Genomic DNA, 72,089 nt, shown 5'->3' on the forward strand with positions numbered 1-72,089 from the left:
CAAGCTCCGTCCGATTTCCAGCGAGCCTTTACCTTGGCCAAAACACCGCCGTTTGATACGGTTTTTACCCGAAATCGAACCTCAGCCAAACCTGAATTCAACGGAATCAATATCAATTACAACCAGTCCTGCCACACCGTTTTCCGATCAAAAGTTCGAAAGAAATCGGCGAGGTTCGCGATTCCGGCGAACTCGCTACAGACCTCCAACATCACATCTCAATACATGATTCAATTTGTTGTGAAACGATCTACATGTTGATACCACTCAATCAACCCCAAACTTAACAGAAATAAAACTCTCAAATCATAATCAAGAACATTCATAAGAACATAAACCCTAATTTCTATAATCACAGAATCAAACACAAATTTATTTATGTTATTGAACTCCAAATTTGAAGTATAATATACAAAATGATCAGAAAAATATTATCTACACGATTCTAACATCAAATCATATCAACAACATCAAGAACAAATTTTCATAATTTAATCTTCAAATAATTCAAAATAAAATAATTAAATAAAAAAATACCTTGATTGTTGCACTAGAATAGTTGATTGATTCAGAAAGATCTTTTCGAGAGCTTCGATTTGATATATGGCACGCCCGAATCGAAGTTCGATAACGCCTTCGTTCGTGCGTTTGATTCTCAAGAACGTAACGTTTTTAGGGTTTTTCCTCTGTAAATTTGATATTTTTACTGATCGATTATGATTATACGAATAAAATGAAATAATAAAAGGGCTATATATATTTATAGAATATTAGTTCATTTTAGATCATTTTGGATCGATAAATTAGTTACTTAGCCGCTAAGTAACTGCAAAAATGATCTAATTTGATACCCATATTGGATAATTATCCAAACCGGGCTTCTAATAAAACACTTTATATGAAAATAATGTTATAATATCCCGTTTTTCGAGAATACGAGTTTTATTGCTTTATCGAAATGATTATAGTATCGAAAATTGTGCGCCAGAACGCGCACGGGTCAAACCGTAATCCGGATCGAAAAAGTCAAAATACGGAAAATGTCTGAATTACCATATTAGGTAGGAAGGAGTTTTCGGAAGAGTTTCGGGTTGTAAAAATGTAAAAACGGTTGAAGTTGGACGATTCCCGGCTTTATAAAATAATTTTGTAATTATTCAGAAAATAATTAATAAATTCATAAATCAATATAAAATCATATAACAGTGTAAAAATTACAAAAAAATACCGTAATTATTTATATTTTATTCCGGTCATAAAAAATTAACATACTTATACTTTACCACATATAAGCATCCACATATCCACACCCATCATCAGATAATTCATTAAAAATCACATAAAATTTATTTATTGATAAAAATAATTACACGCAATATCCCGGATATTACAGCGCCTCTCTGAGGACTCGTCATCATCATGGATTCTTCTATTCATCCTCATTGATTTAAGGAAGTCATTCTCCTTTATGAATTTGGAGGCCAAGGAGTAAGAAGATGCGAGGCTCTAGGGTTCTCTGTGGATCAAGTCTTTGACATATCCTTCACACGAGATTGGGTGTAGGTTTCTCTGGAAGATGTTGATGGCCTCTTTCTCCTCTAGGTTGGAGAGTTGGTTGACTGCTTCTTGAAATCTCTTGACGAACTCACAGAGTGATTCTTTACTTCTCTATTGAATGATTTCTAGATGGCACATCTGCAACTCATTCATGCGGTTGGCCCAGCATCTCTTCAGAAATATCTCTCGAAAATCTTTCCACGAGTCCACGCTTCGGGATGGAATCTTGCTAAACTACTTCTGAGCTCCCCCTTTCAATATTGATGTAAAGAAATGGCACCTTGTGAGGTCACTATAGTTATAAATATTTGAAATCTGCTCGAAGTAAATAAGGTGTTTTTTGGGGTCGGCCAGTCCGTCGAAGGAGTCAAAATTAAAGTGTTTAAGGTCAAATTCCATGGGGGTAGATTCCAGTTTTTTGGTGAAGGTGGTGGAAACTGCACCAAATTCCATGTCTCCTTCGACTTTCCTTTTGAGGTCACGAAGAGCCCGGGCCAACTGCTCTTGCTTTGATTATTTCACGGGCTTGGAGTTTGAAAAGACATGAACTCAGTGGACTTTCTTTTTTAGTTTAGCACCTTCTTCCTAGATTCTTTTCTTAATGGTTTCCTTAGCCTTAGCCTCTTCATCCTTCCAAATTTGATCCCGGAGTGCCACCCTTCTAATTTAATCACGGGCATCATCAGTTGGTCTCTTCATGTTTTTGGCAATTCGATCGAGAACCGAGTCACAGGTTTCTCCGGAGTGTTCGTAGAGGTTTCATCGTACTTGTGAGCCGCCTTCTCTGTAGTGAGGCTTTTGTCTCCTGGTTGGAGTGGCTGGGATGAAGTACGTGTTATGGGGAACCCCTCTTTAATCTCTTTAAGATCACAGTCCCTGGGTGGGACGATGGTTGGCGAAACTGGTCCGGACACGGCGGTTTTGCTCTTTCTTGTAGTCATTATTCTCAAGGCGAAATAAGCAAAATATCAAAAATACAATACTATGGATGCTTTTCAAGTACGGATAGTAGGGAAAGTAGATCTGGAGATGTTAGGTCACACACACTGTAGAAGGGGGTTGAATACAGTGTTTACTACAATCAAATCGAATTAAAGAAAACAAGTAACAGAACACAAATTTTATTCAACACAATAAACTCTATTACAATATGGAACTGTCCTCTCTCAGTGATGAACAACTTATCACGAGAGATGCTAGGGTTACAATAAATAATAACTTCGATTATGATAACACATCTAGTGTAAACCCTATGTCTGTGTTTATATACTACACAGTTACAAAATAAATTCTAATTGATATGGAATATGATTCTTCTTCCTAAAATATATCAACCGGTTATCTTTTCTTCCAAGTATTCTATTCTTCATAGAATTCCTTCTTCATGCATATCTCTTCTTGCATTTTTCTTGATCTTCTTTCCTTTCAATCAGCCGCCTTCCTTATCTGAAAGTCTCCTTAAGTCCTGATATTATCTCCTGATAAATATCTCATGATAACTTAAGTTCTGACAACTTAAGTTCTGACTTCAGTATAAGTACTGATTTCCAGTTAAGTACTGATTTGTCCTGTTAAGTAAGATCTGAAAAACTAAACACAAATCATATTAGTCATGAAATTATCAAATATATCTAACAATCTCCCCCAACTTGTAAATTAGCATAATATACAAGTTTAACAGATATTTGATGATGTCAAAAACATTAAGTACAAATGCATGAAAATTTGACTAGATAACTATAACTTACAGTCCTTGTAGCTTTACCATCATCAAGGTCTGATAACAGCTTCAGTCTGTATACACATCAGAATTTAAGCAGTTGTAGATCTTTGACTTGGCTTCAATTACTGATCTCTTTAATATTAGGAGTTGTTCTGAGATAGTTCTTTAACAAACATCTCTCAGCATATTCAAGTTCATTAATCATCCTCCTTTTAGCATTCTTCAATTCAACTGTATCTTCACCAATTTGAAAGATAGCAGCCCTGAGATCATTTATTCTAGCTTTTCTTATATCCTGATCTAGTCTAATTAAATATGCCTTGTCAGACTCAAGATTGAATTCCGCAGCCTTATAACCCAGAAAAGTAGTTATAATCTTAGCAGAGTTAGGCTTCATCTCGACAATATCACCTTTGTGATCTATGTACTTTGGATAGTATGTGCTGTCAGACTTTACATAATAAAGCTTCTTCTGTCTTTGAATTTGAGTCTTCAAATAATTTGTAGCACCATCTGTTAATCTGTTCTTCACTTGAAGTAAGAATAGAACATGTTACAGTTCCTCAAAATACTTCAGTGGTATTGCATTCTGCCTAATATGGTATACCCTTCCATCTGTCATAAAATATAACAAGATGTGTTCTTTCAAAAATGTATGGTAAACCATCTGTACAGATTCAAGCTGATTCAATCTTTCAGGAGTAGCTCCAACACCTGGTTCACTTAAAGAAGTTGGATCATTGGTTGTGTTCTGTATTCTTCTTTCATCAGCACTACCCAATCCAGATTTATCTTTGGCTTCTTTTCCTGTAACAACTCTTGCTTCAAAGCCACTTGTTGCAGTCTTCAAAGATTGAGTCTGTTTAGCTTTGGTGAATCCTGGTAGGAGTAACTTTGAAGGTTTAACATGAGCAATGTCAGAGGTTTCCCTTCCTTATCTTCTGATATCAAGCCAACTTAAGCTAAGTCAGAGGTTGCTAGCTTTACTGTTATATCAGAACTTACTATATCTTGACTCTGTACAACATGAGCCATATCAGAGGTTGTTTGAGAAATCTTCCTTTTTATCAGAGTAAGACTAGCATCTTCATCAGATATTTCTTCATCCACAAATGGCACATAAACCTTTACAGGTTCATCAACTTTTTCTTTGCCCTTGGACCTTGGATCTATCTCCACTTGTGATTTGGCTTTAGTTTCCTCAGGATTTGTCCTTTCTTTTATCACAATGTCTTTAGCCTTAGGAAGTTTCTTTTCAACACCAGAAGCTTCAGATTTGGAGTTGACTTTTTCTGACTTAAATCTAGCTTCTTCTTCCTTTAGACTCTCAAAGTCCATTCCTGGATTTTCTTTCATAAATAACTGTCTTGAAATTTCCTCATCAAGTTCCAAATGTTCATCAGAACTTATCCTTTTAACAGTATCAGAACTTATTCTTCTCCCAGTATCAGAACTTGTTCTTTGACTTGTAGTTCCAGCTTTGCTTGATAAAAACCCTTTACCTTGACTATGACCTCCACCCATTCCAGAGTTTCCCTGGTCATCTTTTTCATCATCCTTTCCCTTCAGTGTCTTAGCTGTTTTGCATTTGGACTTAATTACTTTCTCTCCCTTTTTGGCATCAGCAGGTAAAAGAAGAGAGAGAAGCAATGCCACTGAAGATTGAATCTCATTGAGTTGATTTTGATGAGAAGCTTGATTCTTCAAAATTTCATCAATCTGGGCCTGTTGCTTCTCCTGAGTTTTCTCAATGTACTCAATTTTTCCAAAAGTAGGTTTAAAAAACCTTTTCTTATCCAGCTTGGCAACCATATCTTGTTGATTGATAGATTCTTGAATTTTGTCCACATTGGCCTGAGTTACAGATTGTTAACCTTGAAGGTGTCTTGTACTGAGTGCAGTAACTCTTAGTTGTGCCTTGAAATCATCATTGACTAGCATCTCATCAGCTTTTGCCAAGTGCTCAGCAAGTATGTTTGAAGTAGGAACAAAATCAACTTTGTTCCATTCCTTAGTCCGCTCCCTTCCTCTAGGAGTTTCACTCCAAGGTACTGGTGCCTCTTCTCTAACAAACTTCTTGATTAATTCAGCTTTGTTTGGAGCTTGTTGAGGTGCATGTCCTGATGGACCAGCTGCATCATCATCTACATTGGCAGCAGCTTCACCAGTAAATTCATCATTAGCAACATCAGAACTTATAGAATCAGCATCATCATCATCCTCTGATAAAAGAATAGTATGAGAGGCTATTGAGGCTTCAACATCATCCTCTAAGTGCTGATCTCCAACTAAGTTCTGATCAACAGCCAAACCTTGATGCCCACCTAAAATCTGATTTTCATCATCCAGATTCATAATTGGTGTAGTAGGAATATCTTCATTAAAATCAGCATCTAGAATTGGCGTTGTTGGCGGAGTGATTTGAGTTGGTGGAGCTTCTAAGTACAAAATCTCAGGCACAATCAGGTTATGAATATCAATCTCAGCACTTGTACCTGGGTCATCAGTATATACTTGTTCAATTATAGGTGACACAGGAAGAGTAGGCACTCTGTCTTGAGCAGTTTGTGGTTGAGCTGAAGGAAGTAATTCAATAATAATTGGTTCTGTTGGGATCAGAGATTCCTGACCCCCTTCCTTAGCTGCTTCCTCATCTTCTGATCCTGACTCAATTGTGTCCCTGTGAGCTCTTTGCTTTTTCTTTTTCTTCAAGGGTGGAGACACTGTAGGAGCTTTATCATTAGGATTTAGCTTTCGAAGCCTTTTGAGAGGCCTAGAACTCCCAATTACAATGTCTTTCTGAGAATAGATCTTCTCAGCTTCTATTACAACAGGTTCAGATATGGGAACCTGTTCCTCATTGTCTGAATCATCTCTCAGAATAAGTTTCCTTCTCTTCTGTTGAGTCTGAGGTACTATCTTAGTCCTCTTGAATTTGGAAGATGAAGGCTTCACAGGATGTGCTGAAGGTTGGGATTGAGATGTCTGTGATGTTTTGAAATATGTCCTGATTGAGGGTTGAGAAGTTTGAGGTTGAGAAGTTTGAGGTGTTTGTGTATATGTGGTATGTTCTGATGGCTGTTGTGGTGGCTGGGATGTGGGTTGAACATCGGGGTAAACAGATGTGTAGGTTTGAGGATCAGCATTTACCAGCATCTGTTTCATTAACTGAGGTATTTGTAAGGGTCTAACCACTTGTTTCTTAATGTCAGCATTTAACAAATCATTAAAAGCCCTTTTTGCAAGCTTAAAGGGTGGAATTAAATCAATGATAGGTTGGGGTTCATCAGCATAACAAAAGGTATATATAAGCTGACAGAATCTAGCAAAGTATACTACATTCCTATCCTCTGTCATCCTATCCCCTATGAAACCTAGCACAGCACTTGCAAAATCAAAGTGAGTTTGATGAATAAGAGCATACCCGATTTGCTGACTCATGAGTGGAATAGCATCAAAGTTGTAGCATTTATTGGCGAATGCCTTAGTGATGCAATCAAAGAAAAAATTCCATTATTTCCTAATATTGGCTCTTTTCAGTTGTCCAAGCTTTCCCAAACTTTTCTCATAACCCAAACTGGCCATAAGCTGCTGTAGAACAGGGTCCTCCACTGTTGAGAATGTACAGCCTTCTGGTAAGTGGAGAGCTTTGCGAACTGCCCCAGGAGTTACTACATGTTCAACATCATTTACTTCAAATATGATGCTTGCAGTACCAGTAGCACCACCATCATCAAAAATCCCAGTCCGCCAAAACGTCAGTACTTGTTGGCTTGAAATGGTCTGAGGTTGGGTCAAAGCATACCCAATCTCACTATTTGCTAAGAAATCTTGCACAAAGTACAAATCTGATGGAGCTTCAGCCTTGTTTAAGATTGCAGCATAGTTATTTGGTACAAACTTGGCTCCATCAATAATTAAATCCTTGGGCGCCATCAGAAATTAGTGAGAAACTTGTTTTCCTGAAAGGTGTTTGTTGAAATGTCTGTAGAGTGAACCGTCAGAAAATGTGAGAGAATAAGAAAAGAGAGAGAGTGAAAGAGAATAAAAATATGAATAAAAGATTTAAAAATCTTTTATCTCTTTTACTTAGACAACCCACGTTACAGCAGTTAATGAGGAGTGGAACAGACCTTTACACTTGTCAAACATGCAGCAGTTAAGGCAAAAGTTAATGGGCACGGTAAATAAGCAATTATGACTTTGCACGTTCAGTTTTTTAAAAAAAACTGCTCCCACCAAACAAATGATTATTACTGTTTTATCTCACATAAACCAATATTCAAAAAAAAATGTGACCGTTGAGATAATGACCAAAAATAACCCAAGTAAATAAATACTGCCACGTCAGCATCAGAACTTGATTATTATCAGAATTTAAAAGTCATCAGAATATGGCTTTTTAACTCGAAAAGTGAATATTTATTCCTGTTATTCTTCACACAAATACTGATATGGGTACATCAGAACTTAATCATCAGAACTTCTATCAGAACTTGTCCTCAGAATTTATGCAACTGACACTTAAACAGTTCATCCAAAATAACATTTATCACCACAGTAATTTTCATCATTCATATGGAGTGTATGTGTGTGCATTAAGCTAAATATCAGACAAAGAGTAAAGTCTGATTCACTTCAGTACATCTTAGAAATAAGGCATAACTAAGAACTTTACTTAAAATCTGTCATTATTCTGAAGTCTACTATAGAATGAGTTCATGCATGAGTTCACCTCAACTGTTTTTCTGCTCATTTTATGCATCTTTTGAAATTCCTTTTTACAGTGGCTTCTCAGTGTAAGTGAGTCACAACTGCTTATCAGAATTTATGCTATTATCAGAGTATTTCTCCAGTAATCAAAAAATGTGAAAAGTCACCAAGAAAATTTTGTTTTGCTTTTATAATGCATATTACTTAATACCAGCAATGCACTTGGGTCTTCCCTTCCATATTTTTTACTCTAGATCTCAAAGGAGTACCTGATTTTTATTTCTTTTCTTTTCTTTTTCTTTTGATAAGTGAGGCTTATCAGCACTTAGTTCATTCACCAGATTTACTAACATCAGAACTTAACAAATAAGAAGCACTAGTCTAGTTTTTGACTTAATAATAAGATACACAAAGTAAACTTAACTAAGCTCAATATTAGAATTTGCTTGTGTTAAGAGATTTCCACATAAACGATTACTTCAGACATGAGATCTTTAGTATATTAAAGACTACTAGTTCAACGTCTAGCAAAATTATCCTCATTGGATTGAATAGTCACATAAACATTCATATCACTATCAGAGTTTAGAAATTCACATCAGACAACAATCAGCATTTAAGCAAATTTTCAATTTAGGCACAGAATTCACAAAGACAGTAATATCTGTAAATACTGATCATAAAGTCTGATGTATCAGAACATAAACTAAGCAGATTTAGAAAAAGAACCTGAAACCATTCCAAGTTCATTTTCCAATCTAGTAAAGGTTGCTTCACATAGTGGTTTTGTGAAGATATCTGCTAGTTGTTGATCTGTTGGAACAAAATGCAATTCCACTGTACCTTCATCCACATGTTCCCCTATGAAGTGGTACCTAATGCTGATGTACTTTGTCATTGAGTGTTGAACTGGATTACCTATCATAGCAATAGCACTTTGATTATCACAGTAAATAGGGATTTTAGAATATGTTAACCCATAATCCAGTAACTGATTCTTCATCCAAAGAATCTGTGCACAACAGCTTCCTGCAACAATGTACTCTGCTTCCGCAGTTGATGTGGAAATTGACTTCTGTTTCTTGCTAAACCAAGAAACTAATATGCCTCCAATAAATTGACAGCTTCCACTTGTGCTTTTCCTGTCAATTTTGCAACCTATAAAATCTGCATCTGAGTAACCTATTAGCTTAAAGTCTAATTCTCTAGGATACCAGAATCCCAGATCAGCTGTACCCTTAAGGTATTTGAAAATTCTTTTCACAGCTGTTAAGTGAGGTTCTCTTGGATCTGCTTGAAATCTTGCACAAAGACAGGTAGCATACATGATATCAGGTCTACTTGCAGTTAGATAGAGTAATGAGCCAATCATACCTCTGTAATCAGTAATATCTACTGATGTACTAGTATCCTTATCCAATTTTGTTGCAGTGGCCATAGGAGTGGATGCACTTGAACAATCTTGCATTCCAAATTCTTCAACAAATTTCTGGTGTACTTAGATTGACAAATAAAAGTTCCTTCTTCATTCTGCTTGACTTGAAGGCCCAGAAAATAGCTGAGTTCTCCCATCATACTCATTTGATATCTTGACTGCATCAGCTTGGCAAACTTTTTACAAAGTCTGTCATTTGTAGAACCAAAAATGATATCATCAACATATATCTGCACCAAAAGTAAGTCCTTTCCATGGTTGAGATAAAACAAAGTTTTGTTAATAGTCCCTCTGTTAAATCCACTATCCCGAAGAAACTGAGCTAGTGTCTCATACCATGCTCTTGGAGCTTGCTTAAGGCCATAAAGTGCTTTGTCAAGTCTGTAGACATGATTAGGAAATTTTGAATCTACAAAACCTGGAGGTTGTTCAACATATACTTTTTCTTCCAATTCTCCATTAAGAAGGGCACTTTTTACATCCATTTGAAAGACTGTAAACTTTTTGTGAGCAGCATAAGCCAAAAATATCCTTATGGCTTCCAATCTAGTAACTGGTGCAAATGTTTCATCATAATCAATTCCCTCCTGTTGAGAATATCCTTTTGCAACCAGCCTTGCTTTATTCCTTGTAATTATGCCATCACTATCAGTTTTGTTTCTGAACACCCACTTTGTACCAACAACAGATCTGTTCTTTGGTCTTTGTACTAGGGTCCAGATTTTATTTCTTTCACATTCATTTAACTCTTCCTGCATTGCTTGCACTCAATCAGCATCTTGAAGAGCTTCTTCCACTTTCTTTGGTTCAGTATGAGAGAGAAAAGAGTGATAAAGACATTCATTTGATGTAGCTGTTCTAGTTCTGACACCTGCATCAGGATTTCCAATAATTAAGTCAGGTGTATGTGATTAATCCACTCCCTTGCAGATGGAAGGTTTTCTCTAGAACTGGATGCTCCCCCATGATCCATGCTGTCTTCATCAACATTTTCTGATGCTCCCCCTGAAATTATGTTCTCTGAGTTGGATCCTTCAGAATTTGAGTTTCCAGAATTATCAGAACTTGGCCCATCAGAACTTGATGAATCAGAACTTGAAGAGCCTATTGTAGGTTCTGATGTTTCTTGAGATGTGGTTGTATCTTCAGTATGCTCCCCCTGCACAGGTACATCTTCCTTTGGCGTAGTCACCACAGTTTAAATATCATCAGAGTTTAATCCATCAGAGTTTACAGTATCAGGATTTAGACTGTCAGGATTTAGACTGTCAGGATTTACAGTATCAGAATTTAAAACTTCATTCTCAAATCTTAGCTGATCATGATCATTGAAATCTTCAAGTCCTGTAATATTCTTATCATCAAAAAAGACATTGATAGATTCCATGACAACCCTTGTTCTTAAATTGTAGACTCTGAAGGCTTTTGTGGAAAGTGGATATCCAACAAAAATTCCTTCATAAGCTTTTAAATCAAATTTGGATAGCTGTTCAGGATGAGTCTTAAGAACAAAACACTTGCATCCAAATACATGAAAATACTTCAGATTTGGATTCTTTTTCTTCACCATCTCATTAGGTGTCTTTCCATGCTTGTTAATGAGTGTTGCATTTTGAGTAAAACAAGCAGTCTGCACAGCTTTAGCCCAAAAATAGGTTGGTAACTTTGCCTCATCAAGCATAGTTCGTGCAGATTCAATAAGAGTTCTATTCTTTCTTTCAACAACTCCATTTTGTAGTGGAGTTCCAGGAGCAGAAAATTCCTGCTTTATTCTATGGCCTCTGCAGAACTCTTCCATGATCAAATTCTTGAACTCAGTGCCATTATCACTTCTTATGATCTTCACAGAATCTTTGACCAAGTTATCCAGTTGCTTGACATGATCAATCAAAATAGATGCAGTTTTACTTTTTGTGTGCAAGAAATACACCCATGTGTATCTGGTGAACTCATCCACTGTGACCATAGCATATTTCTTCTTTGCAATAGACATGATATTCAATGGACCAAATAGATCAACATATAGTAGGTGATAAGGCTCAAGAATTGAAGATTCAGTCTTGCTCTTGAATGAAGATTTTCTTTGTTTTTAACTTCTAGCTTAACATAATTCTTCACCGGCTTCTTCAGAACCTAATCCAGCTCTGTCTCTTGCTTCTCTGGCTTTCAATCCAACAGTCATGAAATCAGATAGCAGTTGACTTTTCTTAGGATCTGATGGTTTAACATTTTTCCATAGGAGTTTCTTCTTATCAGTAACTGTCATCTTGTTCAAATTAACTTGAGCTCTGTTAAAGGTTGATGTATTGATGACTTGTTCAGGATTTACAGATTCTTCTATAGCTTGTTGTTCTTCACTCTGAACAACTTGAGATATGTCAGAGGTTGTCTTAGATTATTCTGTTATCTTCTTTCTTTTCAGAGTTTCAACAGTTTCATCTTCTGCAGCTGTATCATCAAAAACCCGAACCATTTTACACACAGGTTTCATCAGGATTTGAGGAATCTTCATCTCCTGTTTCTTTGTTGGTTCATCAATCTTTGCTTTCCCTTTTGCTTTGGGATCAATTTCAACTTGTGATCTTTTCTTGGGCTTTGAAGCCTCAGAAGTTGACCTTTCCTTGATTACAATGCCTTTAGCCTTAGGCCTTGAAGGTTTCTTTGCATTAAAAGCTTTAGATCTAAGATTTGTCTTCTCAGCTGCAAATCTAGCTTCTTCCTCCTTTAGAGTCTCTAAATCCATTCCAGGATTATGCTTGAGAAATAATCTTCTAGCAATTTCTTCATCAAGTGTCTGAATCTTGGGATCCTTATAGTAGACAGTAGTCTCCCTTCCCTTAAGCTTCAGAGTTTATAAAAACTTCTGAGAATCTTGACTTTCAGACTAAATGAGAATATTAGGCTTTGTCATCAGACTTTGATCATCAGAACTTGCTTTCAGAACTTGAGCATTCACAGCTTCAGAACTTGTATTCTTTTGTGTAGAAGATTTGCTAGAATCAAAAATTAGTTTCTGTGAAGAAACTTTGCTGCTTTGCTTTCCTTGACCTTGACCTTTGCCATTGCTAGGGTTTCCCTGGTCATCTTCAGAATCATCCTTTTTCTTCAGAGTTTGGCTAGTTAAGCATTTGGACTTAACTACCTTCTCCCCCTTTTTTGGCATCATCTGATATGAGTAGAGAGAGAAGAAGTTCCACTGAAGATTGAATTTTATTCAGTTGAGTCTGTTGAGCAGCTTGATTTTGTAGGACCTCATCCAGTTGGGCCTACTGCTTTTCTTGAGCTTACTCAATAGCTTCAACTTTCTCTTGAATAGGTCTGCTAAACCTCTTCTTGTCTAGTTTGATCTCCATGTCTAGCTTATCAGCTTTTTGCAGAAGTTTATCAACCTTTTCATGAGTCTGTGAGTGTAGACCTTGAAGACTTTTAGTACTGAGAGCTATGACTTTTAGTTGAGCTTTGAAGTCAGAATTTGTCAACAACTCATCAGCTTTTGCAATATGATCTGACGGAACTTTTGAGGTGGGAATGAAATCAGATTCATTCCACTTCTTGGTCCATTCAACTCCTCTATGAGTTTTTTCTCATGGAACATGAGCATCTTCTTCAACAAACTTTTTAAGCAGTGCCTCCTTTCCAAGAATTTGAGCTGGAGTGTTTACTGGAGCTGACTCTCCAGAACTTGCTAGAAGCTCATCATCTTCTGACAACACAAGAGTGTGTGTGGCTGTAGGAGATTTTGGTACAACTTCATTTGTTTCCACATCCAGAATTGGAGTAGTTAGTATTTCAGCATTTAATGGAGAAACAGGTGGATTTGTCACTTGTCCTTGTAGTGCTTCCAGAAACAAGACAGATGGAATGTTCAGCCTATGAATGTCAATTTCAGGACTTAATCCTGAATCTTCAACTGTAGCTGTTTCTCTGAGTGGAGAGATAGGAGGTGTGATCACTGTGTTCTGAACAGTGTCTCCATCTTGAGATGGAGGTGGCAAAGCGTCAATCACTATTGGTTCTGATGAGATCAGAGATTCCTGATCCCCTTCCTCAGCTTCTTCATATTGAAATTGTGTAATTTTCACACCTGCTCTCTTCTTCTTTGATCTTCTGGATGATGGAGGAGTTGCTTGAGCAGCATCTAAACTTGAAGTTCTTTTCCTTTTTAAAAGTCCAGAACCCTCAGCTTCAGTCTGTTTCTGAAGAGTTGACTCTTCAGATTCTAACTCCTTCTGAAAAATTTCTTTTTCAGCTTCTAACTCCTTTTGAAAAAATTCTTTTTCAGCTTCTATTGTCACAGGTTCTGATGCAGGAACATGGACCTGTTCATCTTCATCTGATTCATCCCTCAGAATAATCCTCCTTCTTCTCCTTGGTGGAGATTTAGGCACAGAGATAGTTCTTTTGGGCCTAGAGGATTTGAGAGGTGAGGTTCTGATTGTAGATGCTGATGGTTGTTGAGAGGATTGTGCTGGTTGGAAATAGGTTTTGATGGTAGGTTGTGGATGAGAGTTGGAAGGCTGTGTTGGTGGAGATGGTTGTGGTTGAGAAGATGGTGCAATATCAGGAAATTGGGCTGTATATGTGTTGGGGTCAGAGTTTACTAAGAACTATTATACTGATGTAGGAATTTGAAGGGGTCTTAGTATCTCTTTCTTATTATCAGTAGATAAAAGGTCTGTGAAGGCCCTTTTAGCAAGTTTAAAAGGTTGAATTGACTCACTAAAGTTTTGGGGCTTATCAGGACAACAAAAACTGTAAATGAGTTGACAAAATCTAGCAAAGTAAACAGTATTTGGGTCCTCATTCATCCTATCTCCAATAAAACCCAAAATAGCAGTAGCATAATCAAAGTGAGTTTGGTTTAGAAGTGCATACCCTATTTGCTGACTCAGAATGGGAATGGCATCAAAGTTGGAGCATTTATTGGAAAAAGCTCTGGTGATGCAGTCAAAGAAGAAACTCCACTTCCTTCTGATGTGGGGCCTTTTCAGTTATCCCACCTTGGATAAACATTTCTCATAGCCAAGATTGGACATCATACCCTGTAGCAGTGAATCTTCAATCTGAGCATTAAAAGTGCAATTTTCTGGTAAGTGTAGAGCTTGTCGAACAGTAGATAAGGTAACCAGATGCTCATCTTCCCACGTTGTGAAAATAATACTTGGGAACCCAGCTTCACCACCATCATTATAAACTCCACTCCTCCAAAACTTCAGTATCTGTGTTCCTGAGAGTAATTGTGGTTGGGTCAAAGCATACCCAATCTCACTGTGAGTAAGAAAGTCTTGGATGAAGTGAAGATCTGATGGAGCATCATCCTTGCTGAGAATAGCCATGTAGTTATTGGGGACGAACTTGGCTCCATTAAAGATGATGTCCTTGGGTGCCATTTCTGTAAGAAATTAAGTGAAAAGTTGGGTGTACGAAAGGTGTTTGATAAAATGCCTGTAAGAAATAGCTTCAGAGAATATTAGAGAGTGAGAGAGAATAAGAGAGATTAGAAAATAAGAATAGTAGGTAAAAGATTATAAAATCTTTTAACTCTCTTATTTATACACTCCACGTGACAACGACTATTTTTTTTGTGAAGCAGAACCGACTTTTTACACCTGGCAGCATGGAAACAGTCAAAACAGTAATGAGTGGGCACGGTAAACGTGCAGTAATTATTGCTCACATGCTGTTACCAAAATAAACACGCCACCCATTAACCAAATGATTATCACTGTTTTTATCTCACTTAATCATTTTCTGATAAAAATGATCGTTACAGTAAATACCAATAATAAGTCAAGTAATTACATAATGCCATGTAAGCATCAGAGTTTCCATCAGGATTTGTATCAAAACTTGACTATTATCATAATTTAATGGTCATCAGAACATACATCCTGTACTCAAAAAGTGAATGTCTGTTTATGTGTTTCTTCACACAAATACTTACTGCTTTCTTCAAAGTTTAATCATCAGAACATAATCAGAACTTATCCTCAGAATTTATGCAAATAATACTTAACTGTTTGTTAGAAACAACTTAATCACCAAGGTAATTTTCATCATTCATATGGAGTGAGAGTGTGTTCATTTGCAAATGATCATATAAAGATTAAAGTCTGATAAACTTCAGATATCTTAGAAATAAAGCATAACTAAGAAAAATGCTTAAAATCTGTCTTTAATTTTGAAGTCTACTATAGAATAAATTTATGCAAGAGTCCACCTCAACTGTTTGTGCTCATTTTATGCATCTTTTGACATTCTTTTTACAGTGGCTTCTCAGTGTAAATGAGTCACAACTACTATCAGAATTTATGCCGTTATCAGAATATTTCTCTAGTAATCAGAGAATGTGAAAAGTCACCAAGAAAAATGTATTTGCTTTTCTAATGCATATATTTAATACTAGTAATGCACTTGGATCTTCCCTTTCACATATTTACTCTAGATCTCAAAGGAGTACCTGATTTCAATTTTTTTCTTTTCTTTTAGTTTCTTTAGATAAGTGAGGTTTATGAAGCATGTAGTTCATCCTTAAGATTTACTGACATCATAATTCGACAGATAAAAAACAATAATCTAGTTTGTGACTTAGTAATAAGATACAAGAAGTAAATTTGACTAAGATCAAAATCAGAATTTGCTTGTGTTAATGATTTCCACATAAACAACTAATTCAAACATAGGATATATAGTTTGTTAAAGACTACTAAGTCAGTATCTAACAAATAATCCTCATTGGAGTGAATAGTCACAGAACATTCAAAATACTTTCAGAGTTTATAGAATCACATCAGATAACAATCACTATTTAATATGTTACAATTTAAGCACATATTACATGGAGATAAGACAATCTGTAAATACTGATCATAAAGTCTGATGCATGAGAACAAAAACTAAACAGATTTTGAGAAAGAACCTGAAACCATTCCAAGTTCATTTACCATTTTTGTAAAAGTAGCTTCACATAGTGGTCTTGTGAAGATATCTTCTAGTTGTTGATCTGTTGGGACAAAATATAATTCCACTGTACCTTCCATCACATGTTCCCTTATGAAATGGTACCTAATGCTGATGTGCTTTGTCATTGAGTGTTGAACTGGATTTCCTCTATAGTTAGTAATATCTACTGATGCTCCAGTATCTTTATTTAACTTGGTGGCAGTGTCCATGGGAGTTGATGCAGTTGAAATTTCTTGCATTCCAAATTTCTTGAGTAAATTTCTGGTGTACTTGGATTGATTTATGAAAGTACTTTCTTCAATTTGCTTGACTTGAAGTCCCATAAAATAGCTAAGTTCTCCCATCATACTCATTTGATATCTTGACTGCATTAACTTGGAAAATCTTTTACAAAGTTTTATATTTGTAGAGCCAAAGATGATATCATCAACATATATCTGTACCAAAAGTAAGTCCTTTACATGGTTGAGGTAGAACAGTGTTTTATCAATTGTGCCTCTGGTAAATTCACTTTCCAGAAGGAATTGACCCAAAGTCTCATACCATGCTCTTGGAGCTTGCTTAAGACCATAAAGTGCTTTGTCAAGCCTGGAGACATGATTTGGAAATTTTGGATCTACAAAGCCTGAAGGTTGTTCAACATATACCTCTTCCTCTAATTCTCCATTGAGAAAAAGCACTTTTCACATCCATTTGAAAGACTTTGAACTTCTTGTCAGAAGCATAAGCCAAAAAGATTCTTATGGCTTACAGTCTAGCAACTGGAGCAAATATTTCATCATAGTCAATACCCTCCTTTTGAGAGTAACCTTTAGCAACCAGCCTTGCTTTGTTTCTTGTAATTATGCCATCACTGTCAGTTTTGTTTCTGAACCCCTATTTTGTGCCAACAATTGATCTGTTCTTTGGTCTTGGTACTAGGGTCCAGACTTTAAGATATAATCTTATATGAAAAGCAAGAGTTGAATGAGGTACCTTCAATTCAGCAGTTACAGAATTGCTATCAGCATTTGCCACTAAAGCATAGTTCACCTCTTCTTCGGAATCTGAAGTGTCTGCCTAGTTTTTCTTCTTTGTGATAAGTGTCTGGCCTTTATCACCTTTTCCTTTCTTGCAGTCAGGAGAGATGTGGCCTCTTTTACCACAATTGTAGAATTTGACATTTGAGTTGTCTCCTCTATCATACTTTCCTCCTTTGCCTTCAGACTTTTTGAACCCTTTCTTTTCAGAACTTTCACCTTTCCTGAAAAACTTCTTGCCCTTTCTGAATTTCTCGTAGGCTATCTTTGTGATACCCTTCACCATAAGAGCACACAGTTGCATCATCTCTACATCAACATCCACTTCAGATAAATTTTCAGATTCTGAATCATCATCATCAGAATATGATGACTCTGAATCAGACTGTATGATAAGAGCCTTTCCTTTGCCCCTCTTTGAGATACTCACTTTAAGAGATTCCTCCTCAGCTTTAAGTGCAACTGTCTTTGACTTTCTTCCATGCCTTTTGCTCCTTTGATCCATCTCAAGTTCATGAGTCTTGAGCATACCATAAATTTTATCAAGAGTAGTTTCAGCATGGTCATAGTTGTCTCTTATGGTAGTAGACTTCAAATCCCAATTTTCAGGAAGAGCTAAAAGGAATTTTAGATTTGAATCTTCAAGATCATATTCCTTGTCCACCAGTGACTGATCATTCAAGAGTTTGGAAAATCTGTCATATAAATTAGTTAATGACTCATCAGCTTTTGAGTCAAAGTGCTCATACTCTTGTGTGAGTATAGTCTTCCTGTTCTTTTTGATAGCTTCAGTTCCCTGACATCTTGTCTCCAAAGCATCCCATATCTCCTTTGCAGTCTTGCATCCAATTACCCTGTTTGACATGACATTGTCAATTGCACTATGCAGCAGATGCATTACCCTTGCATCCTTGGCAATAGATGAGATGTCTTCAGTTGTGTAATTACCTTTCTCCTTTGGTATCATCTTTGCTGGTTGATCAGCAACTGCAACATAAAGTTTGGTAGGCTTATATGGTCCATCATTAATTCTATCAAGGTATTCTGGATCTGTGGTTTCCAGATACATAGCCATCTTTACCTTCCATATAAGATACTTAGATGCTCTCAGTATGGGAACCCTAATGGTTTCATATCGACTGTGGGTTTGATTGTTTTGAGTATCTTGAGTTTTGGTAGGCTTAGGTGGAGTTTGTGTTTCGTCAGACATGATTGTAAACTGGATCTCACTGTTTGTATATCAACAGAGAGGCTCTGATACCACTTGTTAGGTCACACAACACTATAGAAGGGGGTTGAATATAGTGTTTATACAATCAAATCGATTTAGAACACAAGTATGTAACAGTAATCAAGTTTATTCAATATAATAAGTTATGTTACAAAGTAGGTTAAACTACTCTATCAGTGATGAACAATATCACTAAGAGCTGTTAGGTTACAATGAATAATATTCTCGTGAATGATAACACATCTGATGTAAACCCTAAGCTGTGTTTATATAGTACACAGTTACAAGATATCTTTTAATTGATATTGAATATAATTTTGTCTCCTAAAATATATCAATCAGATATTATCTTCTACAAGTCTTCTAGCTGTCCAACTCTTCATGCATATCTTCTTTTGTTTTAGTCCAGATCCTCTCCTGTAAATCAGCTGCATTCCTTATCTGAAGTACCCGCACTTAAGTCCTGATATAAATCCTGACGACCTTAAGTTCTGATATAAGTTCTGACTTCAGTAAGTTCTGATTTCCAGTAAGTCCTGATAAGTCCTGATATTAAGTTCTGAAACTAAACACAACAGATTAGACATGACATCACAAATATATCTAACAAATCTCATAAACTACAAATAATAAAACCATTATTTTATATTAAACCAAGTGATCCCAAATTTGGATCACTACTGTTCACTAATCCAAATTTGGATCTGGATCACTTTGGAATGGAATTTGGGGTAATCTATCCCAAATTTAGATTTTTGTATCAATGTTGGATTTTCCCTTGGAGGCATGTGTAACTTTGAATTTGTTAATCAATTTATTATTGTATTGGTTGAATGATTCTTTTGCTATTTTCTTTTCATTAATGTAGATAGGTGAATGTTGGCTTGTTTTAGCTTGTACCGTTAAGATTTAATATTCCCATACTTTCACAATCTATGTTATCTCTGATTAATTTATTCTAAACATGTATCAGAACAAATTGGTTAGATTCGTAATATTTGTATAATTTGTAGATATATAGGTTTTTATTTTATTTTTTAGCAAACTTAAATGTATTCAATATAAAATTAAGATGTAGGGATGAGTCTGCTATCATAAATATTGGTTAGGTTACAACTTACAAACCCTTTAAAAAGTTATTTTTAAAAAAATGATTTCATAATTTTATATAGGACCCCAAAAAAATTTCGTACTGAAAATTCAGGAGCGACTCTACGAGACGGAATTAGTAACGGAATAATTTGGGATTTGAATTGATGACGGAGATAGCAATCTTGAAGTGACGTTATAATATTTATAATAATACTGAGTAATCAGTTTGGTCTATAAACAAATAACACATGGAGTCGGATTTGGATATATGTGTAAGATTGCAAAGTTGTATTCACCATTAACACATAAATAATGTCTCAGAGGACTATGAATTACAATATACACAGGGTAATCATCTCATTTAGGCACTGCATTCATAAAGTAAATAAATATAAACCAAAATTAAGGTTCTTTTCAATATATGATTTACGAAGCCAAACAGGGAGCAATACAAAAAGCTCCTAGTCAATTATCAAGTAACAAAACATAAGTACTTAATTTTGATCATTACTGTCTCCATAACCCTCACTTCTCTCCTCTCTAATTGTTGCCAATTTAGGCATGCATGGGGGCTTTTCCGGTGAAATCACACGCGACGGTGCTACCTCCATCCAAGGCTTAGCTTGCATGCCCTTCTTGTACACTGCCATTATGAATATATTAAGAGATTTCTTTGAATTAAAGTTTTCATCTCTCTTTCTCTCTTTGGCACATCAATGAGAAAGAGAGCTTATGTATTGGAATTAAGAACCCTGTGGAACGTAATATGTGTTATAGAAATCATGTAGGAGAAGAGAGGTGAAGGAAATGAAAATCATTTCTCCTATTTATAAATGTGCTTCTAGTTGGTAGTTTACAAGAAAGAATATAATGACCATGAAAATTAGTCTAAATCGGGAGGAAATTTAGGAGTAGTAACAGGATAAGAGAAGAGAGAAGCCAGAAAAGAAATGAGAATATATATATATTAGCAATTGGCAAAATCAAAGTGTTGATACTTTGTACATGGGATTGATGGGTCTGAGAATGAAGAATTGTTTTATGAGATTAAAAAAAATGTAGCATAGAAGTATTTTGTGAATACATTATATTTATAAATTTATCATTAAATTTTTATAAGAAAAGGAGGCTTTTTTCGAGTAATTTGTTAGAGGATATCCTTAGACTCGGTTTTTTTACATGTAATTCCATATTTGATATTGAGTCATTGTAAAATATTAATATAGTCTTTGAGTAATTACTCTTTATGCCCAAGATATCTCATATATGCCAAAAAAATAAACGAAGAAAACTATCTATGACAGGGGTGAGCATAAAATCCGAAATTCGTATTATACGAATTTTCATTCCAGTATCCAATTAATAAAATTCGTAAATGTGGATATTCGATCCGGAAAATCGGACCGAATATCCGGTCCGATTTGCCCCCATAAATTTTGATATGGATTCGGATACGTATTTATAAGAATTCAAATATCTGAATCCGATCCGATTTAGGTATTTCTAATAAAAATAAATAAATTATATATATAATACTTAACTACTACTTAATTTTTTAAAGAAAAAATTAAGGATCGTTTTGGTTATGGCCTCTAAATCTAATGCAGCCTCTTGGTCTTTCAATTACCCCATTCAACTATTGAGCTCATCAAAGCTAACCAGTTTGTCACAAACTATAACCTACACACGAGGCTTATACTTGTCAGTGTTTGTGACCTAAATATAATATTATTATATTTTGTTTATTGCGTATGAATTATTAATATTTATGTTCTATCAATTATATTTTTTATAATTTATTATGTCTTAATTGACTGCAATATAATTATTAGATTAATAAATGTTCTTGTAATATGATATGTATTATATATCTCTAATTAAGTGATTTAGAAATGAGATTACGAGAATAACATCAATACTCCTAAATATCCATAGTCTAGTGTTATTATTAAGAGGTAATAATAATTAATGCATTAATACTAATGTGTTTGTTGACTGATTATCACATCTCATTTATCATAGGTACAGTGATACTAAAGTCGAAAACACAGGCTGATATAAATAAACATGGTGCTGGATAGATCCAATGTAAGAATTTACATATATGTTGTGTCATAAATAATTCTCACACAGTGATAATAATGTAATGGTTCGTAGATTTGAAATCATTATATTTTTATACGATGATAATAAACTTTGATTATATTAAAAGTTACTTTTACCCGGGTAATGATAAAAGTGGATTTTAGGTATATTATGAACCGTATGAGAAATATATATGATCTAGAAATGATTTAACCCTCCTATTTTTTAGTGATATTCTTGGCCTCTTGTGTGAGATAGACTATGACATGCATGGCGCTGCGCTCAAATGTTGATTTGAAATGATAGTCTACTCATTGATCAAGGAAACCTGGATTAAATCATGAAGAGGATGACAAATAACATGCCTTGAGTTTAATCTATAATATGTAATTAAATGAATTATATTACACTGTACATTATTTACGAAATGTTTAATTGATAACCGATTTAATTATTATTACTTGGTAACAATGATATATTACTAGATGTCGCTCATTATTTATAATTTTAATATGAGATATTTAAATTATTGTCAACATAATAATAACTTATAGGGTGACACAAAGAAAGTTTGGAGGAATATTTAATTTAAATTTGGATTTGAATTAAATATGCATTTTCGAATTATTTATTATTAATTAAGTTTGACTTAAATAATAGATTAAATAAAATTCAAATTTATTATTATTAAATTAGAAATTGAGTTGTTAGATGATTAAGTGAGACTTAATTAGACAAAAAACTGGAATTTCACCTCCTCCGCTCAAATTTTCGTGTGGATACATATACAGCGTAGTCGCTCGGCGGAACACGTGGTGATCGTTTTAAGCAAGGAACTCCATTATATAACCATAATTGTAAAACTTCATAAGGTAAACATCTCATCCACAATTTAAATATTATTTTTCGCATAAATCCTGCAGTGAATTTTGATTTTATTCAGTTTTTATAATTTTATTTCTTGTTTCCACTGTGTTTTTATGCCCCGAAATCCAACAATACTAATATGAGTGATTGATCCTAAAAGATGGTATGTGAATTCTAGATAAAAGCTACTAAACCAATCGTTAACATATTTTAGGTTGCTTCTAAATAATCAGAATATTATTTTACAAAGTCATTGCGAAAAAGGCTTAGAGTGTATTTGGTATTATTGTTTCAAACAGTAACAACAACTTTTTCCTAAAAATCAGCTAAAACGCTGATTGGTAAATTCAAAAAGTATTTTTTTGTAAAGTGATTTTAGCGTAAAATCTGTTGTTACAGAAAGAAAGGCCTTCACGCTTTTCGAAAAAACTGTTTTTCAACATTTACGAGAAGCATATGTTGATTTCAACATCAAACCCCATCAAAAGCTTTATTTTTCATAATTTTTTTAAATCAAAATATATACATATTAAAAATATTACTAAATATTTATCTGATTTTTCCAACAACACTTTTTTGACCGACACAGTAATTTGTAACTAGTACCCTTTTAAAATATAGGGATTTTTTTTAATGTAGATACAAATATTTATATAATATTAAAATCATTGTAATAATATAATATTAACTACTTCTAGTTATAGAACATTTAAAGATATATTATTATTATTATTATTATTATTATTATTATTATTATTATATACTAAGGTTGAAATATATATCATAATATAATAACCGGAATGAGTTATAATTTGGTTCAAATGTTATCCCCTAATTTTAATTATTAAAAAAATAGTGTTATACATCCGATAAACTACTAAATTGTTAAACTATTGAACATAGTCTTCTACTCTAACTACTAAACTATGATCAAAGCTTATCCAGTTATTAAAAAATAAATAAATATTGTTATATATCTTCTAAACCGCTATACTGTTAAACTAAAAATTATGACCACATGTTATTCTATAATTTTTTTTATAAATTTATAATTATTATATTTTATATAAATATTTTAAAATTATAATATGACAGAATAATTTTTTTTTAAAATATTAATAGAAATTCGTGCATCGCACGAGATTTAAGCTAGTAGTATATAAATAACCAATAGAGGGTTTACCTGTTTGGTTGGAGTTTTAAGCTCCGGCTTAAAGTGATTTTAATCTTTAAATAAAAAAAATATTTTTTTATGTAATAAGTTAAAAAAAATAGTTTATGAGTAAAATTTGGTAACATGTACTGGTTTCAACTAATTTTATCATTTTTATATATATAATTTTATTTGACATAATTTTATATTATCACAAATCATATAAATTATTTTCATTTTTATATTTTTAATAGCCAAAAAGTTATAGAAAGTAATAAAAAATTAATTAAACATCTAATAATTTCTAATTGTAGGTAATTTTAAGCCTTAAGCTCAATTAACAACAGGATACAAGTAGACAAAGAACAATAGGATACAAGTTCACATATAATATTGAACTAGCGTAAAAGCATATGTGAGGCTATTTATATCAAAATATTATCTCGAACGAATTTATATTTATAAGAAATTAATTTTTGAATACAGTAAATGATTATTTTAATTTTATTTTATATTCATACATCAATTATGTAAAAATGAATAATATATTTTTATAAATTTAATTACATTTCATAAAAATTTAAATAAATAAATATGTAATGAAAATGAGATGACATAAAGGTCTGTATTTTCTTATTTTTTTTCTTTTTCGAACATATAGACAACTTAAGTGCTGAAAACTTATTTTTATCGTAAAGTTCGATTCTCGCTCACCCCCGATAATTTTGATATTAGATACATAGTTTAAGGTAGATAAACCTAATTACTAAAAAAATTAAAACTATACTATTATAACAAAAATAATTTTAGTTTTTCATATGGATATGTATTGGGTCATTTCGGGACCAGGAAGTGCTATCTGATTCCCAAACCCAACCTACACCTCGAACAAAGATTCTATTCCTTTCTAGTACTCATCCGAATGGAAAATTCTGCCAGAATTCTGGATATAATTAAAATTAATAATCATGTATTTTAATTTTAATTTTTTTTAAAAAAATCTACTAATTCGTATTATACAAAAACATTAGTAATATCTCATATTTTTAAAATCAAATCATATTAAAAAAATTACAATATAAAGAAATGAAAAATTAAAATTCAGACAAATATTTTAAATTATAATATAAAAAATTTGATCAACAAAGTTTTAGATTAATTTAAGAATAAAATAATATTTTATTAATATTTTTATAATAATTAATTTAATATAATATATAAATATGTTGTTATGTATATATATACATATAATCGGGGTCGGGGAAATGGGGCGGGGAGACACTAATCCTAAACTCCACCCGACCCCCGAAATTTTATAAAACCTTTTTCGTTGCTAGGCCCGCCTCTGAAAATTTCTCGAAATTCCTGACCCGAACAGGCTGAGATCGATCGGGGTCAGGAGGGACGACGTTAATTCCCATTCCTATCTATTTCGTTGAGATTAAAAAAATGAAGAGTGAAAAAAAAAGTGAGGAGATTCATTACTAATTCGTCTCAATTCTCAATTGTCAACTCTTAAGTTGACTAAGCGCGTAAATTAATAAGAGTGTAAAATATTTTAAAACTAATAGAAAACTAACATTCTCTGTCAGAAAATAATAACAAATGAAGTACACTCAAAAAAATATCATGATTAAAAATAAATTTTCCAAAATGAGGGTGTAAAATTGAATGTTGTCTAATTTAATAAAACTTTCGGCATTAATTTTCTTATTTTACAAATATGCTTAATACAAGTAATGAAAGGCACTACACTTAATATATTATTTATACTAGCCTATAACCCGTGCGATGCACGGATTGCTTTTAACATTCGATAGTTTTTAATTATATATTTTATAATATAAATTTTAATAGTTGAAAAATAAATCGAAGAATATAATAAATTATAACAATATATGTTTTATAATAATTTGAGACTTGACTGAAAATAAATAATGTAATATAATATATTGTTTAAATAAAGAATATAAAAGTTTAAATATAATAAGCTGTTGACGGGGTTCGAACCCTGAATCCATGAGAGCAGTTTAAATATTAATATAATAATATTTTATTATTGTACCCAATGGTTCTCATTTTTCTGACTTTAGATCTGACGGTTGTTATTTGTCGTACCAAACAACTATACCGAGCAACTACCAAATAACTGTACCGAGCAACTAACTACCAAATAGAGGGTGTTCTGCTTATAATAGTATAGTATAGATTATATCAAATTTTAGTATTTTATTTTTCCGTGTAATTGCTCGACTAACCTAATTCATTGTTTTAAAACTCGAATGTTTTAGCCAAGATATCGACCAAGTACACATAATTGAACTTATTCACGAGCTGATTTTTCTTTAGTCGAATAAAACGTAATTTTGAGTCTAACTCGGGTCAAACTTGTATCTACTCGGATTAAATATTAAGAAGTCTAAAAATAAATAGAAGGTAAGAAAAATATTGAACCAACACAATTACCTAATTATTTAAGAGTCTTATAAAATTTACTTACTCGTCGTCTCATTGTGTAATTTATATATGTCCGATTTTGTATAAAATTAACATTTTTACCTCCGTAATGGATTATAATTAATATTTTTTCTGTTATGTAGGAGCATGTATATAATAATGATAAAATTAAGAGTAATTCATATTGTTTTGATTGGTTTCATCTTTAAAAGTAATATATAATTTTTTATATGATACATATCTATAATAACTAATAAGGGTATCTCCAATCACATCTTTATATGACATATTACTTCATTTCTTACTCTATATATGAAGTTACAAGGCCACAACGATGAATTGCCCTATCTTTATAAATAAGAAAAGCACCGTGCAACTTCAAATTTGGAGCTACACTGTAGATATGAAGATATTGGTTTTATAATAAACCCTCTCAAATGTTACTATATCATGTAGGCCCAACTCTCCATGTATTTTAAAATTATTTAATTATAGTACATATTAATTAAGTAGATTTAAAGTAAAATTTGAAGGAATGATTGGAGATGAAATGATAATATAAGTAAAAAAGGTGAAATTTGAAGATAAAGTTATTTTAAAATGGAGTAATGCTTGGAGATGGCCTAATGAATTAGTTTTTAAAGTTAAAATTTTAATATATTTGATTTTTAGATCCAAGTACTCATTCCAAGTATTCCCGGATTAAACAAAATACTTTTGACTCGACAATCACACAAGTCAAACTGAATAAAACATAATTATGATTTTTTGAGAACAAATCCAAAAAAAGTATAACTTTTTAATTTTATAAAATATATTTTAAAACATAATTGATATGTGCATGTGTGTCTAACTACAAAATTTAAATTGCAACTATATAATAATGTAAACTATCATTTTATTTACTCAAAAGTTAAAATTAAAAAAGGAGAAAATATATTTTTAAACAAAATTTTTAAAATAAAATCAAAATTCATTATAGCACCATAGTTCTAAGATCACAATTTTGATTCTCGTATATTTGATTTTTTTTTCTGATTACTCATTTCAAGTATTTCCAGATTAAACCGAATACTTTAAACTCGATAAACACAAAAACCAAACTGAATTAAATGAAATTATGATTTTTTGAAAATAAATCCAATAAAGTATAAAAAAATATTTAATTTTTTAATATATATATATCATAATAATTACAACATAATTGATATATATATATATATGTGTGTGTTTGTCTAACTAAAAAATTTATATCCTATATAATTGTATAAACTAACGTTTTTATTCACTCAAAAGTTAAAATAATAAAAAATAGAATTTGATAAAAGGAGAGGATATGACTTATCTAATAAGAAATTTAATTTGTACTCAAAAAGTTATGTTATTGATGGTAGTGGCATAAAATTTCCGAGTAAGAGTAAGAGGTTCGATTTCTATTGGATAAAACAATTCTACTTATTTTTAACAAAAATTGTGTAATAGTGGCATTTTTATAATTTTTCAAAACAAAGGGGTAAAATTGTGATTTCACAACCATTAAGCATTGGTTGACATATAATATATAGTAAGAGATATAATAAAAATATAAAAATATTACAAAATTATTAAAAATAAATTTAAGTTAAAAGCAACAAAGTAAATTAAAAATTAATAAGAAATCGTAAGTCGAAAAATATACATTTGGGCACGAATGCAGTAACCCTACCTATCCCGCCAAGGAGCCGGCGCCGGAGGATTGGGTAAGATAGGCTACGGAGGGTTTCGCCGATAAATTTAGCACCATGGGCTTCATTATGATAAAGATTTTCATTTCACTAGATTCAGATCCAGACCAAAAAGGTTACTACTCCTTGTCTATTTTTTAACTTTTAATTGTAAAAATATATATATCTTGCACTTGCGAGAACACTAAAAATCTTACGTTACTGCACTGTTTTGTGTTTACATGTATGGATATTTGTAGGTTTGAGATTAAACTATTGTACTTTGGTTTCATTTTTCTTGTTTTTTGTGTAAATATATATATGTGTATGTTGCATGCTTTGTTTGCAAATGACATGAATATTACTGTTTGAGGAGATGCTTCACAGAAACATGGTTTTTAAGAATGCTATACTTGGTAAGTATGTCGAGAATGGTATTTTAGGTCTGTTATGTTATTGTTTGATTGTATGGCCAGGAAGGATGAAAATCTGCCTTTCGAATACATGCAACAGAATCTGTTCTGTTGCAGGGAATTCTATTATTATAATTAGCAAAAAAAAAGAATTCTATTATTAGTATCTTTTCAGAGAGGTGATGTAAATTCGGCTTTTGAGCTATTTTCTGACACGGAGAAACGGGATTCTAATTTACTTCTTGGTTTTCTGGCCGAAGTTATTAGATTAGCATTTGTGAAGGACCTTTATGTAGATAGCACTGATGAGCAGTTTTGCGGGAAATGGATTGCTCGGCCAAGCCAAGATATTAAAAAGGATGCAGGTAAAGCCAAGAGATTTAAAAGATTTAAGTAAATGGATGCAATGAATTAATGAAATTGAAAAGGACCTAGGGTAGGATTGGTTAGGGAAGAGCGTTCTTCAATTAGATACCAACATATTTTATATCCCAAGCAGTATGTTAAATATATTCTGTTGTACACTTATGGGAATTGTGCTAGAGGAGTTGACTTCTAACTACTCGAGGGTGAAAACTGTTATTTATAGTTTATAAGAAGAAAGTTCTCAGTAATTTACTTGAAATAATTGTGATATGTTCTATCTTGTTGCTTGGGGGTTTCAGTTTCAATGAGTATTAATGCTATTACACTTTAACGTTTGTTGCTCTCTTTAGTGGAGCTTTAGCAGGCTGCGTGATATAGGCGAAGACGAGCGAATAAACACCGGATTCCGCGAGCGAATAAACACCGGATTTGCAATTGAACTCCAAGGTTTTATCAAAAGGCACACTTGAGCAAAGATCAATTCGCCAAGCAAGTTTCTAAGTTCACGAGGGAAAGTCAAAGAAAAGCTGGGACCCAAATAAGTTTCGCTATCAAGGACTGAGCTAAGTGTTTTGTTCTAAAATTTTATTTACTTTTGAAATTTTACAATTGCTTGTTTTTTAGTAGTCTTACTCTTATATATGTTCATCCTTTTCTTATATTGAATTATCAATTTTTTACAACTTTTTATGTGAAATGTCACATTTAATATGTAGTACTAATGGGCAACAAAAAATGGGGTTCTTTACTAATATGTCTCATTCTAAAATCTGATTTATGAAGATGTCCCATTTATATATTTGTATTAATAAATATATCTCATTTTCAAATTTATACAGTTTCAAATTAACCATATTTAATTTTTCCACTTTATAATTTTAAAAGACATACATAACCTTTGTGAACTTTTCTACCAGATTGGGTGTCCATATTTCTTAGTTAAATTTTTATTTTATAATTTATTTTTTAGTTGATGTAAGAGCTAGGTTCTACTGCAAAGAGGTTGCAAAGAGGTTTACGTTTAAAGAGATTTCATCTTTTACATTATTTTTCACGTTCTTTAATTTTTATCCCTACTTAAGCTTTTCAAGCATTATTATCTACTAAAAAGATATAAAAAGAAAGAACTATATTTACAAGATGTATTATATTAGTATAATGTATAAAGGTGCTCTACTACTGTCTCCGGTAAAATTACAAGTCAGAAAACAAAAACTTTGCACCAAGAGAGGCCCCAGATAACCAAGATAAAATTGCTTGCTTGTATGATAATGTGTTTTCATCAAAATTACCATCAATCACTTATGTCTAAGATCAAAAAGTCGATCCAATAGAATAACATATAATATCTGACACCACCCTACCATAAGTTCTTAGTTTGGTGAATATACAACCGTCTCAATCAAAATCATTAAACATATCATTTGTTTCAAAAAATAAAAAAATAAATCTACACATAATCAAAGGAGTTCATACATTCATCTGGATGAATGTGATCTCTTAAAACATAATTTCTTGTCCCCTACTTTATATATGTTAAATTGTGGGTATTCTAGGCATCTTTAATAGACAAATATTTATATTTATAATTTAATTATATTCAAATGAGTTATACATGAGTTTGAAATTAACCATAGGACATATTTATAATTATTGAATAAAAAGGATATAATGATAAAGTAACTCATTAATTTGGGATATATTATACAAATTCCCAAAAAATGTGGCGCTTAGACATTTAATAAGTACTAATGGCAACAAAGAAAATTTGGCGCTTATACATACAGTTAAACAACTTCTATTGATGTGTGATGTGTGGGAGTTAGAACTTTGTGAACAAACCTATATCAATGTATGAGCCTTAATAGCATGTGTCTACAATGCTTTGGTGGCCGATGTTAATGATGCCCTTACAACAAAGATGTGGTGAAACAAGGGGAGAAGTAAAGGGTGTATTAAGGGTGCCCTTGTTCGAAATTATATTTATAATAATATGATTCACATTGCATTGCAGACATTCTTGCATGCATAATCATTAATAATCTTTATTTTGTTGAAAAGGAATAGATTGGCATTAATAAACAAACAAAAAGGTATAATTAAATGATGCAAGCAATTAATGTGTAAATTCCTCATACGGAGGGTAAAATCATATAGCCTCAAAATATGAAAGTAATACAAGAATGAAGTGTGATGGGGGATGGGGCTGATTTAGGGTTAATGAAGAAAGCTCTCTCAAGAGATTTTAGAAAACAACGCTTATCGATTTCAATAATAATATATTTTGCTGATTTACAAAGATTAAGACTATATATATAATAATCTACTTTTCTAATTAAACTATATCTCTAAAATATATATTACCAATAATAATATATTTAAACATATTCTATATTATTCTAATAAATGGGCTTCCAAAACCTATTATACTGCTCTCAAATACTTTCACTGGGCTTTTTGACCTGTTGTCATGCATCTATTCTCCTTCACTGAAAAGAACTCGACTCCGTCGAGTTAATAAAATCACACAGAGCACGATAGAGCACCAAAGACGGTTGCATTACTGGAACATGGGAACAATCACAAGCAAGAGTATATCGACGATCATTTTTGACAACAGTATATGTGTTGGCACGTGCAACATGATGAACATCTCGATCAACAAGCCATGACGCCCCAAAATGACATCATAAAAGTTTCAACGTAAGAACATCACACATAACTACATCATTAAACTTCCCTAGCTGAATATTTAACTAAACAGCTCCTCGAAACCCGAAGTTTTGCATCATTAATCCAAGATATATCATAAGGATTTGGATGAAGCTCCGTCATCAATCCTAACCTTTTAACAACATCAGCGGCTGTAATGTTTGTGCAACTACTGATATCAATGATGAGGGAACAGAACTTATGTGTGAATGTAACTCTAGTGTGAAATATTTGTTGGCGTCGTACATGTGAATCATTTCCACCATCACGAGCTTCTTGCATAATCCCAAGATTTGCTGACATCTCTAAGTGTTCCTCCGCTTCAAGGTCTTCTTTAGTCATCTTGACATATAAATCATCAAGATTTTCTTTTTCCACCATATTGACTCTTTTCAAAGGTGAGTTTGTTTAGGAGATGGACACTCTGACATCTTATGCCCAATTCCTTGACAGTTAAATCATTTTCTAGTGTTATTACCTGAGATTGGAGCACAATTATACTTTCTAGTAATCGTTTGTTGGCCTTGAATAGGATCCGAAAGAACATAAGTAATCCATGACGGGCTAGATAATGAACTCATCCCGGTGGTTCTCCTTTTCAGATCATCTTGAACTGAATGTAATGTGTAATCTGAATAGCATCCTTCAAAAGGAAGATATACTACCAGCTACTTTACCTGAAATATCATGATTTAGCCCTCGACAATACCTTGAAATAAGAACATCTTCATATTAAGTGAATTAAGATTGTGCTGCCAAACTATAGAACAGTTGAGTGTAATCTGCAACAGACTTGCTTCCTTGCACAAGCTCGGTAAATTAAAGTGAAGCACGCTTTGTCGAACCAAAGCAACTCTCATGTCTTCCCATCTTGTCACATGATTATACCCGAATCTCTGGTATTGCTCTCACCAAATACACGAGCAATTCCGCTTAATTTCGGAGCAATAAAAACAACTTTTTTATCCTCGACAGATTATTATTGAAAGAAGTTGTCAACGCTATGTAGCCAATCTAGGATTACATCCGGTTCTTGATCTCCACGGAACTCAATAACTTCAATTTCATTATATTTGTTCTCTTTTCTAGCACATTAGTATGAGGCTACAATCGAGGTTGAGGTTGTGGTAGAATACCAGTCAATTGTTGAAGGCTATTAGTTTTTAACTTAAGTGATGCCTTCACATCTCACATCTCTAAAGTCAGACCTTCATTTTTGTTTAACCCTTTGTAATCTCTCATTATTCTGTTCAATATGTTCATTGAGTCGATTGTTTACTTCACCCGCATTGACCATTGTGTGAAGCTAAGGGTTGTTCTAAAATTTTTAGAAAGTCGGGGCTGTTTTTTCTTCTTCTGGAATTCAGGGACTGTTTATCAATTTGTGGGGGAGGTACAGAACTCTTGTGTGTGTGTATATAACACTCAACATGTTTTTTTTTATCTTCTAGGCGGTGGTTGTTTTATTATTGGTTAATGGAAGAACTGATTAAAAACTAAAGGATGGCAGTGCCTAGACACGTAGCAGCCTGATTTTGGGATCGCGTGGAAGGTTTTTGACAAAAGTTTTGAAAGAAGTTGAATTTTTTTAACTAGGCAGGTGGATGATAAACGTGTTAGGTAGCTGTGATGGCGTTTGGTAAATGTTGGAGGCAGTTGGTTGTGTTTAAGGGCTGGAAATTGGCTCTGAGTACTACTTTGATGGGGGCTGGGGCTGATTTAGGGTTAGGGTAGAAATCTCTCTCAAGAGATTTCAGAAAATAACATTTATCAATTTTAATAATAATATTCTCTGCTGATTTAAAAAGATTAAGACTATATATATTATAATCTACTTTCATAATCAAACTATATCTCTAAAATATATATTAGCAATAATAATATATTTAAACCTATTCTATATATTTTTAAAAATATGGGCTTCCAAAAGCCTATTATATTGCTCCCAAATACTTTCTTTAGGCTTTTTGACCCGCTATCCTGCATCAAAGTGCTTCATTCTACACTTTTGAATACAATCACCTCACCTTGGTGTAAATACTCTATTATGTATGTTTCTAACACAACAACCCTGTTTTGAGATGTGTAACAACCCTATAAAAATTTGTAAATATAGGCACCACAAATATTTATGTCTTGAGAGTCTTATAATTGTAATGGGGTTTATATCAGAGTGGCCACTTGTTGCGTTCAAAAATCTCACTTGGACCACCAATTTAAAAAAATATCATTTTGAATACTAAAATGGCAAAATATATCGCTTCGTTAACTTTTTAAAAATTATTAATTGAGAATCTAATTTCTTGAACATATCTTTATAATTACTCTTCTAAATATTATTATCTTCGTATGTTATGTTAAAGTCCCATCTCTTCATCTTCGATATGGGACAGTTATTTTGTTGTCTGTTAGAATGAATATACCCCGTTTGAGTAAATAAAGGTAATTGAGAATGAATGAATGTTATATTATGGATCTAATGAAATATGTGGACATACATGAATGTAACTTGAACTCATACGTCAATAATTTGACCTGCTGATTTTAATATGGACAGAAAAAATTATTTTTTTAACTTTACCCGTCAATGTGTATGATATTAATTAACATAGTTATTTATATATATATATATATAGATATATTGGGGGTTGTTCAAATAGAGACAGTTTTAAATTAAAAACTAGAAACCAACCAACCAGCTGCCTAATTTAAGTGCCCACCGGCCTAGCCCAATATTTAATTCGTGTTATATACGATTCTTTTGTCTCATATTCATCTTCCTATACACATGATAATAGATGTACATACATACACAATCACCACATATACATACATAATCACTACTATATCTGATCTAAAATATAATTATTTTATATTACTCATCACTACCATATCTTATCTAAACTGAAATCACTATTTTATATTACTGAAATATCGGACTAGCACTGAAGTCATTAATTTATCTTACACTTATCACTAATAAATGCTATACAAATCACCGATTTATATTTAAAAATTATTAAAAATTGTATAGAGTCATTAAGTATTATACACGGCTATTATACCACCACCTCATATCTCACTGTCACTGTCACCTCCAATCAGTTCACCACCGTCATCGAGCAACACCCATAATATCAAACAAAAATCACTAATTATAACTATTAATACATTAGTTACATGTATAGAGAGGTGGGGAAGAGAGAGAGAGAAAGGCGGGAAAGAGAGAGGTCATCAAAAAAAGAAAAGTTTAGATAGAGGAATTACATGAAGAAAATTGAAGGGTGATAGCGGTGATGGGATGATGGCGGTACTGGGGGATAATGGCGATGGTAGCGAATGGGTAGGTTCAGGAGTGTGGTTTTGAAATTTGGGTAGTTTTGAAATGGAGAAGTGTCGGGGGAAGTGAAAGTGAGGTGGGTGGGTAGTGCTAAAAAGGGGGTTTTTAGTTTTTATTATAAGGGGAGTTTTCATTTGACCAAAAGCCTATATATATCAAATTAAGTGTCTTAAATGATATATTTTTTAAATTGGTGGCCCAAATGAGATTTTTGAATGCAACAAATCCTCTACCTCTACTCAAATTCCCCTCAACCGATTACAATACTCTAACTTTTTTCATAATTTTAGTCTTGGTTGCTTACCAAATAATAGATTTTCTTATTATTCATCATCCTAAAACAAAACGCTTCATACACCCTTCGCACTTGTCCGGTGAATCCGCGCCCACATGATGCCAAAACATCTCAAAGACAACACATTTTTTGATGCATCTTGTACGTATCTCGGATCTTGCTTAATTGATTGTATTATCATGTAGTTTAAGACCAATCGTTTGAAGAACTTCAATCTTCTTATCATATTGCTTGATTGATCTCTACATATGTGCATGGAATTAACTAAATCCATCTCCCATACTGATTTGTTCTTCATCGAATGAAGAATGGTATCCATAGTCACCATTAAAACCTCTTATTCATGATCACATGTAATAAGCTCGCGCTATTAATCAACATTGTTTTTCTTTATCTGCTTAAAGAAAATATTGAAATGAAGACAAAAATAAAGGCTACAGCTCTAGTCATATTAATGTTACTATCAGCTCTAAGCTTAAAATCAAATGTTCATGGTTCAATTTCCATGAAAATAATAAATTTATGATTATCAACTCTAAAAGTACCAAAAAGATTTAAGATTTGAATACCGCCATAATATACTAGAATTTAATATTTATAGTATTTAAACTAAAACTACTAACTAAAAGCTAAGACTCTGTAGAAATTTGAATACCGGTAGAGATCATGACTTCATGAGATCAATATTAATAAATTAAATTTTAATACATACATACATATATGTACAAACACTACATGCGTTGAGTTAATTACATATATCCATGTATATTCTTTAATAAAAATTATTTATGAAATAAATATTTTTACTTTTTGATATCAAGACTCCGTCCTTGCACGAGTTTCAGACGTGTTTGTACTTCATAATAAGGAAAATCAAGGATTTACACTTGAAATTATGAGTGATTCTAGGTGGTCGTCAGTGACAGTAGGGGTCTAGAGCTAAAATTTAAATATAAATCAATAGTATACATTTTACAATAATTGTGTTTCTAGCTTAGGGATATTTTTGTTTTACACTTCTAACCGTACTTTTTCTTTGTTTTACAACTCTGGTGCTAGATATCTTGTATGTAAAATTCCCTTTTCCTTTGTTTTTCAATCTGTTAGGCATGGTAGCTTTATTGTTCAAAATTATAAACACTTCCAACCATATTTGTTTTTTGGTTTTTCAACTCATATTATCTCTTATTTGTCAAAAGTATAAACACTTCAACTGGGCATATAAGCTAAATTTAGGGGGAAGGGTGTATGTTAAAAGTTGTCACACATCGTTTGTGGGAGGGGTAGTTTGCTAGTATATAAACAGTAAGACAACTCCATTAGTATGAGTCCTTTTGAAAGGTGCCCGAAAACAAATCTGTGCGGGCGAGCTCGGCCCAAAGTGGACAATATCATACTAATGTGGAGTTAGGCCTGCTTAGCAAGCCCAACAAGTGGTATTAGAGCTTCAGGTTATAACGGTCCAGAACAATCTCAGATGGGCTCCCAGAATGTACCTAGGAGGAGGCATATGGGTTACCCAGTATCGGCTTATGGGGAGGCAGTATGGGCATAAGGATAAGCAAGATAGCCAGATGGATTTCCAGTATGGGTCAAGGGGGAGGCAGATCATATTGAAAGAGGCAGATTCGACTGGTGTCGAGCCCGATGTGTGAAGGGGGAGACTGTTAGGAGTTGTCCCACATCGTTTGTGGGAGGGGTATTTTGCTAGTATATAAACAGCAAGACAACTCCATTAGTATGAGGCCTTTTCGAAGGTCCCCGAAAACAAATCCGTGCGGGCGAGCTCGGCCCAAAGTGGACAATATTATACTAATGTGGAGTTAGGCCTGCTTAGCAAGCCCAACAGTGTATTCAAATCAGATTTTAACAGAGTAATAATAATTTATGGATTTTTCTATAAAATGCAGGGATATTCAATTTGGATATTGAAAATCCTTCGAAATCTGGTGATACTTATAAAGTATTGTAAAGAGTCTTATAATCTTCGTGTATTCAATCCAGATTTCAAGAATTTTATTAATATGTGATGGTATTCAATTTGGATTTTAAGAAATATATTAAAATCTCACGGTATTCAAAATTCCATGAATTTATTTTTATTTGATAAAATGGCGAATCTGCGATATTTTCCTCATTTCTACCAGATTTCTTGTAGAATTAAAATCATCAACAATTCTTTAAAATTCATGGATTTATCAATCCTCTATAATCTAAATCGAATACACAACATTGGAGTTTGACAGGGATGATGTAAAATCTCGTAGAGTCTTGCTAATTTAACAAGAAAATCAGACAAATCTTTCGAAATCCACCAAAAAACACTAAAAAAATCTCTCAAAATCCATCATTTTGTAAAATATTAAACAATCTATTTTTGAATAACATCAGATTATAAAGGATTTTCAAGTATCATAATTGAGTACAACCAAATTTTTAAGATATCTTAATATCTTTGATACCCCAAGATTTTAAAGACTTTTTTAATCCTGATTATATTCTGTCTAATATTAATGAGTTATTTAGAATCCAAACTGAATACACCATAATTTCTAAAATTCAAATGAAAAATCACGATCCTAATTGAATAGGCCTTCCTTGGAATTTCTCTAAAACTTATTTTTTTTAATTAAAATTTTAAATTATTTTTTAGTTTTAAAATTATGATGTAAGATCGCTCCCCCTAACTAATCTTTCCGGGTCGGTCATTGGCTGTAGTAATGTGAAATTGGGGTGAGGGTCATATGCATACATACGTAATATAATGAGTTCCCATTTGAATCTTCCTCTATACATATATGCTTTAATAATTTTTATTAAAAAAATTTATAATCTAATATTTAATTTTTTTTGTGTTTTTTTCCATAGCATAGTAATCATGTAGCATTTAAGATATAACAGTTAAATTTGATTTCATCCCTATTGCAAGCTAGATGAAATATATGTAAAAGTTGCAGCTGTATTTAATTTTCCCTATTTTATTAAATAACAATTAGCATCCTGTTGATAATTATTTTAACTTGATAAAAACAAAGGGCCCAATTATTTGGTCGCGGCCACCAACTCTCAGGACCGTTTTGCCTGATCATTTGTCTACATTTCATCAATTGTCATAATCTATATTATTATCTTTTTTTCCAAGAACAAAAGATACTTTGACTATATATCTTTTTTACCTATATTAGGAAAAGGTGAGATAAATTCGACCGTTAACCAAATTTTTGGAAAAAAAACAAATACTTTTTTGTATTTTGTATTTTTTTCTTTAAGGGAATAAATGAAATATTAGAAGAATACAGTTGTATAATAGTATTACATGACCAGGGAAAGAGATAGTACTTTTGCTATAAGTAGGGGGGGATGGTCAGCTATGCCGGTCACAAAACTAAGAAAGATTAAAACATACATATTGCTTGGAGAGCGAGAGAAAGAAAAATGTATTCGGGAATTCTCTTGTCAACTTCAAGTCTATATCAGACAACCTATCCTTTTCGTCAGAACCAGAAGAGTGATATGGACCCACCCCTTCCACCAGGATTTGCACCCTTTCATCCTGGATTTGGTGAAAACCAATACGAAAAATTTCATGGCCAACCTCACAGTGCCATGAACCATGCATATCAGGAACATCAAATGTATTCTGTGCACGAGACTCCTAGTCAAGGTTTCGGCTTCCAGCATGGTCAGGTGATGGATAGTTCACCATTTTATAATCAAGGGTTCAGATACCAATATTCTGTGCAGCAACAGGTGATGGCTTATCCGGTGACTCAACCAGCTACTCAACCCCGGCCTCAGCAGGTCCAGGTGGAGAGAATTACTCAAGAAGTTTTGACTGTGGAGCTAGAACCTCCAGTTTCCCCATTGAGTAGGCGTAGACTCCGTTGGACACCTGAGCTGCATGAACGCTTCAATCGTGCTGTGAAGGAGCTTGGTGGCTATTTTAGTAATGAAATCTGTCTCATACTCTCATGCTTATCATTTGCTATTTAACATTTTTTAAATCTGTGTATGTGATGTTACATTTACTAACCTTCTCTCTCTGTTCTATACTGAAAATCGCTTGTGTCCCTTATGAAAATTTAAATTCCTCATTCTATTGAGTAATTTGTTTTTTTACAATAACTTAATACGTACTGAAACTTAAAGCTACTATTTTCTGGTAGTGGGAGTATGCTTGTTTGTGTATATAATTTTTTCTGTGTTACATATTCACAAAATTTGTAATTTATGTTTTTTCACATGTTACAACTTTGTTTCTTCTTTTTCCAGTATCCCCATGTTAAATAGTTAAATATATCTGTGCTTTACTTTGTGTATGTCGTGTTCTCCTGAACTCTGAATCTATGTTTTGAATGAATATTGAAAAATTCTTATTTTTCTTTATTTTAAATGTCAAATATTAAATATAAAAATTTAGAAAATAATACTATAGGAACTTTATTGGACATAGTTGGAAAATAAAGTTGTGACTTTATAATATAGCTAAAAAACACATAAAATTAGTGTCATCGTTTCTGAATTTGTGCTTTCCTGATTCAGATGTTCTTATCTGGTATCATTGTTCAATACACATTATCACGTAGGTACTACTTTATTGAAATAGGAAAGAAAAAACAGGCCTGCATATATAAGAATTATACTCCTTGTTTATGTGTCCTGGACATTTTGGCCCCCAGTTAATAGAATAAAATTAAAATAGTGATGTCATTATAATGTATCCTACATTTGCATGTTAAACTTAACCATTGAATTTACGTAAGTATTTTGAAATACATTTGCAGAAGCCACGCCAAAGGGTATCCTGGAAAAGATGAACGTGAAGGGAATAACTCGGGAACACCTCAAAAGTCATCTCCAGGTTAAGTTCGGTTCTCCTAGCTTTTAGCTTATGTACTAGGGGGTACTTTGACTAATCTACGTGTCTAAACAATTCTATAAGTCTTGGCGAAGTCAGTTTTCATTGCTAAAAGAATTTACCACTCAAAAGTTAGTCTGAATACTCTCTAGCTCTGATTTTTTAAAATGGATTGGTCTAATGTGAATGGTTTCCCATGCATGCAGAAGGTTCGAAACAGAGTTCATGCTGAATCTCCGGCGAAAATTATGGGCCCTGGTAAGCAATTCTGTTAAATTTCCTCATAAATATGTATGCTATTAATATTTTAAGCATTTAATTTTTTTTGACAAATATTTTTATCATTTAAGTATGTTGACTCATACCCAAAAAGTCTAGAAGTAAAAAATCAGATAATTTTATTGTTCACGAAATTTATTCAGTCCAACTCTTGTTCCCAAAAAGGTTCTCATGATCATTATGTGAATGTTGTCATGCATATATATCACAAATTCAAACCAATGTAAATGTGTTTTGATGAAGTTGTGTGAGTAAGTATCCTTGATTTTGCATAATATCTGTTTGGAGATTAAGTTGATTGAAAATTTGGAAGAAAATGAACAATGTAATCTAACAATTTTCAATCAATTATCTAGGCACTCAATATGACACAAATTCAAGTGCTCCGCAATTCTCAGAAGGTCAACATGGGAGATTGCTTGGGAGTTGTGAGGTGTGTTTACGAATTAAAATTTAGGCCTTCGTTTGTCTTATAATAGTCCACAAAGAGGCGACAAAAATATTAAATTGCCTGGTTTCAATAAAATTTGCAGGCTCTGAATCACCACAACCATATGATTGGACCGGTTAAGGACCCTGCTAATGGTCCCACAATTCCGCTGACTTCAGATTATCATCAAAATCTTTGGAGGGCTCTGACTGAAGACCGTGCTCATAAGGAGATGAAGTTCAAAGATTCCAATTTAAATTAGAGATATAGTTCAGGTGTCTAGAAACACCTACTGATGCAGAAACCTGTGCAGTAGGGGCAAGTTTCTTAATTTTGTCCTGGTGGGCAACTTTTCTCGTACTGTTTGTTAGGAGGAACCAGTGTTTATCTCATTATTTTTCATATGCAAACTTTCATGATGCAAGACAATTTGTCGGAATTCAAGTAACTGTCTAATTCTTGAGACAGTAGTATGTTACTGCATTTTTTACCCTGTGTTAACTAGCATGCTACTTAAACACGTTGCTTGAATCGTTTTACTATTTGCAACCAAGTCCTTAGGGAGTATTTGTGCTGATATCTTAATAATAAAGTTGACCCTCCAACGGAACTTGCTGCTGATATCTGTAGCTCAGTGTGAGTTGTTGCACAAATAATTTTACAGATGACAGTGCTTTTAGCTATCTTTTGAGATGTATTATTCTCAAACGCCCAGTGGCTTGACATCTCTCTTTTTCTGGTGGAAATAGTAGTCAAAACATATGACAAAAGTATAAATATATTGTAAATAATTACATAAACTAAAAAAGTTTGATTTTTATAATTTTACATATTTACTCAAAAGAACAGTTCCTAATTGAGGGGACAATCAATTTAGATTCTATAAGTTTTTCCAAATTATAAAAGTCTTAGGTTTTCGATTTGAATCTAATATCTATTAAAATTTTGATGTATTCAACGAATTATATAAGCAATCTGACTGTGTTCAGATTTTAAAATTTTAGGATATTTGATACATTGAGGATATTTGATACAGATTCCTTTAAATCCAGAGATATTAAAATTTAAATTTTTTGAGAATAATTAATACTGATTACTCCCTCCGATTCTTTTTAGTTGTCATATTTAAAATTTAAAGATTTTGAGAATAATTAACACAGATTACTGCATCCGTCCTTTTAAGTTGTTATATTGTACTTTATTTCAGTTAAATTAATCAAAATTTGACCAAAATTTATTAATATTTTATAATTAAACAAAATAAAAAAAATCTCACTGAAAACTAAATTTAATTTACTTTAATATATAATTATCAGTTTTTTTTATAATATATGTGTAATGTTTAAGTTTTGATCAAAAATTGGTCAATTTGAATTTTATACAAAAAATGTAAAGGAGGGATGGAGTATTTGAAATCCGGAGACATTCTACCTGAATTATAATAAATCAACTAAAATGCGATAATATTCATAAAATTATTAACTTTGAAATATTTTTAAAATTCGTGGGTTTAGTTAAGTTTCACGGTATATCTTAATTTCTTTTGAATGTCGTCTTACTTCGAAAATTTATATTGGATTTAAACTCGAACTCTACCAACCGAGGTGATATTTATTTCAACTGAATGGACCTGAATGTAGTTATTTAATTGAATGTAATTATTTGTTTATAATTTTTTTTCCTTTCGAAACGCTTCAAATTTAACTGAATCATTCGTCCCAAAATTTGTGTATGAACCATTTAGAATGTATGTATTTTCTTTAATCATTTTATTATTTATTTACTCCATCCGCTCAATTGTATAAGTCAATTACCCTTTTCTGTACCTAACTTTTGGTGTTTTGATCTCATAACAAAAATTATTTATTTTTGAACTTTTATACATAATAAAAACATTAATATTAAATATTTATTTAATAAAAGAAAGTTTTTAAAATAATTATTTTCATATTGTCAAAGTCTTTAAAATTACATGGCATTATATTTTAAGAAATATTAGTGAAATGCATTAAATTTCCTTTACATTCTAGAAACTATGAAAGATGACGTTAATATGTTTGCTTAACAGAAAAATTTGTTGTTTTTTATCCCTTAATCTGGATCTTGTATGTAGATATCAATCCAGATTAAAAAATAGGGAGTTGTGTTGACTTGAGAGAAAATTGATGTTTTCCTGCCCCAATCCGGGTTGTGTATGTTAGGACCAATCCGGATTCAAGGATAGAGAGTGGTGTTGGTTTGAGGGAATTTTTTTTACTTTTTGCCTACAGTCCAGGTTGTGTATGTAGATACCAATCTGGATTCAAAAATAGGGAGTAGTGTTGGCTTGATGGCTTGAGAAAAAATTTGTTATTTTCTTGCCCCCTAATCCAGGTCGGGTATGTAAGGAGCAATCCGGTTTCAAGGATAGGGAGTTGTGCTGGTTTGAGAGAAAAATTGTTGCTTTGTCCCCCCGCCCATCCGGGTTGGGTATGTAAGGACCAATCCGGATTCAAGGATAGAGACTCGTGTTGGCTTAAGAGAAAAAAATTTGCTGATTTCTTACTCTGAATCCGGATTGAAGATGTAGAGGCCAACCCGGGTCGGCAATGTAGATGGCAATCCTGAGTGTGACTTTGAAATTCCGAAAAAATTGGAGAATTTGTAACATTTTTTCAGTTTTTTCCCTCTTTCTTTTTAAATTTCGACAGCTGTATTCCCTTTGAAAATCGCCCCTCGATGATGACGATTTTTAATTACCGTGGGTATATATATGTGTGTGTAAACATATTTTGTAACTAAAAGTCCAGCCAACCGCGTCCTGCCATGTGGAAGGGACAATTCCAATTCTTCAACAGCTATAAAAGACTTCTCCCCTTCTCTATTTTTTACTTTAGCAAAAATAAAAAGGCAAAATCAGTAAAACCTCTTCATTTTTTCTTGGGTTCTCGATGAGTACTACGCCTAAAAGCTGCTCCGCCGTTATTTCTTGTTGTCGTTCCCTCCTTCAACTACTAAACTTGTAAGCTTTCATTTTTTTATTCTGTATTCGTTTATTGTATTCAAAATTTGCTTTGATTTTTGCATGCTTGACTTTCTTCATTTTCGATTTTGAGGGTTTTTGTTAGATATAGATATTGATGTGTTGTTGTTTCTCCAAATATTGTCATGTTTGTGTTTTGTTTTGGGTTTTTTGGGTGAAATTGAATGTTTTTACTTGATTTTGGCTTTGAATTTTCTGGGTTTGTGTTGATGTTTTTGATGTTCATACTTGAAAGTATATGTAAATGATGGATTTGCATACTTTGGTGATTGATTTTCGTAATAAAGTGTTTTTGGGATAGGGTTTTGACTTTGTCTCGGGATCAAAAGTCTTTAATTTCGGGTTGTTGCGATGCTGGGTTCCCGGGTATGGGTAATTTATTTTTGTGACTTGGCATCTCTTTTAGTTGATATATAAAGGTTAATCAGGATAATGCTAGTCCGGACTAGCGATGTAAAATAGGATTAGTTTTGCATTGTCGGTCCGGATTGACGGGTTATAATAAGACTAACATAACGTGCCTGGTCCGGACCACTAGTAAAAGTATAAAAATTGTATGATTTTATATGAACTCACATTAATGTTGATAGGTATATGGTCTGGATCAAGGCTCGCGTGAAAAGATACTTTTCTTGCTACCGGGGTACTTCCAGTGAAAAAAGCAACCCGGATTCGACCAAAAGAAACGTGTCCCAAATTGAGATGGGTAAATCGGCTACAACTTCTAATGAAGTGATTAGTAGTCTCCGGATAAAGGAGCTCCTGGATAGGTCTATTTCTTTTATCCCAGATGGTTATTGGATTGATGTTAAGTATCATTTCGTGACCAAGGATTTCTTGCTACTGGGGTCCTTCCAGTGAAGAAAGCAATCTGTTTTTTGCTTTTCTCTGTTGTTTCTCTTTTTATTTTGACTGTGCTTTTTGTTTGCTTTCAGGCTTTCCTCACTACGATCCAGATTTTGCAGAAGTTATGTCATTTTCAGCTTATACGTCTGTGTTTAATACTCTTGGCGCCCCATTCAAGACCAAGAATGTGGGATCTATAGCTGGGTCCGGGTCTGGTAACCTTGAAGGTGGTGCCGAGTCTTCTACACCTCTGTATGTCGTCAACCCGGCTCCTGACCCTATTGAAGTTGATCATATGGTTGAGGATGTCCCGGAACATGAGGATCAGACTCTCCGAAAGAAGAAGAAGAACACAGGTGTCGGGTTCAAGCCTCCCAAAGGCAAGACTATTGTTGCTGAGAAGGTGATGTGTGACTCTAAAGAGAAGGGTCTTAATGGCGAGCCGATGAGATTGGAAATCGGAGTCTGGTTGAGCTTGCCAACTTCATGTCCGAGATCCCTGCTGCTCAGGACTGGGATGAGATGGAGGGCTTCGGGCTTTCACTGCCTTTAAGAAGGTTACTGGGCATCGAGGCCAGGTATGTCAATGTTTTTCTTGTTGATTTTTTTATGACTTGTGATTTTTTAAGTTGTTTTTGTTGTTGTCTTCATGTAGATAGGTGGGGCTACATCCGGCTGTTCGGATATTACTTTTTATGAGATAAGGAAAGCAAACAGGAGGACTGAGACTACGCAGGGCCGGGTTGACAAGCTGACATAATAGTTGAATTAAGCTAAGGAATCCTTTAAGACAATTGAGTTCGGGCTTAAAGAGCATGTGAAATTTGAGAAGGATCATGCTGAAAAGTTGAAGAAGGACCTTGAGGAGCTAAGGGCGGAGCTTGATGCAAAGAAAGATCTTGATAAGGAGGCCATCATAACCGAGTTTAAGGAAACTGAAGAGTATGACCGGACTATTGTTGCTGCCGGAGGCCCTGCTTTTCAAAGGGCTTAGGTAGTTGCTGAAAGGCATGTGAAGACCGATCCCGGGGCTACTTGGCAGAGCTTTGTTGCCAAGTTCCTTGCTGCAAAGATGGCTATTGAGCAGGTTAAGGGTGAGCCGGAGCCCTGTGATGGTCCAACTCTTAGCTTCCTCCAAAACGAGCCCAATCCCGATGCTTAGCTATGAACAACTGTTAGGGCTTCGCCCTTGTAATTTGTTGCTTTTTAATTATTCGAACTTATTTGAATGCTTTGTTGTTTGACTTGGCCGGATTGGTATCCAATCCGGATTGTTAACTTTAGTATATAGGTTTAACTGTCGCTTTTGCTTATCTTTGGTTGTTGGATATTGCTTGTTTGCCGTAAAAAGATTTTATAAGTATAAATGATTGGTGTCAACCCAGGTTCAGCATTGGAGCTGTTAGATATGAATGCAACACAGAGGGGTGGGGTGAATGTGTTTCTTGGATTTTTAGCCTTTTTAAAACTTGTTTGGATATTGTATGAACAAAGCAGTTTGCATATTTGCAGAGATATTGTGTTAGAGTAATAAATTAACAAGTACAGTATTTTAAAACTCACTTAATTTATATTAATTAAGTTTGTCTTGAAATAAGTTATGTGTTCTTAATAATATAAAAACTCGGCTTCTTTATTGAGAGAATACAAGAAAAATGTGAATTTATTTGTTATAATTAAACTAAGAACCAGTGCATGCTTTATACACTAGCCAACACGATTTACAAGACTTGCACTAAAATGTACTAAACTACTTTCTAAAGCAACTTTTTTCTATTTCCATTTCTAGCTTAGAAAATCTATGTAGAATCTTGCAGGTTTGTGACCATCCTTTGTCCTGTTAATCTTGGCCCTTGATCTTGTATTCTTTCAACTACTTTGTAGACTTTTCAATCTAGTTGATAGATCTTTTGTTGACTAGAATCTTGAATATTTAACTTGTCTACATTCTGTATTTGAGAGGCATATCGAGATCTTCAGTTTGTTCAATGGAGAAGTGACATCTCGATAGACGATAAGTATAATGACTTATAGAGATCTCTGAGTTCTCTATAAGTGTACATGACTTGTCGATGTCTCTAGATACTTGCATGTGAAATGACTTGTCGATATATCTGAGATCTTTACATGTAGAAATGACTTGTCGATATCTCTGAGATCTCTATATACATATTTTGACTTATCGATATCTCTAAGATCTCTAATGAGAAATTGACTTGTCAATATCTCCAATTCTTCACATCTTCATTTGACTTGTCGATATCTCTAAAGTCTCTACATGCACAAATGACTTGTCGATATCTCCGGTTCTCAACATCTTTATTTGACTTGTCGATATCTATGAGACTTCTCTATAAGCCATTTTGGACTTCTCGATAAGCCATTCTGGACTTCTCGAATGACTTATCGATATAACTTGATCTGTGACTTGTCGATATCTTGACTTAGAAAATTTTTCATAGAACAGTTTTATTCAACTCCAAGCTTCTACACTTTTCTCTGAGGCATGATCATGGCTTGATCATCTTCCAGAGTTTATTTCTTAGCTTGAACTGTTCACAGAAAAATACTCGAGCCTAATCTTCTAACCTTTTTACAGACTCAAAAAATACAATAAAGAATACAAAATTGATTATCAAACAACTAAATCTCAGGATTGTCAAGGTGACTTAGTCTTGTTATTATACATGCATGTCTTTCATAACAATCTCCCCCAATTTGTGAGAAGATTGCTTATCACAAATTCATGCCTAATAACAACACTAACCCTAAGCTAAAATCAATTACATAAAATATTAACAGATTAACAAATACAAATTTATACATTGAATAATTACTTCAGTTCAAAAATTCCAAGCATTAGGTCAAATTCTCATAGTCTGGTTCTTTTCTAATGAGGTCCCTGAGATTTACTAGCACTTGTAGTTCTTCACTTATTTCAGTCCCTTTTAAGGCTTCTACCAGTCTGAGCCAATTATCCAGTTTATAGCTGTTAAGGTAATTTACTCTGAATCTTGAAAATCTGCCAATTTGAATGTTCAGGAAATGTCCATCTTTTGGTATTCTACTCAGCCCCCTTGCATTGAGTTTATTTGACCTCTGCTCAAACATTTCTATCTCCTTTGCATATTTTATATCTCTTTCTTCTTTTTCAGCTTTAATTTTTACATGTCTCTCATTCCTTTCTCTCAACCTTTTAGACATCATAGCCTTCCACATCCTTGTACTTGTAACCTTGTCCTTCATCAAGCTAATCACCCTCTTCAATTATTTGGTTGAAAATGTTTCCATTACCTCCCTGCTAAGCAAAATGAAGGAGCTGTCCAAATAGTTAATTCTGACTTTTTCCAAAGAGACAACACAGACTTTGACAATTTCTTCAGATAATTTTTGGAAATAGTCATCATCTATTATGCTCATATTTAGAGGCAGAAAGTCATCTTGATTAAAACAATTCCAAATGACACCAGCATTAGCGTGCATTTTCTTGGGTTTTCTTCTAACAGTCTTGAAGTGAGTTTTGGTTGGAGGCTTGAATGAGGGTAGGTTTATGATTTTCTTTAGTATGACATGGCTGGATCTGATAGGTATTTTGAGTAAGGTGTTTGCAGTTTTTTATACAAGAATTTTGGCTTTTGAGGTAAGATTGGTTGAGATTATATTTGGCTTGGCTTGGAGGTTTAAATTTGTGAGATTTGAATGTTAGGTAATTAATACAACACTGAGGGGGGCTGAATGTGTTTTAGATTATTTTTAAGCTTTTTGAACTGTTATGGATGTGGTGAACAAAGTAATCTAACTTGTAGAGATAAAGTGTTTTAACAGAAATAATAAAACATGCACATGAACACACTATCTTCAAAACTCACTTAATTTTATATTAAAATCAAGTATGTCTTGCTACAAATTTCTGAGTTCTTTGTTGATAAAGAACTCAGCTACTTTCTTGAGAGAGTTCCAAGATTTTTAGATCCATTTGTTACCACTAAAATAAAGCATCCAGTGTTTACTTTATAGAACAGTAAATACAGGTTTTATACAGCATACAATAGCATGTACTAAACCCTACTTTAAGTAAACTAAAACTTTCTATTTCTGGCTTAGTGTATCTTTGCAAATCAAGCATGTCTGCGGCTTTACTTTGTCAGTTAATCTTGGCCTTTGATCTTGTACTCTTCAAGCTGCTTTTTGTAAACTCTTCAAATCAGTGATTGATTTGTTTGTTGATTGATAATCTTGGATCTTTAACTGGTCTGTATTTTGTACTTGAGTTTTAAATCGAGATCTCCAGTTTGAACTATAGAGAACTGACATCTCGATAAGTATAATGACTTATCGAGGTCTCTTAGTTCTCTACAAGCATTTTGACTTATCGAGGTCTCTGAGTTCTCGAATGTGAACTTGACTTGTCGAGATCTCTGAGTTCTCGAATATGAACTTGACTTTTCGAGAATTCTGAGATCTCGAGTGAGCTTAGCTTGTCGAGGTCTCCAAGTCTTTGCATGTAGAATTAACTTGTTGATATCTTTAATCATCATATCTTTATTTTGGATTATCAATATCTCTGAGTTCTCTAATACAGAATTGACTTGTCGATATCTCCAATATTCATATCTTCATTTTGGCTTGTCGATATCTCTGAGACTTCTCTATAAGCTATTTTTGACTTGTCGATAAGTCATTCTAGAGTTTTCGAATGAGTTCTCTATATGACTTGATCTATGACTTGTAGATTTCTTGGCTTAAAATATTTTTCTCAAAACAAATTTATTCAAATCCGAGCTTATTTACATTTTCTCTGAGGCATGATCTTCATGATCTTCTTACAAAGTTTATTCTTAGGCTTGAGACTGTTTACAGAAAAATACTCCAGTCTAATCCATTTACACTTTTACAGACTCAAGTAATACAATACAAAATACAAACCTAGATTATCATACAACTTACTTAGGGCTGTCAATTTGACTTAGTCTTATTATAGTACAGGCATGTCTTGCACAACAATCTCCTCCAATTGTGAGAAGATTGCTTATCACAAATTCATGCCTGGTAACAAGACTAACCCCAAGCTTCAATGAACAATAAAACATTACATAACAAATTGACAGAAATACAACTTTAGTACATTAAGTGATTTTTGAGTTTGAAAGATACATTCATCAGACAAATGTCTCATCTCCTATTTCTTTTCTAATGATGTCCTTTAACTCTACAACTACTTCTAGTTCCTCTATGATTGGTGTCCCTCTTACAACTTCTACAAGTTTGAGCTTATCATCTAATGGATAACTGTACAATAAACCAACTCTAATTCTTGAGAATCTGCCAACCGTGATATTTAGAAATTGTCCATCTTTGGTTGTTCAGCTCATCACCTTTTCCTTGAGTTCTTCAGATCTTTGTATATACATTTATATCTCCTCAATATACTTTATTTTCCTCTCCTCACTTTTAGCCTTTTCTCTTGCTCTTTTTTCTTCCCTTTCTACCAACCATTCAGCCAAAACCGATCTCCATGCCTTCACGATGAATTGCGAGAAGGAAAAAGTAGTAAAAAGGTGAAAACGGTCATCCGATCATGCTCATGCCAGTGATCCATGAGTAGCAGATATTGTGCATGATCATGCTCAAAACAGCACGAGCATTAATTTTGATTATAATTTTTTAATTTCATTTTCAAGGTTTTATATTACTGTATAAAAACTTTATAATGTAATGGAATGTTATTTTTGATTAATTAAAAATCTTGGGATAATTCTCATCTTTTTTTCTCGTGAAGCTAAGAATCTTTCCTTGTAAATTCAAGTTGTCTTGTACATTCACATTATTTCAGATTTCTCGTGCATCATTTATTATTTGTATCATAAATTTTAGCATCAACTCATCCTCCGGTTTGTCTTTGCATTAGTTATCATTATAGGAAATTTTCCTTCCTTATCTTTTCCTTAAATGATTTGTTAATTTCTAAAGAAAATTTAACAGACAAGATGACTATGTTAACATACAACATGAATAATAATAACATCCAACGTAAATGAAAAAGAGAGTAACATATTAGAGTCCCAATGATGAGAAATATCAGGATGAGAAATATCAGGATGATATTTCATTTTTCTATGAAAATATGGAAGTTGAGGAATACTCAAATTGACCGGATGTTTTTATATTTTTTGATATCATGAAAAATAAGTAAGTTAAAATGGTTGATGTACGATTAAAGAGCATTACTTCTGTATGATAAAATAAGATTGTTCTTCAAAGACATCAACAAGGAAAAAGACTCGTTACATGAAAGCAGATAAAATAGTTTAATAATGTAGTTAATGATGGAGAGGTTATATTAATATGAAGTCGGTCATGTTAATTACGTATTTGATAAATGTCTTAATTTGTTGGATGCGGGGAATAAAAAATGTATGAACGTGTGATCTCTAAACTGTGATAATAGCTGTGTTAGGAAATAAATAACACATAGAGGGGGGGGGGGTGAATGTGTTTTACTATTTTTATGCTTTTCTTGAGCTTTTTATGGTTGACCAAAGTAAATTAAATCTTGTAGTGAAATGTGTTACTGCATAAATTAAACATACAATAATAAGAGCACATATCTTTTCAAAACTCAGTTAATTTTATATTAATGTTAGATATATTTGTGATGTCATGTCTAATCTGTTATGTTTAGTTTCAGAACTTAATATCACGACTTACTGGAAATCAGAACTTACTGAATTCAGAACTTATATCAGAACTTAAGGCCATCAGGATTTATATCAGGACTTAAGTGCGGGTACTTCAGATAAGGAATGCAGCTGATTTACAGGAGAGGATCTGGACTAAAACAAAAGAAGATATGCATGAAGAGTTGGACAGCTAGGAGACTTGTAGAAGATAATATCTGATTGATATATTTTAGGAGACAGAATTATATTCCATATCAATTAGAAGATATCTTGTAACTGTGTACTATATAAACACAGCTTAGGATTTACACTATGAGTTATCATTCACGAGAAAGATTATACATTGTAACCTAGCAGCTCTTAGTGATATTGTTCATCACTGAGAGAGTAGTTTAACCTACTTTGTAACAGAGCTTATTATATTGAATAAACTTGATTACTGTTACAAACTTGTGTTCTAAATCGATTTGATTGTATAAACACTATATTCAACCCCCTTCTATAGTGTTGTGTGACCTAACAAGTGGTATCAGAGCATCTCTGTTGATATACAAACAGTGAGATCCAGTTTACAATCATGTCTGAAGAAACACAAACTCCAACAAAGCCCACCAAAACTCAAGATACTCAAAACAATCAAACCCATAATCGATATGAAACCATTAGGGTTCCCATACTGAGAGCATCTAAGTATCATATATGGAAGGTAAAGATGGCTATGTTTCTGGAAGCCACAGATCCAGAATACCTTGATAGAATTAATGATGGACCATATAAGCCTACCAAGCTTTCTGTTGCAGTTGTTGATCAACCAGCAAAGATGATACCAAATGAGAAAGGTGATTATACAGCTGAAGACATCTCATCTATTGCCAAGGATGCAAGGGTAAGGCATCTGCTGCTTAGTGCAATTGACAATGTCATGTCAAACAGGGTAATTGGATGCAAGACTGCAAAGGAGATATGGGATGCTTTGGAGACAAGATGCCAGGGAACTGATGCAATCAAAAAGAACAGGAAGACTATACTCACTTAGAGTATGAGCACTTTGACTCAAAAGCTGATGAGTCATTAACTGACTTATATGACAGGTTTGCCAAACTCTTGAATGATCTGTCACTGGTGGATAAGGAATATGATCTTGAAGATTCAAATCTAAAATTCCTTTGAGCTCTTCCTGAAAATTGGGATTTGAAGTCTACTACCATAAGAGACAACTATGACCTTGCTGAAACTACTCTTGATGAAATTTATGGTATGCTTAAGACTCATGAACTTGAGATGGATCAAAGGAGCAAAAGGCATGGAAGAAAGTTAAAGACAGTTGCTCTTAAATCTGAGGAGGAATCTCATAAAGTGGTTGTCTCAAAGAGGGGCAAAGGAAAGGCTCTCATCATACAGTCTGATTCAGAGTCATCATATTCTGATGATGATGATTCAAAATCTAAAAATTTATCTGAAGTTGCTGTTGATGCAGAGATGATGCAACTGTGTGCTCTTATGGTGAAGGGTATCACAAAGATAGCCTATAAGAAATTCAGAAAGGGCAAGAAGTTTTCCAAGAAAGGTGGAAGTTCTGAAAAGAAATGGTTCAGAAAGTCTGATGGCAAAGGAGGAAAGTCTGACAGAGGAGACAACTCAAATGTCAAATGCTAAAATTGTGGTGAAAGAGGCCACATCTCTCCTGACTGCAAGAAAGGAAAAAGTGATAAAAGCCAGGCACTTATCACAAAGAAGAAAAACTGGGCAGGCACTTCAGATTTTGAAGATGAGGTGAACTATGCCTTAATGGCAAATACTGATAGCAGTTCTGATGCTGCTGAATTAAAGGTACCTCAATCAACTCTTTCTTTTCATACTGATGATATTTCTGAACTAAGATTATATCTTAAAACCATGTTCATTAGTTTTAGAGATCAAAATTTAACAAATGAAAGATTAACATCTGAAAGTCTTGCTCTTAGAAACAGAAATGACTATTTAGAAAAAGAGTTAGTTATGTTCCATCAAACTCAGAAAGAAAGAGATGAGGCTTTGTATGTTAGAGATGAAGTGCTAAAATTGAATAAATCTCTTAAATCTGAATTGGAAAAGGAAAAGGAGATAATCAAAATTTGGACTAAGAACAACTCAAAAAATCTTAGAAAATGGAAATTAGAAAGAATGACTAGGTTATCTAGATGATAAAGAAGAAAAGGAAACTGTGTCATCTAAACCAAACTTTACCAAGAAAGCTGAAAAGCCTAAAGTTAATCCTGTCAAGTTTGTGTCAAATTATGATAAGTCAAAATCTGAAAAGATGATAGACTATAAAACAGAAGTCAAAGAAAAGTCAACTTCTGACAAATTAAAACAGGATAAACCAGCTGAAGTAAACATAGGTTTAATGACAGAGAAGCAGGTTAAGCATAAGCTGAAAGAGATTAGAAATGTGAGCAAGGTAAAGGAAGCTAGAAAAAATAGGAATGGAAAGGAAGGTGTGAACAAAAGCAATAATTATATGTCTGTTCCTAATGCTCCTAGAAAGAAATGCTATAATTGTGGAAACTCTAACCATCTTGCTTCTTTTTGCAGGAAAAATAAAGATATAAACTCTTTACCTCATAGATCAGGAGTTAAGAGTCAGTCTGTTAGGTTTAAACCACAAAATCCTTGTTTTCATTGTGATAGTTTATGACATTCTATTTATACTTGTAAGGAATATCATAGTTTGTACTATGATTATTATCAAATAAAACCTTCTTTAAATAAAGTTAGTGTAATTCCTTCTAGTGTAAGTTTTGATATAAAGTCTGATAAAAAGCATGTTAGCATAAACTCTGAATCTAAATACGCTGCAAATGCTAACAAACTTAAAAAGGCCAAAGGATCCAAGAAAGTCTGGGTCCTTAAAACTAACCAGTAGTGGTCTTTGTGATTGCAGGGAAACAGGAAAAACATCCTAGTTCTGGACAGTGGATGTTCAGGACATATGATTGAAATAAAGCCCTGCTATCAGACTTTGTGGAGAAAGCTGGCCCAGGAGTTTCTTATGGAGATGGAAACATAGGAAAGACTCTGGGATATGGTAATATCAATCTTGGGAATGTCATAATTGAATCAGTAGCTCTTGTCTCAGGACTTAAACACAATCTGCTAAGTGTAAGTCAAATCTGTGACAGAGGTTATCACGTGGATTTCTTTAAAGAACATTGTGAAGTTGTAAGTAATTCTACAAGCAAAGTGGTTTTGAAAGGTTATGGACATGGTAACATATATGAAGCCAGACTTTCAACAAACTCTGATGGTTCTGTAATCTGTCTATTTAAGCAGAGCATCAATTGAAGAAAGCTAGAATTGGCACAAGAGACTCTCTCATTTAAATTTCAACAACATAAATGAGCTAGTAAAGAAAGATCTTGTGAGAGGACTGCCAAAATCAGTATTTGCTCCTGATGGTCTGTGTGACTCATGTCAAAAGGCAAAAGAAAGAAAATCTTCATTCAAGAGCAAAACTGAATCCTCAATTCTTGAGCCTTATCACTTACTACATGTTGCTTTATTTGGTCCAGTCAATGTCATATATATTGCAAAGAAGAAGTATGATATGGTTATAGTGGATGAGTTCACAAGATACACTTGGGTGTATTTCTTGCACAAGAAGAATGAAACTGCATCTACTCTAACTGATCATATCAGACAGCTGGATACGTTAATCAAAGATTCTGTTAAAATCATAAGAAGGGATAATGGCACTGAGTTCAAGAATTCAATCATGGAAGAGTTCTGCAAAGAGCATGGAATTAAGCAGGAATTTTCTGCATCTGGAACTCCACAGCAGAATGTAGTTGTAGAAATAAAGAATAGGACTCTTATTGAAGCTTCATGAATGCTTAATGAAGCAAAGCTACCAACCTATTTTTGGGTTGAAGTTGTGCAGACTGCTTGTTTTACACAAAATGCTACACTTATAAACAAGCATGGAAAAACACCATATGAGATGGTGAAGAAAAAGAAGCCAAATCTGAAATACTTTCATGTATTTGGATGCAAGTGTTTTGTTCTTAAGACTCATCCTGAACAGCTGTCAAAATTTGATCTAAAAGCTGATGAAGGAATTTTTGTTGGATATCCACTTTCCACAAAAGCCTTCAGAGTCTACAATTTAAGAACAAGGGTTCTCATAGAATCTATCATTGTATCTTTTGATGATAAAAAGATAACAAGACTGGAAGATTTCAATGATCATGATCAGCTGAGATTTGAAAATGAAGATGTAAATTCTCATACTGTAAATTCTGATGACCTAAGTCCTGATTCTGTAAGTTCTGACGGGTTAAATTCTGATGTCATTGAAACTGTGTTAACTGCTCCAAAAGAAAATGCACCTGTTCAGGGGGGGGCAAGCTAATGATCCTACCACATCTCAAGACTCTCAAGAAGCATCAGAACCTAAAACTGGCTCTTCAAGTTCTGATTCGTCAAGTTCTGATGAGTCAAATTCTGATAATTCTGGAAACTCTAATTCTTCAATTCCTGAAGGATCCAACTCAAATTCTGAGTTTTCAGATAGCATAACTTCAGGGGGAGCATCAGAAAATGCTGATGGGGACAACATGGAACATGGGGGAGGATCCAGTTCTAGAGATTAACTTCCATCTGTAAGGAAGTGGACTAAAGCACATACACCTGACTTGATTATTGGAGATCCTGAAGCAGGTATTAGAACTAGAACAACAACATAAAATGAATGTCTCTATCCTTCTTTTCTTTCTCAGGCTGAACCAAAGAAAGTGGAAGAAGCTCTTCAAGATGCTGATTGGGTACAAGCAATGCAAGAAGAGTTAAATGAATTTGAAAGAAATAAAGTCTGGACCCTAGTGCCAAGACCAAAGAACAGATCCATTATTGGCACAAAATGGGTGTTCGGAAACAAAACTGACAGTGATGGCATAATTACAAGAAACAAAGCAAGGCTGGTTGCTAAAGGTTACTCTCAACATGAGGGTATTGACTATGATGAAACCTTTGCTCCAGTTGCTAGATTGGAAGCCATAAGAATCATTTTTGCTTATGCTACTCACAAGAAGTTTAAAGTCTTTCAAATGGATGTGAAAAGTGCTTTTCTCAATAGAGAATTGGAAGAAGAGGTATATATTGAACAACCTCCAGTATTTGTAGATCCAAAATTTCCTAATCATGTCTACAGACTTGATAAAGCACTTTATGGCCTTAAGCAAGCTCCTAGAGCATGGTATGAGACTTTAGCTCAATTCCTTTTGGAAAGTGGATTTACCAGAGGCACAATTGATAAAACTTTATTCTACCTCAATCATGGAAAGGACTTACTTTTGGTACAGATATATGTTGATGATATCATCTTTGGTTCTACAAATGCCAAACTCTGTAAAAGGATTACAAAGCTAATGCAGTCAAGATATCAAATGAGTATGATGGGAGAACTTAGTTATTTTATGGGACTTCAAGTCAAGAAATATGAAGAAGGTACTCTCATAAATCAATCCAAGTACACCAGAAATTTACTCAAGAAATTTGGAATGCAAGACAGTTCAACTGCATCCACTCCCATGGCCACTGCAACCAAGTTAGATAAAGATACTGGAGCATCAGTAGATATTAGTAACTACAGAGGTATGATTGGCTATTTACTTTATTTAACTGCAAGTAGACATGATATCATGTATGCTACCTGTCTTTGTGCAAGATTTCAGGCTGATCCAAGAGAACCTCATCTAATAGCTTTGAAAAGGATTTTTAAGTACCTCAAGGGTACAGCTGATCTAGGATTGTGATATCCTAGGGAATCAGATTTTAAGCTAATAGGTTACTCAGATGCAGATTTTGCAGGACGCAAAATAGACAGGAAAAGCACTAGTGGAAGCTGCCAATTTCTTGGAGGCAGGTTGCTTTCTTGGTTTAGCAAGAAATAGAAATCAATTTCCACATCAACTGCAGAAGCAAAATATATTGCTGCAGGAAGCTGTTGTGCACAAATTCTTTGGATGAAGAATCAGTTACTGGACTATGGGTTAGAATTTTCTAGAATACCCATTTACTGTGATAATCAAAGTGTTATTGCTATGACAGGTAATCCAGTTCAACACTCAATGACAAAGCACATCAGCATTAGGTACCATTTCATAAGGGAACATGTGATGGAAGGTACAGTGGAATTGCATTTTGTTCCAACAGATCAACAACTAGTAGATATCTTCACAAAACCACTATGTGAAGCTAATTTTACAAGACTGGTAAATAAACTTGGAATAGTTTCAGGTTGTAACACCCCTAGATCCGGGGTCGGGAATCCGGGTCATCACGGTCTTTCTTTCCACAATATCACTTCACTTAATTAATAATAAATAACCTTATGCTATGACCCCACACTAACACACACCACAACCCGTTATAGTCTCAGAGATGAAATTGAAATAAGTACAAGTCCTTGAATCCACAATTTAAAAGTTATTACAACCCAAAATGATTACTTGATAAATTTACAGTTAATTGCCATTATCTGCCACAAGTTATAATTATACAATATTTGGTTCCCAAAAGTAGAATGCCTGATCTACCAATAGATCTACCTCTGCAGCTATAGCAGCTACAACATCAACGGGAAGACGCGGGACGCTTCCCACGCGCTTGCGCTAGGTCTGCTTGAGTCTGGCCATCTTTCCTAACTGTTGTTTTGTGATGAAGAAATGAAGCAAGAGTGAGCATTACACCCCGCAAGATAATATATAGTGTAAACAATAATGCAAGTATCTAAATGGATAACTTACTAGAATCCTTTATCAAGTGTAAGGTAATTACTTACTGGATATAAGTTTAAAGGAAGATGAATTTACCAATTACTTCACTATACTTATACCATTTTTAGAAATCTACTTGAACTACTACTGTTCAAAGTATAATAAGTTTCAAAAGGTCATCCCATAGCTGAGACCACAAGTTAAAACTTGAATAGATTCAATCTTTGAAATATTTTTAAAGGAAATGAAGTTACGAGATACTTCATTCAATGGAAACACCATTATAACTGTTTGACTTTGTCAAAGCTTCGGCAACCACCCATTCGTAGCCTTTCGATCGAAATACTCTGGGTAGTGTTGCAGAATTGTCCAACTGGATGATGAACTCATTACGGGAGTTTTGTCGCGCCAGGAAGACCACTTACGATGATCAGTCGTAGTAGTGCAACCCCACCATTTTCTACATGTAGAGGAGAACCTGTCGGATTTACTTGTCAACCGAACACTGGACTCCTAAGGAATGTACCGTCTTGCGGAACTTCCAGGCCATTTGGGCCAATATAATAAGGCTGGGCCGGCGCCACTCGACCACTTACGCCACTCCTAGTTCAGATGAAATCCATGACTCTGAAACGTAAAGCTCGTTCCCACTTTCCCCAAGTAGAAACTTGTTGATACGGCTCCACCAAGAAGTCGTATCTAGTTGGAAAGGAAAACTCACCGATATTTCCCAGGCGATGCATGTTAATGGATTAACTTGTTCCGAGAATTTTACTTCCCGAGTATTGGGTAAGTAATCAAAACTCTTTTATCAAAATAGCAACCTGGTTGCGAATATAAAACACACCACAGAGCCGGATCCCTCAGGTTTTGAGCGAATATTTAAATCCCATTTGAAAGGAAGTTCTTAAATATATAAAAAAAATGAGTTTTGGGGTCCGCTCTAACTTTTAAAATCATTTTGAAGACTCGCAAACATTTTTAAGAATGTTTGGAGTAATGTTGATTTAATGAAATAAATCAGTCCCAATTTATTAGAAAATATCCGAATATTATTATTTAAATAATATTCTCATAAAGAACAGTCTTTATAAAAATAATTGAAGTAGAAGTTTTAAAACTTATACTTGCAATGAATATTAAATGACCAAAGATATACTTATACGAAAGTACTATCTTTATTTGAATAATCAAAAGTAAGTTTGATTATCGACACATTATTCTTTAATAAAATTAAGAATAATAATTAGTAAACAATCGGAATCATAAGTCCTCGAATGAATATTCAAATAATAATATTCATTAATAAATTAAGCGGAGTCATAAGTCCTCGAATGAATATTTAAAATAATAATATTCATTAATAAATTAAGCGGAGTCATAAGTCCTCGAATGAATATTTAAAATAATATTCATTAATAAATTAAGCGGAGTCATAAGTCCTCGAATGAATATTAAAATAATATTCAATAATAAAATAAACGGGGTCATAAGCCCTCGAATGAATATTCAAAATAATATTCAATAATAAAATAAACGGGGTCATAAGCCCTCGAATGAATATTCAAAATAATATTCATTAATAAATTAAAGTTATCGAATAAACCTTATTCGATTCATAGTTTTAAAAACTATTCCCAATCAAAACTCCATCCATACTTCACCATAACAGCCTCAACAACTCCACATTATCAATTTATACTATTCTCAAACATGAATTTAAACTATACTTTAATTCATTAATCAACAATTCAAGAATTACAACTCCAAAAACTTCACAAAACCAACTAACCTCTACATACACAACAATCAAGCCTCTCATGAATTATAACAATAAAACTAAACCTAATACTCAAGTAAAGTTAGGGTTTGGAGGGGTTATACCTTCCTTGGAGAGTGGAGAATCAAGTAATTAGCTTGGAATCACCCTTAAAAGTCCTTATCCAAGCTTAATCTAAACAAAACTCAAGAACAAAAATTTTAGTTCTTGAAAAACACTATTCACCATCTTCTTCCATGATTTTTAGGAAGAGATTGTGAATGATTTAGGAGCTCAAACTTATAGGATAGCTATATCTATGCATAAGGAGTCTTAGATAATTACCTTGCTAATTAACAAAGCTTGGAACTAGGATTTTGAATTTCTTGCTTTGAAGAACAAGAAAAATCCGAGAGCTTTTGGATGAAGAAGGTGAGATAGCTTTTTGTTTTTGGTGAAAATGAAATGTTTTGGCTTGGTTGGTTGTTTTTGATTTGTTTTGTTTTGTTTTATTACCTTTTTACCATGGTAACTTTTGTGTGGTTCAAAATCAACCAACAGCACACTTTGCTTGGTCATGCTTATGTCACCATGTGATGTCACCCTCCCACCTTTGTCCTCTTCTTATTGGTTTGATGACATCATCCCCACTAACCTCTTTGATTAGCTTCTAATTACTTGGCTAATGACCGCTGATCTGTTATACGGTTCGCTTGACTTTCATTTTCGTTTATCGTTTGAGGGATCATACTCGGGATCTTATTACTTAGATTTCCTTAACCTTTCTTAATACATTATATTCCTTTTATGATCCTCTCTTATAATCCTTGAATTTAAATCCTTTTTATTCTGTTACCTTATACTCAATTCTTTCTGTATCTGGTAGATTTCCGGGAAAATCAAAGTGTTCGGATTTGGATTCTGACGATCTTTACATACACTTATATACCACATAGAGTACTAATAATATCCCAGAAGATCAATAAAAGAACCTCTACATAGTGTGGCATGAAAAGTTTTCTTATTCAGCATAATCAACAAAACACTATTCATAAGGGTTTCAAAAATTCCAAAAATTGGGGTTATTACAGTCTCCCCTCCTTAAAAGGATTCTGTCCCGGAATCAGATAGAAAATGAGTAGGGATACTTTCTTAGCATTGCACTTTCTAGCTCTTACATAATTTTCCCACATTGTGGTTCTACCATCAAACTCTGACTGGTTTGATAACTCATCTCCTAAGCATTTGTCCATTTTTGATCTATAACCCTTCCTGGTTGCTCCATGTAGGTTACGTCTGGTTGCATGTCTATGCGCTCATATGCCCCTATTTGTCTGGCATCCGAATTACACTTCCTTAACATTGATACGTGGAACACGTTATGAACTTACTACATGTTCGGGGGTAGGGTTAGCTCATATGCTAACTTCCCAATACGTCTTAATACCTCAAAGGGTCCAACAATTCGTAGGCTTAGCTTTCCTTTCTTTTTGAACCTCATCAATCCTTTCCAAGGGATACCTTTAACATTACTAGGTCCCCTATTTCCTATTCTTTGTCCTTTCGTGTCAAATCAACATATTTCTCATGTCCATCTTGGGCTACTACCAGCCGTCCTCTGATTAGATCTATCATATCCTTGGTCCTTTGGACCACTGCTGGTCCGAGCATCTTGCGCTCTACAACTTCATCCTAACATAAGGGAGATCGACATTTTCTTCCCTCAAAGATCTCATAAGACGACATCTCGATACCTGACATACGATCTATTATCGTGAGAAAACTCAATCCGCGTTAAGTGATCATTCCAAGTTCTTTCAAGTCTATTGCACAGACTCTCATTATAGCTTTTAGCATTAGAGCTTTTGCTTCTCAATACCCATTCTTTTCCAGTTCATAATCGTTACTACCTTCCGTTCCTAATATTATACTGGTTATACTTTTGCAAGTTAGCGTTCTATAACCTTTTAATAACCACGTGAACCTTAGTATCACTAACGCGTTAGAATCGGAATACCACCGTACTGATACTACTTCCTTTAGCTGCTTCCATCTTCGAAAGCTTGATCCATCATATAGAAGTAAAGGAATTTTTTGAGAGATCACTATGATCATGAACACTTGTTCTATTGCATAGTTAGTACAGAAGGTGGCCGACCTTTAGTACTTGACAAGCAATTAAACAACATGTGGTATCCTACTAGGCTTCTATCAGATAGATAGATAGTCATTCGGCAATACCTCCCCTTCTGGAAGGGTTGTTCTTCTCAGCTTATATGAAATGAAAAGAAGAGAAAAGAACGAATTGAAGAGAATTGTATATATGAAAAAAAAATATACTGCCACAAAATATCTAGCTTGGAACCTACCTCTGAACTATAGAGGTTTGTCATAGGAGAATAAAACATATGTGTATATATATCAACATCAAGTATTATCGCATCGCATTTCGCATGCTTAAATATTTTTGCTATTCCGTCCATCATTCTATGGACCCATGCTCTTCCTCGAGCTTATACTCAATCACCTTTGAAACTCCCTCGACATCGAAAATCAAATCTGGAATCTCATTTTATACATCATCGTTACTAGAATTCTATGCTTGCACCGTAACCTTCCTCGTATAGTAATACGACTTTCTATTGATAAGAAGGAATAAGTATTCAATAGGTAGAGAATCTACTTAATTAGTCTATCAATGATAACTTATACACCACCACGACCCAATTAGTGGTACTCAATCTCAACATCCATTCCAATACAACTCTCATGGTTGTAATCGACTCATTACTCGCAGAATCATTACTGCATTACTATGGTCCACCACTGACCTACTATCGTAATTCACTTTCCATGAAATCTTAATATCTAACCATACGGAGTCCATACATGTCGTATAGAATTCTCCTAAGGAGGTAACATGATTACCATTCATGATTCATGAAGAACACTCTAGATCTTGATGTACATACATGACATGAAGCAGATAAAATTGCAGAAGAGTTTCAATCAAAGCAACGATAGCAGGTTAATACCATTCTTAATCATATACCTTCAATAGAAGACTTAACTCGAAGGTTCGTTTAGTCCTTTTTGAAACATGGTCCTGGATTATCCTCAGGGTAGTTCCTTCTAAGATAGATAGTCCGCTCATGGCGATTATACGAATTAAACCTTTACCAAACTACTATTACGGTTGGGTATTGCACAGTCATCAGAAGGAATGTCAATCTTCCAAACCATAATACAACCTTTACGGCTTCAACCATTATCACTGTATTCCTCTGGCACGAGCGCCCATAATTGCTCTCTTACACTTAAAGTGTCGGCCACCTCTTTGGTCTTTCCTGATAGTAAAATTTCCTTACAATCAATGTCGTTGGAACGATCCCCAACTAAATTTTCTACCTCATTTCCAATCACTGCTTGTGTGAAGATGTTCTCCTTAAAATCTGATGAGTAAAAAAAAATACCACCATTTTTTTTTCCATAAGTTATTGCCTCAGTCTTTAGAGGTTAATCATTGTCACGACTGACTCTCGATCATACTTAGGACGTCTCTTATCTTGGGTCCTTCTTGTTTTCACCATTCTTGACCTTCGTTGGGTTCAATCTATACTTTCTCATGGTTTAACATGTGCCCCACTTGGCATTATTATTATTACTTCATATTTCCTTTATCAACATTTCTATTCTTGAGAATTTTGAATATTACCTTTTCCTTGTAAAACCTCTAAGGTTATCCTTGAATCGTTCCTCCTGTATTCCCTTAATCCTTTCCAATTCATACTGTCAAAACTCATACTATCCCTATTAAGGGTGAAATGCCAACCTTTATGCATTCCCCTAGGATTCATTTTAAGTTACCGATGTTCTATCCTTAATTCCACCTTTAAAAAGGTACATGCATCCTTCCATGGATAAATCAAATCATATACCCCTGATAAGGGTGTCTTATTCAATCATTCTCACCTCGATAGTATATGCCTAATTTCACAATAACATCTGTATTCCAAATGAGGTCAATCAATGGGGCCTCCAAAAGATAACAACAGTTATCCGCTTTTCTTGCTTGATTTGGTAACGATAACAAGGATGTTCTGGAAGAAATTTGTCATGTTCAACGTGAACTTCTTCTTAATAATTCCGTATTTACTTTTGTTGTTTATCTCAATAGTCATCTCAATGTTGGGATATCTCTCATACCTGGCGTCTCCCTTCCTGGGTATCAAGCCACCGGTCTTACACTTCACATTCTTGAAGGTCACTTCCTTCATCCAATTTTCCTAATTTCTTACTTCCTTGTCTCCTCAGTCTATCCACGTCTCATTATTTATCCTTCGAACTATCTCAAGGTTTCCTCGAATCCTCCCAACTTACAGGGGATAAAATATATGTATCTCTTATGCCTTCAACCATCAATTTAACTCATGGTGAATCACCCTCATCCTGACGATTACATACTTTTCTATTTCTATTGCTACGAGTCTTTAGGGTTTCCTCATACCCAACTTCCTTATCATTCCTCAAACTCTATTGCATTTATATTCCTTTCCACTTCAGTTTCTTTTTATTTTCCTTTCTTTTATCATTATTTCTTGAACCAACCCAATATAAGCATTGATTTCAAACATCCCGTCATTCTGGATTCGTGTCCTCAGAACGAATCTTGACAACTTTTACCACTTAGATTCATAATTCATCATACTCTTCTGCCTTTGTTCTGGCTCTAAAGCTTTTACACTATCTCCATAACCTTGGGAAGTACTTTTCCTGAAAACAATTGACTGACTTAAATCAGTTTATTATAATCTCTTGCTCCGTGCCTTCCTTGGTCTTTCACCAGTAGGTGGTCTCTCTCTTAGGAGGGTAAGTGACAAAAACACTCTTTTATGATTCGTCAATCATTTAGAATTTCAAATGATTCCTGTATTTCCTTTAGCCAGGCTCTTGCCTCGGCTGGGTCAGCTATTCCCTTGGAACTCTGAGAGCTTAACGACTTAAAGGTCCTAAAAGAATTTCACACCACATTGTTTCCTCACGATGGTGGTTAGGGGTAAAAGTATAAGTTTTGTTTTAGGCAGGTCCATGGATTGCCCAATAGGAGTACCATCCTGGTTCTTCGTATCTTGCTCGACTTCTGTTTTCTCAGTCTAAATATTTCTTCCTACTCCCCATAATTGGGGTCATCTTTTAATTTAAAATCTTCATTTTCCACTTCATTATATTCTGGGTTCCTTATATCTTAATTACGACCTCCCTGATTATCACATTCAAGGTTTGCCCCTAATCTTATTCCTCATGGAGGCATAATGCTTGGAAAAATTTTTAGAATCTCTGGATATTTCTCTTACTTACTTTGCTTAAGTCTTTCCCTCGTTCTGTCCTTGCATGATTGCAAATTATGAATTCTCAAGTTCTATAAACTTCATGACACTCTCTTAAGTGTTAATAGTGCAATTAACAATATGAACTTATCACAAACAAACTGATCTGAACTGAAATTAACGAATATATACATAACCATTTGTTCGAGGTACAACTACTGAACACATTAAAGAGAATTACATCATTTGATCTGATCGCTTCTATCCCAAAAGTACTACCATAGATAATCATCTCGTCATTAAAACTAATCATTCATAACTTAGGCTAATCCTCCAAAAGCGGTGCTTTATGAAACCCTTGTCTGATCGCTCTGGCTCTGCACACTACCATGGATCAAGAAATACGGGCACACACGACATCCCTAACCTGCTCCATCACAGAGGTGATGAGGTCTAAGATAGTTGCAAGTAGAGCTGGATCAATCTGACCCTCAAGATGGCCTCTAGCTGTAACACGGGTGGTAGCCTCAATCCTTTCCATGCTATACGCTAATCCTGCCGGAAGTACTCCGCCCTCAATCCTCGGTGCAGTAAGTCGACCCAACAGATCACTCCTAACATTACGGGCCTCAGACAGGCCACCCAAAGTCATGTAATAATCGGCGATAAGAGAAGCCTGAGTGGTTGCATCTAGCAGTCCATGGGGTGCAGGTGGTGCAGACCCAGGAGATCCAAATGGATAACCTAGCACGGTATCAGGTGACAATGGTGCAGGAGATAAATGTGGCATTTCCTCAGTAGGTACTGGGCTCTGTACAGGGGAGGGAACAGGAATTGGTGGAACCTCATGGATGTCTTCAGGAACCTCGGGAAGAGGGTCTGATACTGGTATAATTGGTGCCGTGGAAGGCCCCACTCCTTTTGCCCTCATTAACCTTTGTGCCCTTGGTAACTCTTCATCCTCTAGTGCCACCCTCGCGGCCATGCTTGCTCTGGTAGTCGCCCTGACTACGGTCATCAATTCCTCAGTGGTCCTCTCTTCATTCTCGTCAGGATCCTCCACGAGATCCTCCTCAGCAACAATCCCTTCTGGGATAACATCGTCAACTGCAACATTCTCAATATGAATCTCATCCGGTCCCTCGTTAGGGTACTCTATCGGATTCACAATTTGATCTCCAACATGTAATAAAATATCCTCATGCTGATGCTCCTGAACCTCAGGGTTCGGTGCCCTGCTGCCCTATACGAGAACGGACTATGTTACTATCATAATATTTATAAAGGTTCCCGTAAGGGTTTTAACTGTCAGTACTACGTTAGGTAGCCCGACTATGAACTTGGCAAAAGTTCTTATTATCTTTGTGAACTTATTATCTTAACGTCACATCATCTCTGAGGTTTATAACGCTTGGCTCTGATACCATTTCTGTAACACCCCCAGATCCGGGGTTGGGAATCCGGGTCGTCACGGTCTTTCTTTCCACAATATCACTTCACTTATTTAATAATAAATAACCTTATGCTATGACCCCACACTAACACACACCACAACCCGTTATAGTCTCAGAGATGAAATTGAAATAAGTACAAGTCCTTGAATCCACAATTTAAAAGTTATTACAACCCAAAATGATTACTTGATAAATTTACAGTAATTGCCATTATCTGCCACAAGTTATAATTATACAATATTTGGTTCCCAAAAGTAGAATGCCTGATCTACCAATAGATCTACCTCTGCAGCTATAGCAGCTACAACATCAACGGGAAGACGCGGGACGATTCCCACGCGCTTGCGCTGGGTCTGCTTGAGTCTGGCCATCTTTCCTAACTGTTGTTGTGTGATGAAGAAATGAAGCAAGAGTGAGCATTATAGCTCGCAAGATAATATATAGTGTAAACAATAATGCAAGTATCTAAATGGATAACTTACTAGAATCCTTTATCAAGTATAAGGTAATTACTTACTGGATATAAGTTTAAAGGAAGATGAATTTACCAATTACTTCACTACACTTATACCATTTTTAGAAATCTACTTGAACTACTACTGTTCAAAGTATAATAAGTTTAAAAAGGTCATCCCATAGGTGAGACCACAAGTTAAAACTTGAATAGATTCAATCTTTGAAATATTTTTAAAGAAAATGAAGTTACGAGATACTTCATTCAATGGAAACACCATTATAACTGTTTGACTTTGTCAAAGCTTCGGCAACCACCCATTCGTAGCCTTTCGATCGAAATGCTCTGGGTAGTGTTGCAGAATTGTCCAACTGGATGATGAACTCATTACGGGAGTTTTGTCGCGCCAGGAAGACCACTTACAATGATCAGTCGTAGTAGTGCAACCCCACCATTTTCTACATGTAGAGGAGAACCTGTCGGATTTACTTGTCAACCGAACACTGGACTCCTAAGGAATGTACCGTCTTGCGGAACTTCCAGGCCATTTGGGCCAATATAATAAGGCTGGGCCGGCGCCACTCGACCACTTACGCCACTCCTAGTTCAGATGAAATCCATGACTCTGAAACGTAAAGCTCGTTCCCACTTTCCCCAAGTAGAAACTTGTTGATACGGCTCCACCAAGAAGTCATATCTAGTTGGAAAGGAAAACTCACCGATATTTCCCAGGCGATGCATGTTAATGGATTAACTTGTTCCAAGAATTTTACTTCCCGAGTATTGGGTAAGTAATCAAAACTCTTTTATCAAAATAGCAACCTGGTTGCGAATATAAAACACACCACAGAGCCGGATCCCTCAGGTTTTGAGCGAATATTTAAATCCCATTTGAAAGGAAGTTCTTAAATATATAAAAAGAATGAGTTTTGGGGTCCACTCTAACTTTTAAAATCATTTTCAAGACTCGCAAACATTTTTAAGAATGTTTGGAGTAATGTTGATTTAATGAAATAAATCAGTCCCAATTTATTAGAAAATATTCGAATATTATTATTTAAATAATATTCTCATAAAGAACAATCTTTATAAAAATAATTGAAGTAGAAGTTTTAAAACTTACTTGCAATGACCAAAGATATACTTATACGAAAGTACTATCTTTATTTGAATAATCAAAAGTAAGTTTGATTATCGACACATTATTCTTTAATAAAATTAAGAATAATAATTAGTAAATAATCGGAGTCATAAGTCCTCGAATGAATATTCAAATAATAATATTCATTAATAAATTAAGCGGAGTCATAAGTCCTCGAATGAATATTTAAAATAATAATATTCATTAATAAATTAAGCGGAGTTGTAACACCCCCAGATCCGGGGTCGGGGATCCGGGTTGTCACGGTCTTTCTTTCCACAATATCACTTCACTTAATTAATAATAAATAACCTTATGCTGTGACCCCACACTAACACACACCACAACCCGTTATAGTCTCAGAGATGAAATTTAAATAAGTACAAGTCTTTGAATCCACAATTTAAAAGTTATTACAACCCAAAATGATTACTTGATAAATTTACAGTTAATTGCCATTATCTGCCACAAGTTATAATTATACATAATTGATTCTCAAAAGTAGATGGTCTGATCTACAATAGATCTACCTCTGCAGCTATAGCAGCTACAACATCAACGGGAAGACGCGGGACGCTTCCCACGCGCTTGCGCTGGGTCTGCTGGAGTCTGGCCATCTTTCCTAACTGTTGTTGTGTGATGAAGAAATAAAGCAAGGGTGAGCAGCAAGCCCACCAAAATAATATGTATAATGATTAATAGTATATGAGCCTTCTCATAGTACTCATGAAAGTCTTGGTCAAAAGAAATGAACCAAGTTGATATCTTAATGCGATGAAGTCGCAAAATATTCAGTATATATATATACATATATACTTTTCAAAATATTGGAAGTCCTCTTCCATGCATAATACACACAGAGTTCCAGTGTATAACTGTATAAAAATATCGTTGCAAGGTGATCTCATATATCTAACCTTGTCTCAACGTTTTTCTGAAAATCTTTGTCATGCATAAGATAATCATTTACTAGATATAAGTTTAAAAGATGAAGTTACAAGATACTCCAATATACTTATATCTTTTCCAAATACTACTTGAACTACCACCGTTCAAGATATAATAGTTTCAAAAGTTCATCACATAGATGAGACTACAAGATAAGACTTGAATAGATTCAATCCTTGAAATATCATTGTAAATAATGAAGTTACGAGATGCTTCATTAAGTCCTGATATATATATCCATATATATATATATCTCATACATTTCCTGAAAATCTCTGTCATGTAAAGTATGAACAGAGTTATAATATCCAATGAATTTTGGAAAGGAAAAGAATTTTGGTATAAACCAGATATCTTGCTGATCAGGCAAAGATACCAATAAGTAACCTTTTCTACTGTAGATGGATGAATTCCTCACCGGTCATCACCCTGGCCGCATTAGGACCTCGCGCTAGACCGTTACCCGGCCACTCACGCGTTGATGGACTGCCACCCAGCCACTTACACTTTGATAGACCGTACCCCGGCCTGTCGCTTATGCCGACTCAATTAGATGGGCTTACTTCCCGAACATTGGGCAAGTAATCAATTCATTTATCAAAATAGCAACCTTGTTGCGAATATAAAATACACCATAGAGCCGGATCCCTCAGGTTTTGAACGAGTATTTAAATCCCCTTTAAAAGGAAGATCTTAAATATAAAAATGAGTTTTGGGATCCGCTCTAACTTTTAAAAATCATTTTGAAGACTCGAAAACATTTTTAAGAATGTTTGGAGTAATGCTGATTTAATAAAATAAATCAGTCCCAATATGAAAGAAATATCTGAATATTATTATTTAAATAATATTCCCATAAAGAATAATTTAAGTAGAAGTTGGAAAACTTATACTTGAATGAATAGCAATTAATCAAAGATATACTTATACGAAAGTAATATCTTTACTTGAATATCAAAAGTAAGTTTGATTATCGAACATTATTCTTTAATAAAATAAAGAATATTAATAAATAGTAAGCGGAGTCATAATACCTCGAATGAATATTATAAACAATATTCATTAAATAAAATAAAGGAGTCATACATCCTCAAATGAATATCCAATTAATAATCATTAATAATATAAACTGAGTCATAAGCCCTCGAATGAATATTCAAAATAATATTCATTAAATAAAATAAAGTTATCGAATAAACCTTATTCGATTAATAGTTTTGAAAACTATAACCATATATTTATATAAATATATATATTATACTCGGGATCCTCGACTCCCGGTTTAGAAAATATTTCCACCTTTTGGGTCCCTATACTAAGGGTATATGCAAGTTACCGCTATCCTCTAGCATAGGTATTATCAACTGAATCAACAATTATATATGGAAAGAATATGAAACAGGCATGCATATATATACCATAGCAGCATGCTTCAATATATTGCAACATTTGCTAATATAAACATCATGCATCTATCGCAAGATAATGCATATACATATATACATCACAACAACAGTATAACGGGTAGAAAACTTGCCTGAGCGACTGGGGGTTACAAATGGCTCGGGACGAGTCTGGTAACCTATAAACAACAAGTAAGTTGGAATTAAACCAAAGTCACTTGTAAATCTATACTTTAACTAACTTAGACTCTAACGCTTGTTTTGCGCTTACTGATTCTCTTAAGTCACTCGAGTACCCTCGGCTCCACCATTTTTAATAATTTAACCTTTACGAGTTTTAAGGCGATTCCTTCGCGAGTGTCTTACCAACTGCCTAACACACTTACCATAAATGTTTCATACATTAATTAACCCTTTTTGGTCTTTAACCTATGTTTCAAAGTAAGGCGAGGGGAAAAGTTTCGTTCGCGAAACGCCGTTACTTGAAACGGTCATTTCTCCTAAATTGTGCATCGGAATCGAACGAACTACATATCAAAACGAAGCTCGTAACATGAGCTATCTAAACATGGCAGTGGTCATAATATAGAAGGGGGTTCTCGGGTCCTAATGTTATGCACAAAAACAGTGCAAAGAAAATCGGACGTTACGACGGCTATGTTTACGCGATTACCAATGTTTAAACTACTCCAATTAACCACCAACCAACTCATAACCATCAATACAACAAAAATTCACCTAAACCATACCACATCAGTCCATAATCTCCAAGGTTTTCGACTCAAACAACCACAATCAAGACCTATGAACTATAATCAAGCTTCAATTACCAAAATACTTCCAAATCAAACCAAACTACTAATAATCACAATCCATGCTTCTCATTTCACAACACCAACCATTAAACTTACTAACAAATAAAGTAAAGGCTAGGGTTTGAAGTTTATACCTTCCTTGGGAGGTGTTAAGTTGCTAGGAAGCCTTAGGGAGCCTCCTACAAGCTTGATCTTTCCAAAGAAATCAAGAACACAAAGTTAGGCTTTGAAGTTTCTAAAAGTCCGATTTAAAGAACTGTAAAAATGAGGGTCTTACCATGATTATTTGGACGAGACTTGTGAACAAGAGTTGTAGGCCATCTCAATACCTTTCCAATGAGCTATAGAACACAATATTTGAGTGAGAAATGAAGGAGATACAGCAGTTTTAGTGTTCTGGTTCTGTTTTGGCCGAGAGCATGAAGAACAATGCCTTGGTTTCTTTTTGATTTTGATGAAAATGATTTTACTTGGCTTGGTTGCTTTGTTTTTGTGTTTGATTTAGTCAATTACATTGTTGCCCTTGAATTTGTGTGGTTCTCATTCAACCACACCTCCTTCCTTCCCATGTCATGCTTGTGTCATCCTCATGATGTCATCCTCCCCTCCTTGTCCTCTTTCTATTGGTTGGATGACATCATCCCCACTAATCCCCTTGATTAACTTCCTAATCGTTTGCCTAATGACCGCTGATCTGTTATACGGTTCGCTTAACTTTCGTTTTCGTTTATCGTTTGAGGGATCATACCCGGGATCTTATTACTTAGGTTCCCTTAACCTTTCTCAATATATTG

The 72,089-nt window shown here is 34.0% G+C and overlaps 1 protein-coding gene and 1 long non-coding RNA gene across 2 annotated transcripts; both read left to right on the forward strand.

Annotated features, from left to right (window-relative positions):
- Positions 1-27,968: 27,968 nt before the first annotated feature.
- LOC141689028 (uncharacterized) lies at positions 27,969-29,637 on the forward strand. Its single transcript, XR_012562232.1, has 3 exons — positions 27,969-28,134; positions 28,672-28,776; positions 29,128-29,637. It is a non-coding gene; the product is annotated as an uncharacterized LOC141689028 (long non-coding RNA).
- Positions 29,638-33,265: 3,628 nt separating this feature from the next.
- Positions 33,266-41,233, forward strand: LOC141689169 (uncharacterized). Its single transcript, XM_074493359.1, has 5 exons — positions 33,266-39,070; positions 39,909-39,985; positions 40,189-40,240; positions 40,618-40,694; positions 40,795-41,233. Exons 1-5 carry the CDS (start codon positions 38,560-38,562, stop codon positions 40,951-40,953), a joined length of 876 nt encoding a protein of 291 aa, XP_074349460.1. The 5' UTR covers positions 33,266-38,559; the 3' UTR covers positions 40,954-41,233.
- The last annotated feature ends 30,856 nt before the right edge of the window (positions 41,234-72,089 follow it).

The sequence above is a fragment of the Apium graveolens genome, chromosome 10 (genome assembly GCF_009905375.1).
Source record: "Apium graveolens cultivar Ventura chromosome 10, ASM990537v1, whole genome shotgun sequence".
NCBI classification, from domain to species: Eukaryota; Viridiplantae; Streptophyta; class Magnoliopsida; order Apiales; family Apiaceae; genus Apium; species Apium graveolens.

What these genes read in the sequence shown, in the direction of transcription:
- LOC141689169 (XM_074493359.1), top strand. Translation starts at nt 38,560, where the DNA reads ATGTATTCGGGAATTCTCTTGTCAACTTCAAGTCTATATCAGACAACC. An exon ending in GGAGCTTGGTGGCTATTTTA is followed by an intron (nt 39,071 to 39,908) that starts GTAATGAAATCT and finishes ATACATTTGCAG; the next exon opens with AAGCCACGCCAAAGGGTATC. An exon ending in GGCGAAAATTATGGGCCCTG is followed by an intron (nt 40,241 to 40,617) that starts GTAAGCAATTCT and finishes TCAATTATCTAG; the next exon opens with GCACTCAATATGACACAAAT.